The sequence below is a fragment of the Oncorhynchus gorbuscha genome, linkage group LG16 (assembly GCF_021184085.1).
Source record: "Oncorhynchus gorbuscha isolate QuinsamMale2020 ecotype Even-year linkage group LG16, OgorEven_v1.0, whole genome shotgun sequence".
Taxonomy (NCBI): domain Eukaryota; kingdom Metazoa; phylum Chordata; class Actinopteri; order Salmoniformes; family Salmonidae; genus Oncorhynchus; species Oncorhynchus gorbuscha.
This window is the reverse complement of record NC_060188.1, coordinates 99,925,203-99,986,150: the sequence shown is the minus strand read 5'-3', so window position 1 is coordinate 99,986,150 and position 60,948 is coordinate 99,925,203. Positions and strand designations below refer to the sequence as shown.

At 41.4% G+C, this 60,948-nt stretch overlaps 1 protein-coding gene across 1 annotated transcript; it reads right to left on the bottom strand.

Moving 5' to 3' along the window:
- Positions 1-2,704: 2,704 nt before the first annotated feature.
- Positions 2,705-54,636, bottom strand: skor2 (SKI family transcriptional corepressor 2). Its single transcript, XM_046305882.1, has 5 exons — positions 53,137-54,636; positions 47,805-47,868; positions 47,571-47,648; positions 3,130-3,294; positions 2,705-2,724 (listed from the first exon to the last, which is right to left on the bottom strand). The coding sequence occupies exons 1-5, from the start codon at positions 54,634-54,636 to the stop codon at positions 2,705-2,707; spliced, it is 1,827 nt and encodes a 608-aa protein (XP_046161838.1).
- Positions 54,637-60,948: the final 6,312 nt, after the last annotated feature.

The following is a 60,948-nucleotide window of genomic DNA, read 5'->3' as shown; positions in this document are numbered from 1 at the left end:
GTTCCATGTAGTCATGGCTCTATGTAGTGCTGTGGAATAGAGTTACATGTAGTCATGGCTCTATGTAGTGCTGTGGAATAGAGTTCCATGTAGTCATGGCTCTATGTAGTGCTGTGGAATAGAGTTCCATGTAGTCATGGCTCTATGTAGTGCTGTGGAATAGAGTTCCATGTAGTCATGGCTCTATGTAGTGCTGTGGAATAGAGTTCCATGTAGTCATGGCTCTATGTAGTGCTGTGGAATAGAGTTCCATGTAGTCATGGCTCTATGTAGTGCTGTGGAATAGAGTTCCATGTAGTCATGGCTCTATGTAGTGCTGTGGAATAGAGTTACATGTAGTCATGGCTCTATGTAGTGCTGTGGAATAGAGTTCCATGTAGTCATGGCTCTATGTAGTACTGTGGAATAGAGTTCCATGTAGTCATGGCTCTATGTAGTACTGTGGAATAGAGTTCCATGTAGTCATGGCTCTATGTAGTGCTGTGGAATAGAGTTCCATGGCTCTATGTAGTCATGGCTCTATGGCTAGTGCTGTGGAATAGAGTTACATGTAGTCATGGCTCTATGTAGTGCTGTGGAATAGAGTTCCATGTAGTCATGGCTCTATGTAGTGCTGTGGAATAGAGTTCCATGTAGTCATGGCTCTATGTAGTGCTGTGGAATAGAGTTCCATGTAGTCATGGCTCTATGTAGTGCTGTGGAATAGAGTTCCATGTAGTCATGGCTCTATGTAGTGCTGTGGAATAGAGTTCCATGTAGTCATGGCTCTATGTAGTGCTGTGGAATAGAGTTCCATGTAGTCATGGCTCTATGTAGTGCTGTGGAATAGAGTTCCATGTAGTCATGGCTCTATGTAGTGCTGTGGAATAGAGTTCCATGTAGTCATGGCTCTATGTAGTGCTGTGGAATAGAGTTCCATGTAGTCATGGCTCTATGTAGTGCTGTGGAATAGAGTTCCATGTAGTCATGGCTCTATGTAGTGCTGTGCACCTCCCATAGTCTGTTCTGGACTTGGGGACTGTGAAGAGACCTCTGGTGGCATGTATTGTGGGGTATGTATGGGTGTCCGAGCTGTGTGTTAGTAGTTTAAACAGACCTCTGGTGGCATGTGTTGTGGGGTATGCATGGGTGTCTGAGCTGTGTGCCAGTAGTTTAGACAGACAGCTCGGTACATTCAACATGTCAATACCTCTCATAAATAAAAGTAGTGATGAAGTCAATCTCTCATTCACTTTCAGCCAGGAGAGATTGACATGCGTATTATTACAAGATTTAGTTGAGGTTTAGGATTTTAGTGAATGATTTGTCCCAAATACAATGCTTTTAGTTTTGAAATATTTAGGATTCATTTATTCCTTGCCGCCCATTTTGAAACTAACTGCAGCTCTTTGCTAAGTGTTGCAGTCATCATAAATGTGCTCTCTCTAATTCTCTCTTTCTTTCTTTCTCTCTCTTGGGGGCCTGAGCCCTAGGGCCATACCTCAGGACTACCTGGCATGATGACTCCTTGCTGTCCCCAGTCCATCTTCAATCCATTGGGATGTAACAGTTTTTACAGTCATTTCCTGAATGGGTGCGTATTAGTAACTGGGATAAGCAATTTCATAAATGTGTCAAGTGCAACATCTGGTTGCTCCTCATTGCTCACCACAGACCCACAAATACTCTTCACATCAATAACATAAGAATCACTATAAAAATGTATGGTCCTTCTGTAGCTCAGTTGGTAGAGCATGGCGCGTCTAATGCCAGGGTAGTGGGTTCGATCCCCGGGACCACCCATACGTAGAATGTATGCACACATGATAAAAGCGTCTGCTAAATGGCATATATTATTATTATTATTATGATATGACCTCTTATACACTATATTAGGCCCAGACTTCAGAATTGTGGTTTTCCTTGATATGGCTCCTATATTGTGATCACTTCATCCGATGGATTTCAAACTAATTTATGCAGCATTAGTAAAGATGTGATCAATACATGTTGATGATGTCATTCCTGTGCGTAACTACCTTGGTAGGTTGATTGACAACCCGAACAAGGTTGCAGACACTAGTTACAGTTTGAAGCTGTCTCTTGAGTGGGCAGCCTGATGAAAGCCAGTCAATATTGTAAATCACCCAGGAAATATACCTCTCTATTGATATCACATACATGATCAAGCATTTCACGATTCCTTGGTGGGCCCTTGGTGGTCTATAGCAGCTTCCCAACAGGATTAGAGCGTGAGGGGTTAGAGTGTGAGGGGTTAGGGTGTGAGGGGTTAGAGTGTGAGGGGTTAGAGTGTGAGGGGTTAGAGTGTGAGGGGTTAGGGTGTGAGGGTTTAGGGTGTGAGGGTTTAGGGTGTGAGGGGTTAGAGTGTGAGGGGTTAGGGTGTGAGGGGTTAGAGTGTGAGGGGTTAGAGTGTGAGGGGTTAGAGTGTGAGGGGTTAGGGTGTGAGGGGTTAGGGTGTGAGGGGTTAGAGTGTGAGGGGTTAGGGTGTGAGGGGTTAGAGTGAGGGGTTAGGGTGTGAGGGGTTAGGGTGTGAGGGATTAGGGTGTGAGGGGTTAGAGTGTGAGGGGTTAGGGTGTGAGGGGTTAGGGTGTGAGGGTTAGGGTGTGAGGGGTTAGGGTTAGAGACAGAGAGGTAGACCTATGAAACACAGGGAAGGGTTAGGCTTAGAGTTAGGGTATAAGGGGTTAGGCTGTGAGGGTTAGGGTTAGATACAGAGAGGTAGACCTACGGAACACAGGGAAGGGTTAGGCTTAGAGTTAGGGCATAAGGGGTTAGGCAGTGAGGGTTAGGGTGAGAGACAGAGAGGTAGACCTACAGAAGGTAGACCTATGAGGGGTTAAGGTGTGAGGGTTAGGGTTAGAGACAGAGAGGTAGACCTACGGAACACAGGGAAGGGATAGGGTTAGAGTTAGGGCATAAGGGGTTAGGCAGTGAGGGTTAGGGTTAGAGACAGAGAGGTAGACCTACGGAACACAGGGAAGGGTTAGGCTTAGGGTATGAGGGTTTAAGGTGTGAGGGTTAGGGTTAGAGACAGAGAGGTAGACCTATGGAACACAGGGAAGGGTTAGGGTTAGGGTATGAGGGGTTAAGGTGTGAGGGTTAGGGGTAGAGACAGAGAGGTAGACCTACGGAACACAGGGAAGGGGGAGTTTCCCTTCAGAGCGTGGAACTCCTGTTCTAGTCGTCTTCGTAGATCGATCTGTTCCAATAGAACCTTCTGGAGTTCCTCTTTCTCCATGTTCTCAACATCCTCCTTTAGTGGAACAGGGGAACTTCCATCTTGAGTTTGATCCCCTGGAAAGGAGGAAAGAAAATACATTTTTGAATCAATAAGACAATAAGACAGAGTTATATTATCCAAACATACCCTCGTAAAACGGACTATCCTACCGATCCTTGACTACGGCGATATAATTTACAAAATAGCCTCCAACACTCTACTCAGCAAATTGGATGTAGTCTATCACAGTGCCATCCATTTTGTCACCAAAGCCTCATATGCTACCCACCACTGCAACCTGTATGCTCTCGTTGGCTGGCTCTCGTTGGCTGGCCCTCGCTTCATATTCGTTGCTAAACCCACTGGCTCCAGGTCATCTATAAGTCTTTGCTAGGTAAAGCCCCGCCTCATCTCAGCTCACTGGTCACCATAGCAGCACCCACCCATTGCACTCGCTCCAGCAGGTACAGTGCCTTGCGAAAGTATTCGCCCCCCTTGAACTTTGCGACCTTTTGCCACATTTCAGGCTAACATAAAGATATAAAACTGTATATTTTTGTGAAGAATCAACAACAAGTGGGACACAATCATGAAGTGGAATGACATTTATTGGATATTTAAAACTTTTTTAACAAATCAAAAACTGCAAAATTGGGCGTGCAAAATTATTCAGCCCCTTTACTTTCAGTGCAGCAAACATTTACATTACATTTACATTTAAGTCATTTAGCAGACGCTCTTATCCAGAGCGACTTACAAATTGGTGCATTCACCTTATGACATCCAGTAGAACAGTCACTTTACAATAGTGCATCTAAATCTTAAAGGGGGGTGAGAAGGATTACTTATCCTATCCTAGGTATTCCTTAAAGAGGTGGGGTTTCAGGTGTCTCTGGAAGGTGGTGATTGACTCCGCTGTCCTGGCGTCGTGAGGGAGTTTGTTCCACCATTGGGGGGCCAGAGCAGCGAACAGTTTTGACTGGGCTGAGCGGGAACTGTACTTCCTCAGTGGTAGGGAGGCGAGCAGGCCAGAGGTGGATGAACGCAGTGCCCTTGTTTGGGTGTAGGGCCTGATCAGAGCCTGGAGGTGCTGAGGTGCCGTTCCCCTCACAGCTCCGTAGGCAAGCACCATGGTCTTGTAGCGGATGCGAGCTTCAACTGGAAGCCAGTGGAGAGAGCGGAGGAGCGGGGTGACGTGAGAGAACTTGGGAAGGTTGAACACCAGACGGGCTGCGGCGTTCTGGATGAGTTGTAGGGGTTTAATGGCACAGGCAGGGAGCCCAGCCAACAGCGAGTTGCAGTAATCCAGACGGGAGATGACAAGTGCCTGGATTAGGACCTGCGCCGCTTCCTGTGTGAGGCAGGGTCGTACTCTGCGGATGTTGTAGAGCATGAACGGGCCACCGCCTTGATGTTAGTTGAGAACGACAGGGTGTTGTCCAGGATCACGCCAAGGTTCTTAGCGCTCTGGGAGGAGGACACAATGGAGTTGTCAACCGTGATGACGAGATCATGGAACGGGCAGTCCTTCCCCGGGAGGAAGAGCAGCTCCGTCTTGCCGAGGTTCAGCTTGAGGTGGTGATCCGTCATCCACACTGATATGTCTGCAAGACATGCAGAGATGCGATTCGCCACCTGGTCATCAGAAGGGGGAAAGGAGAAGATTAATTGTGTGTCGTCTGCATAGCAATGATAGGAGAGACCATGTGAGGTTATGACAGAGCCAAGTGACTTGGTGTATAGCGAGAATAGGAGAGGGCCTAGAACAGAGCCCTGGGGGACACCAGTGGTGAGAGCGCGTGGTGAGGAGACAGATTCTCGCCACACCACCTGGTAGGAGCGACCTGTCAGGTAGGACGCAATCCAAGCGTGGGCCGCGCCGGAGATGCCCAACTCAGAGAGGGTGGAGAGGAGGATCTGATGGTTCACAGTATCGAAGGCAGCCGATAGATCTAGAAGGATGAGAGCAGAGGAGAGAGAGTTAGCTTTAGCAGTGCGGAGCGCCTCCGTGATACAGAGCAGTCTCAGTTGAATGACTAGTCTTGAAACCTGACTGATTTGGATCAAGAAGGTCATTCAGAGAGAGATAGCGGGAGAGCTGGCCAAGGACGGCACGTTCAAGGGTTTTGGAGAGAAAAGAAAGAAGGGATACTGGTCTGTAATTGTTGACATCGGAGGGATCGAGTGTAGGTTTTTTCAGAAGGGGTGCAACTCTCGCTCTCTTGAAGACGGAAGGGACGTAGCCAGTGGTCAGTGATGAGTTGATGAGCGAGGTGAGGTAAGGGAGAAGGTCTCCGGAAATGGTCTGGAGAAGAGGGGAGGGGATAGGGTCAAGCGGGCAGGTTGTTGGGCGGCCGGCCGTCACAAGACGCGAGATTTCATCTGGAGAGAGAGGGGAGAAAGAGGTCAGAGCACAGGGTAGGGCAGTGTGAGCAGAACCAGCGGTGTCGTTTGACTTAGCAAACGAGGATCGGATGTCGTCGACCTTCTTTTCAAAATGGTTGACGAAGTCGTCTGCAGAGAGGGAGGAGGGGGGAGGAGGATTCAGGAGGGAGGAGAAGGTGGCAAAGAGCTTCCTAGGGTTAGAGGCAGATGATTGGAATTTAGCGTGGTAGAAAGTGGCTTTAGCAGCAGAGACAGAGGAGGAAAATGTAGAGAGGAGGGAGTGAAAGGATGCCAGGTCCGCAGGGAGGCGAGTTTTCCTCCATTTCCGCTCGGCTGCCCGGAGCCCTGTTCTGTGAGCTCGCAATGAGTCATCGAGCCACGGAGCGGGAGGGGAGGACCGAGCCGGCCTGGAGGATAGGGGACAAAGAGAGAGTCAAAGGATGCAGAGAGGGAGGAGAGGAGGGTTGAGGAGGCAGAATCAGGAGATAGGTTGGAGAAGGTTTGAGCGGAGGGAAGAGATGATAGCATGGAAGAGGAGAGAGTAGCGGGGGAGAGAGAGCGAAGGTTAGGACGGCGCGATACCATCCGAGTAGGGGCAGTGTGGGAGGTGTTGGATGAGAGCGAGAGGGAAAAGGATACAAGGTAGTGGTCGGAGACTTGGAGGGGAGTTGCAATGAGGTTAGTGGAAGAACAGCATCTAGTAAAGATGAGGTCGAGCGTATTGCCTGCCTTGTGAGTAGGGGGGGAAGGTGAGAGGGTGAGGTCAAAAGAGGAGAGGAGTGGAAAGAAGGAGGCAGAGAGGAAAGAGTCAAAGGTAGACGTGGGGAGGTTAAAGTCGCCCAGCACTGTGAGAGGTGAGCCGTCCTCAGGAAAGGAGCTTATCAAGGCATCAAGCTCATTGATGAACTCTCCGAGGGGACCTGGAGGGCGATAAATGATAAGGATGTTAAGCTTGAAAGGGCTGGTAACTGTGACAGCATGGAATTCAAAGGAGGCGATAGACAGATGGGTAAGGGGAGAAAGAGAGAATGACCACTTGGGAGAGATGAGGATCCCGGTGCCACCACCCCGCTGACCAGAAGCTCTCGGGGTGTGCGAGAACACGTGGGCGGACGAAGAGAGAGCAGTAGGAGTAGCAGTGTTGTCTGTGGTGATCCATGTTTCCGTCAGTGCCAAGAAGTCGAGGGACTGGAGGGAGGCATAGGCTGAGATGAACTCTGCCTTGTTGGCCGCAGATCGGCAGTTCCAGAGGCTACCGGAGACCTGGAACTCCACGTGGGTCGTGCGCACTGGGACCACCAGATTAGGGTGGCCGCGGCCACGCGGTGTGGAGCGTTTGTATGGTCTGTGTATGGTCTGTGCAGAGTGGAGAGAACAGGGATAGACAGACACATAGTTGACAGGCTACAGAAGAGGCTACGCTAATGCAAAGGAGAACTCCAGAAGTTAATGCAAACTCTCTCCAGAAGTTCAGTGAGGATCTCTGAATGATCCCATGTTGACCTAAATGACTAATGATGATAAATACAATCCACCTGTGTGTAATCAAGTCTCCGTATAAATGCACCTGCACTGTGATAGTCTCAGAGGTCCGTTAAAAGCGCAGAGAGCATCATGAAGATGCAGGCAGGGCCGAGATACTGTTGTGAAGAAGTTTAAAGCCGGATTTGGATACAAAAAGATTTCCCAAGCTTTAAACATCCCAATGAGCACTGTGCAAGCGATAATATTGAAATGGAAGGAGTATCAGACCACTGCAAATCTACCAAGAACTGGCCGTCCTTCTAAACTTTCAGCTCATACAAGGAGAAGACTGATCAGAGATGCAGCCAAGAGGCCCATGATCACTCTGGATGAACTGCAGAGATCTACAGCTGAGGTGGGAGACTGTCCATAGGACAACAATCAGTCGTATATTGCACAAATATGGCCTTTATGGAAGAGTGGCAAGAAGAAAGCCATTTCTTAAAGATATCCATAAAAAGTGTTGTTTAAAGTTTGCCACAAGCAACCTGGGAGACACACCAAACATGTGGAAGAAGGTGCTCTGGTCAGATGAAACCAAAATTGAACTTTTTGGCAACAATGCAAAACGTTATGTTTGGCATAAAAGCACCACCCTGAACACACCATCCCCACTGTCAAACATGGTGGTGGCAGCATCATGGTTTGGGCCTGCTTTTCTTCAGCAGGGATAGGGAAGATGGTTAAAATTGATGGGAAGATGGATGGAGTCAAATACAGGACCATTCTGGAAGAGTCTGCAAAAGACCTGAGACTGGGACGGAGATTTGTCTTCCAACAAGACAATGATCCAAAACATAAAGCAAAATCTACAATGGAATGGAATGGAATGGTTAAAAAATAAACATATCCAGGTGTTAGAATGGCCAAGTCAAAGTCCAGAACTGAATCCAATCGAGAATCTGTGGAAAGAACTGAAAACTGCTGATCACAAATGCTCTCCATCCAACCTCACTGAGCTCGAGCTTTTTTGCAAGGAGGAATGGGAAAAATTTCAGTCTCTCGATGTGCAAAACTGATAGAGACATACCCCAAGCGACTTACAGCTGTAATCGCAGCAAAAGGTGGCGCTACAAAGTATTAATTTAAGGGGGCTGAATAATTTTGCACGCCCAATTTTTCAGTTTTTGATTTGTTAAAAAAGTTTGAAATATCCAATAAATGTCATTCCACTTCATGATTGTGTCCCACTTGTTGTTGATTCTTCACAAAAAAATACAGTTTTAAAGTTCAAGGGGGCTGAATACTTTCGCAAGGCACTGTATATTTCACTGGTCATCAATCAAAGCCTACTCCTCCTTATGCCACCTCTCCTTTCAGTTCTCTGCTGCCAATGACTGGAACAAATTGCAAAAATAACTGAAGCTGGAGACTCCCTCTCTAACTTTAAGCACCAGCTGTCAGAGCAGCTTACCGGTCACTGTACCTGTACACAGCCCATCTGTAAACAGCCCACCCAACTTCCTCATCCCCATATTGTTATTTATTTTTTTGCTCCTTTGCACCCCAGTATCTCTACTTGCACATCTTCTGCACATCTGTCACTCCAGTGTTTAATTGCTATATTGTAATTATTTCACCACTATGGCCTATTTCTTGCCTTACCTCCCTAATCTTACTACATTTGCACACACTGTATATTTATTGTTCTATTGTGTTATTGACTGTATGTTTGTTTATTCCATGTGTAACTCAGTGTTGTTGTTTGTGCCACACTGCTTTCCTTAATCTTGGCCAGGTCGCAGTTGTAAATGAGAACTTGTTCTCAACTGGCCTACCTGGCTAAATAAAGGTGGAAAAAATCCCTCTAATAATCTGTAGTACTCTGATTGCAATGCAACCATTGGCCTATAGGTATGAGTCTAACTGCATATTTCCAGTGGACTACAACCAGAGAGCTTTTTTATAGACTACCACTCTTTCCTGTAGCCCAATCTAATGTTCAATCTCTATCACTGTATCAGGTGTTGTTACCAATCTAATCACTGAATAACTGTAACAAAACACAATCTCAATGGCCATTGCATTCCGTTAAGAACACCTTGGTTTTGATTGAAATTAGAAACTACATTTAAAATCTCTAGAACAATCGCTCATATCTATTTCATCAGAATAATCATGCTCACTATTCATTTGACAAATAAGACAATCGGAATGTTTTGCATTACGCATTGCTGAATAGTATTACATCAACATGTAAAATGGAATTAATACTGAACACACCTTTATGATTTAAATAACTCATTAATCAAATTGTTCAATGCTAAATGCATTAAACCTTAAATAAAATAAGTGCAAGAAATAGATTTCATGTGAAACAATATTGACATTATTATGCTTCCCATAACACCTATTGTTCTGTCTGCAGTCTATAGTGTCTGTAGTCATGCTGCGTTTGTTAACAGTGGATTTCTATTACTGTAGTCCTGTAACGATGGTAACCATATTGTTCTATCACTCTTCTACAATGTTAGTGTCGTTTCCATTATGGCCTGATTTCTTCATCTATGAACCTGAACATGTCTTGTGTGTTTGTGTCTGAATTCTGACAATGTGGCAAATCAAATGGCTTAATGAAACGATCCAGCACATTCGTTTATATAATCTCCCCCTCTCTCTATATAATCTATCCTTCTCTCCATTTCTCACTCTCTCTCTTTAACTCTTTTGTCATTTCATGTTTTGCCTCCTTCAGCCTTGCCTCCTTGCCTCCTTTGCTCTCGCTCTCTCTCGCTCTCTCGCCGCTCTCCCTGTCTCATTTGACAAGCAAATCAGCAGACATTGCCTCGGGATATCCGCCTCGTTTGACAGTCAATTAACCAGGAATAGTCAAAGCCAAAGCAGTTTGCATTACATAAATGGAAAATTAGATAGTTTTTCTCCCAAGAAACAGTCCTCCCCTTTAGACAGAGAGTCTTTGGAATCAGAACGTCTAATCACGTCGTCCATTGCCCAGGGAGACATTTAGCAATCAGACAAAGGTGGTCTCATTTAATTTGTATTGTGTAATTTAAAAAATATATATTCTATATTATGTGAGGACATCATTATGGGCTAGATAATATAAATGTTGCCATAGATGTCATAAAATACTGAATGTTTCTGAGATAGATATAAAAGACAAAACTGTGATCCCTGTAATGGAAGGTTTTGCCAAGGAAAATACAATTATATGGGTTTGATATGGTTGAAATGGAGATTGTCAACTACCCTGTGTTGAGCTGATTGTCTTGTAGAACACATTGTAGAAATGTAATGGTTCCCTGTTGAACAAATTATACAACACATTCTGGACAACATTGGAACATTGGAAACAGCCGTACTTCCATTCCACAGTCTATCGGCTATTCCATCTGTTTTTGTTGTTCTAATAATGCCTAAACCTATGGTCTGTGAGAGGAGAATGCGTCTCTAACAATCCTTAAACCTATGGTCTGTGAAAGGAGAATAAATGCCTAAACCTATGGTCTGTGAGAGGAGAATGAGTCTCTAATAATCCCTAAACCTATGGTCTGTGAGAGGAGAATGAGTCTCCAATAATCCCTAATCCTATGGTCTGTGAGAGTAGAATGAGTCTATCCTCTAATAATCCCTAAAGCTATGGTCTGCGAGAGGAGAATGAGTCTCTGATAATCCCTAAACCTATGGTCTGTGAGAGGAGAATGAGTCTCTGATAATCCCTAAACATATGGTCTGTGAGAGGAGAATGAGTCTCTAATAATCCCTAAACCTATGGTCTGTGAGAGGAGAATGAGTCTCTAATAATCCCTAAACATATGGTCTGTGAGAGGAGAATGAGTCTCTAATAATCCCTAAACCTATGGTCTGTGAGAGGAGAATGAGTCTCTAATAATCCCAAACCTATGGTCTGTGAGAGGAGAATGAGTCTCTAATAATCCCTAAACCTATGGTCTGTGAGAGGAGAATGAGTCTCTAATAATCCCTAAACCTATGGTCTGTGAGAGGAGAATGAGTCTCTAATAATCCCTAAACCTATGGTCTGTGAGAGGAGAATGAGTCTCTAATAATCCCAAAACCTATGGTCTGTGAGAGGAGAATGAGTCTCTAACAATCCTTAAACCTATGGTCTGTGAAAGGAGAATAAATACCTAAACCTATGGTCTGTGAGAGGAGAATGAGTCTCTAATAATCCCTAAAACTATGGTCTGTGAGAGGAGATTGAGTCTATCCTCTAAAAATCCCTAAATATACGGTCTGTGAGAGGAGAATGAGTCTCTAATAATCCCTAAACCTATGGTCTGTGAGAGGAGAATGAGTCTCTAATAATCCCTAAACCTATGGTCTGTGAGAGGAGAATGAGTCTCTAACAATCCCTAAACCTATGGTCTGTGAGAGGAGAATAAATACCTAAACCTATGGTCTGTGAGAGGAGAATGAGTCTCTAATAATCCCTAAACCTATGGTCTGTGAGAGGAGAATGAGTCTCTAATAATCCCTAAACCTATGGTCTGTGAGAGGAGAATGAGTCTCTAATAATCCCTAAAACTATGGTCTGTGAGAGGAGAATGAGTCTCTAATAATCCCTAAACCTATGGTCTGTGAGAGGAGAATGAGTCTCTAATAATCCCTAAACCTATGGTCTGTGAGAGGAGAATGAGTCTCTAATAATCCCTAAACCTATGGTCTGTGAGAGGAGAATGAGTCTCTAATAATCCCTAAACCTATGGTCTGTGAGAGGAGAATGAGTCTCTAATAATCCCTAAACCTATGGTCTGTGAGAGGAGAATGAGTCTCTAATAATCCCTAAACCTATGGTCTGTGAGAGGAGAATGAGTCTCTAATAATCCCTAAACCTATGGTCTGTGAGAGGAGAATGAGTCTCTAATAATCCATAAACCTACGGTCTGTGAGAGGAGAATGAGTCTCTAATAATTCCTAAACCTATGGTCTGTGAGAAGAGAATAGGTCTCTAAAAATCCCTAAATATACGGTCTGTGAGAGGAGAATGAGTCTCTAACAATCCCTAAACATATGGTCTGTGAGAGGAGAATGAGTCTCTAATAATCCCTAAACCTATGGTCTGTGAGAGGAGAATGAGTCTAGTCTCTAATAATCCTTAAACCTATGGTCTGTGAAAGGAGAATAAATGCCTAAACCAATGGTTTGTGAGAGGAGAATGAGTCTATCCTCTAATAATCCCTAAACCTATGGTCTGTGAGAGGACAATGAGTCTCTAATAATCCTTAATCATATGGTCTGTGAGAGGAGAATGAGTCTAGTCTCTAATAATCCCTAATCCTATGGTCTGTGAGAGGAGAGTGAGTCTCTAATAATCCCAAAACCTATGGTCTGTGAGAGGAGAATGTGTCTCTAATAATCCTTAAACCTATGGTCTGTGAGAGGAGAATGAGTCTCTAATAATCCCAAAACCTATGGTCTGTGAGAGGAGAATGTGTCTCTAATAATCCCTAAACCTATGGTCTGTGAGAGGAGAATGAGTCTCTAATAATCCCTAAACCTATGGTCTGTGAGAGGAGAGTGAGTCTAGTCTCTAATAATCCCTAATCCTATGGTCTGTGAGAGGAGAATGAGTCTCTAACAATCCTTAAACCTATGGTCTGTGAAAGGAGAATACAATGCCTAAACCTATGGTCTGTGAGAGGAGAATGAGTCTCTAATAATCCCTAAACCTATGGTCTGTGAGAGGAGATTGAGTCTCTAATAATCCCTAATCCTATGGTCTGTGAGAGGAGAATGAGTCTCTAATAATCCCTAAACCTATGGTCTGTGAGAGGAGAATCTAGTCTCTAATAATCCCTAATCCTATGATCTGTGAGAGGAGAATGAGTCTCTAATAATCCCTAAACCTATGGTCTGTGAGAGGAGAATGAGTCTCTAATAATCCCTAAACCTATGGTCTGTGAGAGGACAATGAGTCTCTAATAATCCTTAATCCTATGGTCTGTGAGAGGAGAATGAGTCTCTAATAATCCTTAATCCTATGGTCTGTGAGAGGAGAATGAGTCTAGTCTCTAATAATCCCTAATCCTATGGTCTGTGAGAGGAGAGTGAGTCTCTAATAATCCCAAAACCTATGGTCTGTGAGAGGAGAATGTGTCTCTAATAATCCCTAAACCTATGGTCTGTGAGAGGAGAATGAGTCTCTAATAATCCCAAAACCTATGGTCTGTGAGAGGAGCATGTGTCTCTAATAATACCTAAACCTATGGTCTGTGAGAGGAGAATGAGTCTCTAATAATCCCTAAACCTATGGTCTGTGAGAGGAGAATGAGTCTCTAATAATCCCTAATCCTATGGTCTGTGAGAGGAGAATGAGTCTCTAACAATCCTTAAACCTATGGTCTGTGAAAGGAGAATAAATGCCTAAACCTATGGTCTGTGAGAGGAGAATGAGTCTCTAATAATCCCTAAACCTATGGTCTGTGAGAGGAGATTGAGTCTCTAATAATCCCTAATCCTATGGTCTGTGAGAGGAGAATGAGTCTCTAATAATCCCTAAACCTATGGTCTGTGAGAGGAGAGTGAGTCTAGTCTCTAATAATCCCTAATCCTATGGTCTGTGAGAGGAGAATGAGTCTCTAATAATCCCTAAACCTATGGTCTGTGAGAGGAGAATGAGTCTCTAATAATCCCTAAACCTATGGTCTGTGAGAGGAGAATGAGTCTCTAATAATCCCTAAACCTATGGTCTGTGAGAGGAGAATGAGTCTCTAATAATCCCTAATCCTATGGTCTGTGAGAGAAGAATGAGTCTAGTCTCTAATAATCCCTAATCCTATGGTCTGTGAGAGGAGAGTGAGTCTCTAATAATCCCAAAAACTATGGTCTGTGAGAGGAGAATGTGTCTCTAATAATCCCTAAACCTATGGTCTGTGAGAGGAGAATGAGTCTCTAATAATCCCTAAACCTATGGTCTGTGAGAGGAGAATGAGTCTCTAATAATCCCTAAACCTATGGTCTGTGAGAGGAGAGTGAGTCTAGTCTCTAATAATCCCTAATCCTATGGTCTGTGAGAGGAGAATGAGTCTCTAATAATCCCTAAACCTATGGTCTGTGAGAGGAGAATGAGTCTCTAATAATCCCTAAACCTATGGTCTGTGAGAGGAGAATGAGTCTCTAATAATCCCTAATCCTATGGTCTGTGAGAGGAGAATGAGTCTCTAATAATCCTTAATCCTATGGTCTGTGAGAGGAGAATGAGTCTAGTCTCTAATAATCCCTAATCCTATGGTCTGTGAGAGGAGAATGAGTCTCTAATAATCCCTAAACCTATGGTCTGTGAGAGGAGAATGAGTCTCTAATAATCCCTAAACCTATGGTCTGTGAGAGGAGAATGAGTCTCTAATAATCCTTAAACCTATGGTCTGTGAGAGGAGAATGAGTCTCTAATAATCCTAAACCTATGGTCTGTGAGAGGATAATGAGTCTCTAATAATCCCTAAACCTATGGTCTGTGAGAGGAGAGTGAGTCTCTAATAATCCCTAAACCTATGGTCTGTGAGAGGAGAATGAGTCTCTAATAATCCCTAAACCTATGGTCTGTGAGAGGAGAATGAGTCTCTAATAATCCCAAAACCTATGGTCTGTGAGAGGAGAATGAGTCTCCTAAAATAATCCTAAACCTATGGTCTGTGAGAGGAGAATGAGTCTCTAATAATCCCTAAACCTATGGTCTGTGAGAGGAGAATGAGTCTCTAATAATCCCTAAACCTATGGTCTGTGAGAGGAGAATGAATCTCTAATAATCCCTAAACCTATGGTCTGTGAAGGAGAATGAGTCTCTAACAATCCTTAAACCTATGGTCTGTGAAAGGAGAATAAATAATCCTAAACCTATGGTCTGTGAGAGGAGAATGAGTCTCTAATAATCCCTAAACCTATGGTCTGTGAGAGGAGAATGAGTCTCTAATAATCCCTAAACCTATGGTCTGTGAGAGGAGAATGAGTCTCTAATAATCCCTAAACCTATGGTCTGTGAGAGGAGAATGAGTCTAGTCTCTAATAATCCCTAATCCTATGGTCTGTGAGACCAGAATGAGTCTCTAATAATCCCTAAACCTATGGTCTGTGAGAGGAGAATGAGTCTCTAATAATCCCTAAACCTATGGTCTGTGAGAGGAGAATGAGTCTCTAATAATCCTAAACCTATGGTCTGTGAGAGGAGAATGAGTCTCTAATAATCCCTAAACCTATGGTCTGTGAGAGAGAATGAGTCTAGTCTCTAATAATCCCTAATCCTATGGTCTGTGAGAGGAGAATGAGTCTCTAATAATCCCTAAAAACTATGGTCTGTGAGAGGAGAATGTGTCTCTAATAATCCCTAAACCTATGGTCTGTGAGAGGAGATTGAGTCTCTAATAATCCCTAATCCTATGGTCTGTGAGAGGAGAATGAGTCTCTAATAATCCCTAAACCTATGGTCTGTGAGAGGAGAATGAGTCTAGTCTCTAATAATCCCTAATCCTATGGTCTGTGAGAGGAGAATGAGTCTCTAATAATCCCTAAACCTATGGTCTGTGAGAGGAGAATGAGTCTCTAATAATCCCTAAACCTATGGTCTGTAAGAGGACAATGAGTCTCTAATAATCCTTAATCCTATGGTCTGTGAGAGGAGAATGAGTCTCTAATAATCCTTAATCCTATGGTCTGTGAGAGAAGAATGAGTCTAGTCTCTAATAATCCCTAATCCTATGGTCTGTGAGAGGAGAATGAGTCTCTAATAATCCCTAAACCTATGGTCTGTGAGAGGAGAATGTGTCTCTAATAATCCCTAAACCTATGGTCTGTGAGAGGAGAATGAGTCTCTAATAATCCCTAAACCTATGGTCTGTGAGAGGAGAATGAGTCTCTAATAATCCCTAAACCTATGGTCTGTGAGAGGAGAATGAGTCTCTCTAATAATCCCTAATCCTATGGTCTGTGAGAGGAGAATGAGTCTCTAATAATCCCTAAACCTATGGTCTGTGAGAGGAGAATGAGTCTCTAATAATCCCTAAACCTATGGTCTGTGAGAGGAGAATGAGTCTCTAATAATCCCTAATCCTATGGTCTGTGAGAGGAGAATGAGTCTCTAATAATCCTAAACCTATGGTCTGTGAGAGAAGAATGAGTCTAGTCTCTAATAATCCCTAATCCTATGGTCTGTGAGAGGAGAATGAGTCTCTAATAATCCCTAAACTATGGTCTGTGAGAGGAGAATGAGTCTCTAATAATCCCTAAACCTATGGTCTGTGAGAGGAGAATGAGTCTCTAATAATCCCTAATCCTATGGTCTGTGAGAGGAGAATGAGTCTCTAATAATCCCTAAACCTATGGTCTGTGAGAGGAGAATGAGTCTAGTCTCTAATAATCCCTAAACCTATGGTCTGTGAGAGGAGAATGAGTCTCTAATAATCCCTAAACCTATGGTCTGTGAGAGGAGAATGAGTCTCTAATAATCCCTAAACCTATGGTCTGTGAGAGGAGAATGAGTCTCTAATAATCCTAAACCTATGGTCTGAGAGAGGAGAATGAGTCTCTAATAATCCCTAAACCTATGGTCTGTGAGAGGAGAATGAGTCTCTCTATAATCCCTAATCCTATGGTCTGTGAGAGGAGAATGAGTCTCTAATAATCCCTAAACCTATGGTCTGTGAGAGGAGAATGAGTCTCTAATAATCCCTAAACCTATGGTCTGTGAGAGGAGAATGAGTCTCTAATAATCCCTAAACCTATGGTCTGTGAGAGGAGAATGAGTCTCTAATAATCCCTAAACCTATGGTCTGTGAGAGGAGAATGAGTCTCTAATAATCCCTAAACCTATGGTCTGTGAGAGGAGAATGAGTCTAGTCTCTAATAATCCCTAATCCTATGGTCTGTGAGAGGAGAATGAGTCTCTAACAATCCTTAAACCTATGGTCTGTGAAAGGAGAATAAATGCCTAAACCTATGGTCTGTGAGAGGAGAATGAGTCTCTAATAATCCCTAAACCTATGGTCTGTGAGAGGAGAATGAGTCTCTAATAATCCCTAATCCTATGGTCTGTGAGAGGAGAATGAGTCTCTAATAATCCCTAAACCTATGGTCTGTGAGAGGAGAGTGAGTCTCTAATAATCCCTAAACCTATGGTCTGTGAGAGGAGAATGAGTCTCTAATAATCCCTAAACCTATGGTCTGTGAGAGGAGAATGAGTCTCTAATAATCCCTAAACCTATGGTCTGTGAGAGGAGAATGAGTCTCTAATAATCCCTAAACCTATGGTCTGTGAGAGGAGAATGAGTCTCTAATAATCCTTAATCCTATGGTCTGTGAGAGGAGAATGAGTCTCTAATAATCCCTAAACCTATGGTCTGTGAGAGGAGAATGAGTCTCTAATAATCCCTAAACCTATGGTCTGTGAGAGGAGAATGTGTCTCTAATAATCCCTAAACCTATGGTCTGTGAGAGGAGAATGAGTCTCTAATAATCCCTAAACCTATGGTCTGTGAGAGGAGAATGAGTCTCTAATAATCCCTAAACCTATGGTCTGTGAGAGGAGAATGAGTCTCTAATAATCCCTAAACCTATGGTCTGTGAGAGGAGAATGAGTCTCTAATAATCCCTAAACCTATGGTCTGTGAGAGGAGAATGAATCCCTAAACCTATGGTCTGTGAGAGGAGAATGAGTCTCTAATAATCCCTAAACCTATGGTCTGTGAGGAGAATGAGTCTCTAATAATCCCTAAACCTATGGTCTGTGAGAGGAGAATGAGTCTCTAATAATCCCTAAACCTATGGTCTGTGAGAGGAGAATGAGTCTAGTCTCTAATAATCCCTAATCCTATGGTCTGTGAGAGGAGAATGAGTCTCTAATAATCCCTAAACCTATGGTCTGTGAGAGGAGAATGAGTCTCTAATAATCCCTAAACCTATGGTCTGTGAGAGGAGAATGAGTCTCTAATAATCCCTAAACCTATGGTCTGTGAAAGGAGAATAAATGCCTAAACCTATGGTCTGTGAGAGGAGAATGAGTCTCTAATAATCCCTAAACCTATGGTCTGTGAGAGGAGAATGAGTCTCTAATAATCCCTAAACCTATGGTCTGTGAGAGGAGAATGAGTCTCTAATAATCCCTAAACCTATGGTCTGTGAGAGGAGAATGAGTCTAGTCTCTAATAATCCCTAAACCTATGGTCTGTGAGAGGAGAATGAGTCTCTAATAATCCCTAAACCTATGGTCTGTGAGAGGAGAATGAGTCTCTAATAATCCCTAAACCTATGGTCTGTGAGAGGAGAATGAGTCTCTAATAATCCCTAAACCTATGGTCTGTGAGAGGAGAATGAGTCTCTAATAATCCCTAAACCTATGGTCTGTGAGAGGAGAATGAGTCTCTAATAATCCCTAAACCTATGGTCTGTGAGAGGAGAATGAGTCTCTAATAATCCCTAAACCTATGGTCTGTGAGAGGAGAATGAGTCTCTAACAATCCTTAAACCTATGGTCTGTGAAAGGAGAATAAATGCCTAAACCTATGGTCTGTGAGAGGAGAATGAGTCTCTAATAATCCCTAAACCTATGGTCTGTGAGAGGAGAATGAGTCTCTAATAATCCCTAAACCTATGGTCTGTGAGAGGAGAATGAGTCTCTAATAATCCCTAAACCTATGGTCTGTGAGAGGAGAATGAGTCTCTAATAATCCCTAAACCTATGGTCTGTGAGAGGAGAATGAGTCTCTAATAATCCCTAAACCTATGGTCTGTGAGAGGAGAATGAGTCTCTAATAATCCCTAAACCTATGGTCTGTGAGAGGAGATTGAGTCTCTAATAATCCCTAATCCTATGGTCTGTGAGAGGAGAATGAGTCTCTAATAATCCCTAAACCTATGGTCTGTGAGAGGAGAATGAGTCTAGTCTCTAATAATCCCTAAACCTATGGTCTGTGAGAGGAGAATGAGTCTCTAATAATCCCTAAACCTATGGTCTGTGAGAGGAGAATGAGTCTCTAATAATCCCTAAACCTATGGTCTGTGAGAGGAGAATGAGTCTCTAATAATCCCTAAACCTATGGTCTGTGAGAGGAGAATGAGTCTCTAATAATCCCTAAACCTATGGTCTGTGAGAGGAGAATGAGTCTCTAATAATCCCTAAACCTATGGTCTGTGAGAGGAGAATGAGTCTCTAATAATCCCTAAACCTATGGTCTGTGAGAGGAGAATGAGTCTCTAATAATCCCTAAACCTATGGTCTGTGAGAGGAGAATGAGTCTCTAATAATCCCTAAACCTATGGTCTGTGAGAGGAGAATGAGTCTCTAATAATCCCTAAACCTATGGTCTGTGAGAGGAGAATGAGTCTCTAATAATCCCTAAACCTATGGTCTGTGAGAGGAGAATGAGTCTCTAATAATCCCTAAACCTATGGTCTGTGAGAGGAGAATAAATACCTAAACCTATGGTCTGTGAGAGGAGAGTGAGTCTCTAATAACCCTAAACCTATGGTCTGTGAGAGGAGAATGAGTCTCTAATAATCCCTAAACCTATGGTCTGTGAGAGGAGAATGAGTCTCTAACAATCCTATGGTCTGTGAAAGGAGAATAAATCCTAAACCTATGGTCTGTGAGAGGAGAATGAGTCTCTAATAATCCTAAACCTATGGTCTGTGAGAGGAGAATAAATAATCCTAAACCTATGGTCTGTGAGAGGAGAATGAGTCTCTAATAATCCCTAAACCTATGGTCTGTGAGAGGAGAATGAGTCTCTAATAATCCCTAAACCTATGGTCTGTGAGAGGAGAATGAGTCTCTAATAATCCCTAAACCTATGGTCTGTGAGAGGAGAATGTCTCTCTCTAATAATCCCTAAACCTATGGTCTGTGAGAGGAGAATGAGTCTCTAATAATCCCTAAACCTATGGTCTGTGAGAGGAGAATGAGTCTCTAATAATCCCTAAACCTATGGTCTGTGAGAGGAGAATGAGTCTCTAATAATCCCTAAACCTATGGTCTGTGAGAGGAGAATGAGTCTCTCTAATAATCCCTAAACCTATGGTCTGTGAGAGGAGAATGAGTCTCTAATAATCCCTAAACCTATGGTCTGTGAGAGGAGAATGAGTCTCTAATAATCCCTAAACCTATGGTCTGTGAGAGGAGAATGAGTCTCTAATAATCCCTAAACCTATGGTCTGTGAGAGGAGAATGAGTCTCTAATAATCCCTAAACCTATGGTCTGTGAGAGGAGAATGAGTCTCTAATAATCCCTAAACCTATGGTCTGTGAGAGGAGAATGAGTCTCTAATAATCCCTAAACCTATGGTCTGTGAGAGGAGAATGAGTCTCTAATAATCCCTAAACCTATGGTCTGTGAGAGGAGAATGAATCCTAAACCTAAACCTATGGTCTGTGAGATGAGTCTCTAATAATCCCTAAACCTATGGTCTGTGAGAGGAGAATGAGTCTCTAATAATCCCTAAACCTATGGTCTGTGAGAGGAGAATGAGTCTCTAATAATCCCTAAACCTATGGTCTGTGAGAGGAGAATGAGTCTCTAATAATCCCTAAACCTATGGTCTGTGAGAGGAGAGTGAGTGAGTCTCTAATAATCCCTAAACCTATGGTCTGTGAAAGGAGAATGAAATAATCCTAAACCTATGGTCTGTGAGAGGAGAATGAGTCTCTAATAATCCCTAAACCTTTCGTCTGTGAGAGGAGAATGAGTCTCTAATAATCCCTAAAACTATGGTCTGTGAGAAGAGAATAGGTCTCTAAAAATCCCTAAACCTATGGTCTGTGAGAGGAGAATGAGTCTCTAATAATCCCTAAACCTATGGTCTGTGAGAGGAGAATGAGTCTCTAATAATCCCTAAACCTATGGTCTGTGAGAGGAGAATGAGTCTCTAATAATCCTTAAACCTATGGTCTGTGAAAGGAGAATAAATGCCTAAACCAATGGTTTGTGAGAGGAGAATGAGTCTATCCTCTAATAATCCCTAAACCTATGGTCTGTGAGGAGAATGAGTCTCTAATAATCCCTAAACCTATGGTCTGTGAGAGGAGAATGAGTCTCTAATAATCCTTAATCCTATGGTCTGTGAGAGGAGAATGAGTCTCTAATAATCCCTAAACCTATGGTCTGTGAGAGGAGAATGAGTCTCTAATAATCCCTAAACCTATGGTCTGTGAGAGGAGAATGAGTCTCTAATAATCCCTAAACCTATGGTCTGTGAGAGGAGAATGAGTCTCTAATAATCCCTAAACCTATGGTCTGTGAGAGGAGAAATGAGTCTCTAATAATCCCTAAACCTATGGTCTGTGAGAGGAGAATGAGTCTCTAATAATCCCTAAACCTATGGTCTGTGAGAGGAGAATGAGTCTCTAATAATCCCTAAACTATGGTCTGTGAGAGGAGAATGAGTCTCTAATAATCCCTAAACCTATGGTCTGTGAGAGGAGAATGAGTCTCTAATAATCCCTAAACCTATGGTCTGTGAGAGGAGAATGTGTCTCTAATAATCCCTAAACCTATGGTCTGTGAGAGGAGAATGAGTCTCTAATAATCCCTAAACCTATGGTCTGTGAGAGAAGAATGTGTCTCTAATAATCCCTAAACCTATGGTCTGTGAGAGGAGAATAAATGCCTAAACCTATGGTCTGTGAGAGGAGAATGAGTCTCTAATAATCCCTAAACCTATGGTCTGTGAGAGGAGAATGAGTCTCTAATAATCCCTAAACCTATGGTCTGTGAGAGGAGAATGAGTCTCTAATAATCCCTAAACCTATGGTCTGTGAGAGGAGAATGAGTCTCTCTAATAATCCCTAAACCTATGGTCTGTGAGAGGAGAATGAGTCTCTAATAATCCCTAAACCTATGGTCTGTGAGAGGAGAATGAGTCTCTAATAATCCCTAATCCTATGGTCTGTGAGAGGAGAATGAGTCTCTAATAATCCTTAAACCTATGGTCTGTGAAAGGAGAATAAATGCCTAAACCTATGGTCTGTGAGAGGAGAATGAGTCTCTAATAATCCCTAAACCTATGGTCTGTGAGAGGAGAATGAGTCTCTAATAATCCCTAAACCTATGGTCTGTGAGAGGAGAATGAGTCTCTAATAATCCCTAAACCTATGGTCTGTGAGAGGAGAGAGTCTCTAATAATCCCTAAACCTATGGTCTGTGAGAGGAGAATGAGTCTCTAATAATCCCTAAACCTATGGTCTGTGAGAGGAGAATGAGTCTCTAATAATCCCTAAACCTATGGTCTGTGAGAGGAGAATGAGTCTCTAATAATCCCTAAACCTATGGTCTGTGAGAGGAGAATGAGTCTCTAATAATCCCTAAACCTATGGTCTGTAAGAAAAAATCCCTAAACCTATGGTCTGTGAGAGGAGAATGAGTCTCTAATAATCCCTAAACCTATGGTCTGTGAGAGGAGAATGAGTCTCTAATAATCCCTAAACCTATGGTCTGTGAGAGGAGAATGAGTCTCTAACAATCCTTAAACCTATGGTCTGTGAAAGGAGAATGAGTCTCTAAATAAATGCCTAAACCTATGGTCTGTGAGAGGAGAATGAGTCTCTAATAATCCCTAAACCTATGGTCTGTGAGAGGAGAATGAGTCTCTAATAATCCCTAAACCTATGGTCTGTGAGAGGAGAATGAGTCTCTAATAATCCCTAAACCTATGGTCTGTGAGAGGAGAATGAGTCTCTAACAATCCTTAAACCTATGGTCTGTGAAAGGAGAATAAATGCCTAAACCTATGGTCTGTGAGAGGAGAATGAGTCTCTAATAATCCCTAAACCTATGGTCTGTGAGAGGAGAATGAGTCTCTAATAATCCCTAAACCTATGGTCTGTGAGAGGAGAATGAGTCTCTAATAATCCCTAAACCTATGGTCTGTGAGAGGAGAATGAGTCTCTAATAATCCCTAAACCTATGGTCTGTGAGAGGAGAATGAGTCTCTAATAATCCCTAAACCTATGGTCTGTGAGAGGAGAATGAGTCTCTAATAATCCCTAAACCTATGGTCTGTGAGAGGAGAATGAGTCTCTAATAATCCCTAAACCTATGGTCTGTGAGAGGAGAATGAGTCTCTAATAATCCCTAAACCTATGGTCTGTGAGAGGAGAATGAGTCTCTAATAATCCCTAAACCTATGGTCTGTGAGAGGAGAATGAGTCTCTAATAATCCCTAAACCTATGGTCTGTGAGAGGAGAATGAGTCTCTAATAATCCCTAAACCTATGGTCTGTGAGAGGAGAATGAGTCTCTAATAATCCCTAAACCTATGGTCTGTGAGAGGAGAATGAGTCTCTAATAATCCCTAAACCTATGGTCTGTGAGAGGAGAATGAGTCTCTAATAATCCCTAAACCTATGGTCTGTGAGAGGAGAATGAGTCTCTAATAATCCCTAAACCTATGGTCTGTGAGAGAGAATGAGTCTCTAAAAATCCCTAAACCTACGGTCTGTGAGAGGAGAATGAGTCTCTAATAATCCCTAAACCTATGGTCTGTGAGAGGAGAATGAGTCTCTAATAATCCCTAAACCTATGGTCTGTGAGAGGAGAATGAGTCTCTAATAATCCTAAACCTATGGTCTGTGAAAGGAGAATAAATGGTCTGTGAGAGGAGAATGAGTCTCTAATAATCCTTAAACCTATGGTCTGTGAAAGGAGAATAAATGCCTAAACCTATGGTCTGTGAGAGGAGAATGAGTCTCTAATAATCCCTAAACCTATGGTCTGTGAGAGGAGAATGAGTCTCTAATAATCCCTAAACCTATGGTCTGTGAGAGGAGAATGAGTCTCTAATAATCCCTAAACCTATGGTCTGTGAGAGGAGAATGAGTCTAGTCTCTAATAATCCCTAAACCTATGGTCTGTGAGAGGAGAATGAGTCTCTAATAATCCCTAAACCTATGGTCTGTGAGAGGAGAATGAGTCTCTAATAATCCCTAAACCTATGGTCTGTGAGAGGAGAATGAGTCTCTAATAATCCCTAAACCTATGGTCTGTGAGAAGAGAATAGGTCTCTAAAAATCCCTAAATATACGGTCTGTGAGAGGAGAATGAGTCTCTAATAATCCCTAAACCTATGGTCTGTGAGAGGAGAATGAGTCTCTAATAATCCCTAAACCTATGGTCTGTGAGAGGAGAATGAGTCTCTAATAATCCCTAAACCTATGGTCTGTGAAAGGAGAATAAATGCCTAAACCTATGGTCTGTGAGAGGAAAATGAGTCTCTAATAATCCCTAAACCTATGGTCTGTGAGAGGAGAATGAGTCTCTAATAATCCCTAAACCTATGGTCTGTGAGAGGAGAATGAGTCTCTAATAATCCCTAAACCTATGGTCTGTGAGAGGAGAATGAGTCTCTAATAATCCCTAAACCTATGGTCTGTGAAAGGAGAATAAATAATCCTAAACCTATGGTCTGTGAGAGGAGAATGAGTCTCTAATAATCCCTAAACCTATGGTCTGTGAGAGGAGATTGAGTCTTTAATAATCCCTAATCCTATGGTCTGTGAGAGGAGAATGAGTCTCTAATAATCCCTAAACCTATGGTCTGTGAGAGGAGAATGAGTCTAGTCTCTAATAATCCCTAAACCTATGGTCTGTGAGAGGAGAATGAGTCTCTAATAATCCCTAAACCTATGGTCTGTGAGAGGAGAATGAGTCTCTAATAATCCCTAAACCTATGGTCTGTGAGAGGAGAATGAGTCTCTAATAATCCCTAAACCTAAGAGGAGAATGAGTCTCTAATAATCCCTAAACCTATGGTCTGTGAGAGGAGAATGAGTCTCTAATAATCCCTAAACCTATGGTCTGTGAGAGGAGAATGAGTCTCTAATAATCCCTAAACCTATGGTCTGTGAGAGGAGAATGAGTCTCTAATAATCCCTAAACCTATGGTCTGTGAGAGGAGAATGAGTCTCTAATAATCCCTAAACCTATGGTCTGTGAGAGGAGAATAAATAATCCTAAACCTATGGTCTGTGAGAGGAGAATGAGTCTAATAATCCCTAAACCTATGGTCTGTGAGAGGAGAATGAGTCTCTAATAATCCCTAAACCTATGGTCTGTGAGAGGAGAATGAGTCTCTAATAATCCCTAAACCTATGGTCTGTGAGAGAGGAGAATGAGTCTCTAATAATCCCTAAACCTATGGTCTGTGAGAGGAGAATGAGAATAAATCCTAAACCTATGGTCTGTGAGAGGAGAATGAGTCTCTAATAATCCCTAAACCTATGGTCTGTGAGAGGAGAATGAGTCTCCCTAATAATCCCTAATCCTATGGTCTGTGAGAGGAGAATGAGAGTCCTCTAATAATCCCTAAACCTATGGTCTGTGAGAGGAGAATGAGTCTCTAATAATCCCTAAACCTATGGTCTGTGAAAGGAGAATGAGTCTCTAATAATCCCTAAACCTATGGTCTGTGAGAGGAGAATGAGTCTCTAATAATCCCTAAACCTATGGTCTGTGAGAGGAGAATGAGTCTCTAATAATCCCTAAACCTATGGTCTGTGAGAAGAGAATAGGTCTCTAAAAATCCCTAAATATACGGTCTGTGAGAGGAGAATGAGTCTCTAACAATCCCTAAACATATGGTCTGTGAGAGGAGAATGAGTCTCTAATAATCCCTAAACCTATGGTCTGTGAGAGGAGAATGAGTCTCTAACAATCCTTAAACCTATGGTCTGTGAAAGGAGAATAAATGCCTAAACCAATGGTTTGTGAGAGGAGAATGAGTCTATCCTCTAATAATCCCTAAACCTATGGTCTGTGAGAGGAGAATGAGTCTCTAATAATCCTTAATCCTATGGTCTGTGAGAGGAGAATGAGTCTCTAATAATCCCTAAACCTATGGTCTGTGAGAGGAGAATGAGTCTCTAATAATCCCTAAACCTATGGTCTGTGAGAGGAGAATGAGTCTCTAATAATCCCTAAACCTATGGTCTGTGAGAGGAGAATGAGTCTCTAATAATCCCTAAACCTATGGTCTGTGAGAGGAGAATGAGTCTCTAATAATCCCTAAACCTATGGTCTGTGAGAGGAGAATGAGTCTCTAATAATCCCTAAACCTATGGTCTGTGAGAGGAGAATGAGTCTATCCTCTAATAATCCCTAAACCTATGGTCTGTGAGAGGAGAATGAGTCTCTAATAATCCCTAAACCTATGGTCTGTGAGAGGAGAATGAGTCTCTAATAATCCCTAAACCTATGGTCTGTGAGAGGAGAATGAGAATAATCCCTCTGTGAGAGGAGAATGAGTCTAATAATCCCTAAACCTATGGTCTGTGAAAGGAGAATAAATGCCTAAACCTATGGTCTGTGAGAGGAGAATGAGTCTCTAATAATCCCTAAACCTATGGTCTGTGAGAGGAGAATGAGTCTCTAATAATCCCTAAACCTATGGTCTGTGAGAGGAGAATGCGTCTCCAATAATCCCTAAACCTATGGTCTGTGAGAGGAGAATGAGTCTCTCTAATAATCCCTAAACCTATGGTCTGTGAGACCAGAATGAGTCTCTAATAATCCCTAAACCTATGGTCTGTGAGAGGAGAATGAGTCTCTAATAATCCCTAAACCTATGGTCTGTGAGAGGAGAATGAGTCTCTAATAATCCCTAAACCTATGGTCTGTGAGAGGAGAATGAGTCTCTAATAATCCCTAAACCTATGGTCTGTGAGAGGAGAATGAGTCTCTAACAATCCTTCAACCTATGGTCTGTGAAAGGAGAATTAAATCCCTAAACCTATGGTCTGTGAGAGGAGAATGAGTCTCTAATAATCCCTAAACCTATGGTCTGTGAGAGGAGAATGAGTCTCTAATAATCCCTAAACCTATGGTCTGTGAGAGGAGAATGAGTCTCTAATAATCCCTAAACCTATGGTCTGTGAGAGGAGAATGAGTCTCCAATAATCCCTAAACCTATGGTCTGTGAGAGGAGAATGAGTCTCTAATAATCCCTAAACCTATCATCTGTGAGAGGAGAGTGAGTCTCTAATAATCCCTAATCCTATGGTCTGTGAGAGGAGAATGAGTCTCTAATAATCCCTAAACCTATGGTCTGTGAGAGGAGAATGAGTCTCTAATAATCCCTAAACCTATGGTCTGTGAGAGGAGAATGAGTCTCTAATAATCCCTAAACCTATGGTCTGTGAGAGGAGAATGAGTCTCTAATAATCCCTAAACCTATGGTCTGTGAGAGGAGAATGAGTCTCTAATAATCCCTAAACCTATGGTCTGTGAGAGGAGAATGAGTCTCTAATAATCCCTAAACCTATGGTCTGTGAGAGGAGAATGAGTCTCTAATAATCCCTAAACCTATGGTCTGTGAGAGGAGAATGAGTCTCTAATAATCCCTAAACCTATGGTCTGTGAGAGGAGAATGAGTCTCTAATAATCCCTAAACCTATGGTCTGTGAGAGGAGAATGAGTCTCTAACAATCCTTAAACCTATGGTCTGTGAGAGGAGAATGAGTCCTAATAATCCCTAAACCTATGGTCTGTGAGAGGAGAATGAGTCTCTAATAATCCCTAAACCTATGGTCTGTGAGAGGAGAATGAGTCTCTAATAATCCCTAAACCTATGGTCTGTGAGAGGAGAATGAGTCTCTAATAATCCCTAAACCTATGGTCTGTGAGAGGAGAATGAGTCTCTAATAATCCCTAAACCTATGGTCTGTGAGAGGAGAATGAGTCTCTAATAATCCCTAAACCTATGGTCTGTGAGAGGAGAATGAGTCTCTAATAATCCCTAAACCTATGGTCTGTGAGAGGAGAATGAGTCTCTAATAATCCCTAAACCTATGGTCTGTGAGAGGAGAATGAGTCTCTCTAATAATCCCTAAACCTATGGTCTGTGAGAGGAGAATGAGTCTCTAATAATCCCTAAACCTATGGTCTGTGAGAGGAGAATGAGTCTCTAATAATCCCTAAACCTATGGTCTGTGAGAGGAGAATGAGTCTCTAATAATCCCTCCCTAAACCTATGGTCTGTGAGAGGAGAATGAGTCTCTAAATCTATGGTCTGTGAGAGGAGAATAAATCCCTAAACCTATGGTCTGTGAGAGGAGAATGAGTCTCTAATAATCCCTAAACCTATGGTCTGTGAGAGGAGAATGAGTCTCTAATAATCCCTAAACCTATGGTCTGTGAGAGGAGAATGAGTCTCTAATAATCCCTAAACCTATGGTCTGTGATGGAGAATGTCTCTAATAATCCCTAAACCTATGGTCTGTGAGAGGAGAATGAGTCTCTAATAATCCCTAAACCTATGGTCTGTGAGAGGAGAATGAGTCTCTAATAATCCCTAAACCTATGGTCTGTGAGAGGAGAATGAGTCTCTAATAATCCCTAAACCTATGGTCTGTGAGAGGAGAATGAGTCTCTAATAATCCCTAAACCTATGGTCTGTGAGAGGAGAATGAGTCTCTAATAATCCCTAAACCTATGGTCTGTGAGGAGAATGAGTCTCTAATAATCCCTAAACCTATGGTCTGTGAGAGGAGAATGAGTCTCTAATAATCCCTAAACCTATGGTCTGTGAGAGGAGAATGAGTCTCTAATAATCCCTAAACCTATGGTCTGTGAGAGGAGAATGAGTCTCTAAAAATCCCTAAACCTATGGTCTGTGAGAGGAGAATGAGTCTCTAATAATCCCTAAACCTATGGTCTGTGAGAGGAGAATGAGTCTCTAATAATCCCTAAACCTATGGTCTGTGAGAGGAGAATGAGTCTCTAATAATCCCTAAACCTATGGTCTGTGAGAGGAGAATGAGTCTCTAATAATCCCTAAACCTATGGTCTGTGAGAGGAGAATGAGTCTCTAATAATCCCTAATCCTATGGTCTGTGAGACCAGAATGAGTCTCTAATAATCCCTAAACCTATGGTCTGTGAGAGGAGAATGAGTCTCTAATAATCCCTAAACCTATGGTCTGTGAGAGGAGAATGAGTCTCTAATAATCCCTAAACCTATGGTCTGTGAGAGGAGAATGAGTCTCTAATAATCCCTAAACCTATGGTCTGTGAGAGGAGAATGAGTCTCTAATAATCCCTAAACCTATGGTCTGTGAGAGGAGAATGAGTCTCTAATAATCCCTAAACCTATGGTCTGTGAGAGGAGAATGAGTCTCTAATAATCCCTAAACCTATGGTCTGTGAGAGGAGAATGAGTCTCTAATAATCCCTAAACCTATGGTCTGTGAGAGGAGAATGAGTCTCTAATAATCCCTAAACCTATGGTCTGTGAGAGGAGAATGAGTCTCTAATAATCCCTAAACCTATGGTCTGTGAGAGGAGAATGAGTCTCTAATAATCCCTAAACCTATGGTCTGTGAGAGGAGAATGAGTCTCTAATAATCCCTAAACCTATGGTCTGTGAGAGGAGAATGAGTCTCTAACAATCCTTAAACCTATGGTCTGTGAAAGGAGAATAAATGCCTAAACCTATGGTCTGTGAGAGGAGAATGAGTCTCTAATAATCCCTAAACCTATGGTCTGTGAGAGGAGATTGAGTCTCTAATAATCCCTAATCCTATGGTCTGTGAGAGGAGAATGAGTCTCTAATAATCCCTAAACCTATGGTCTGTGAGAGGAGAATGAGTCTCTAATAATCCCTAAACCTATGGTCTGTGAGAGGAGAATGAGTCTCTAATAATCCCTAAACCTATGGTCTGTGAGAGGAGAATGAGTCTCTCTAAACCTAATAATCCTAAACCTATGGTCTGTGAGAGGAGAATGAGTCTCTAATAATCCCTAAACCTATGGTCTGTGAGAGGAGAATGAGTCTCTAATAATCCCTAAACCTATGGTCTGTGAGAGGAGAATGAGTCTCTAATAATCCCTAAACCTATGGTCTGTGAGAGGAGAATGAGTCTCTAATAATCCCTAAACCTATGGTCTGTGAGGAGAATGAGTCTCTAATAATCCCTAAACCTATGGTCTGTGAGAGGAGAATGAGTCTCTAATAATCCCTAAACCTATGGTCTGTGAGAGGAGAATGAGTCTCTAATAATCCCTAAACCTATGGTCTGTGAGAGGAGAATGAGTCTCTCTAATAATCCCTAATCCTATGGACTGTGAGACCAGAATGAGTCTCTAATAATCCCTAAACCTATGGGCTGTTAGAGGAGAATGTGTCTCTAATAATCCCTAAACCTATGGTCTTTGCGAGGAGAATGAGTCTCTAAAAATTCCCTAAACCTATGGTCTGTGAGAGGAGAATGTGTCTCTAATAATCCCTAAACCTATGGTCTGTGAGAGGAGAATGAGTCTCTAATAATCCCTAAACCTATGGTCTGTGAGAGGAGAATGAGTCTCTAATAATCCCTAAACCTATGGTCTGTGAGAGGAGAATGAGTCTCTAATAATCCCTAAACCTATGGTCTGTGAGAGGAGAATCAGTCTCTAATAATCCCTAAACCTATGGTCTGTGAGAGGAGAATGAGTCTCTAATATCCCTAAACCTATGGTCTGTGAGAGGAGAATGAGTCTCTAATAATCCCTAAACCTATGGTCTGTGAGAGGAGAATGAGTCTCTAATCCCTAAACCTATGGTCTGTGAAAGGAGAATAAATAATCCCTAAACCTATGGTCTGTGAGAGGAGAATGAGTCTCTAATAATCCCTAAACCTATCATCTGTGAGAGGAGAGTGAGTCTCTAATAATCCCTAATCCTATGGTCTGTGAGAGGAGAATGAGTCTAGTCTCTAATAATCCCTAATCCTATGGACTGTGAGACCAGAATGAGTCTCTAATAATCCCTAAACCTATGGGCTGTGAGAGGAGAATGTGTCTCTAATAATCCCTAAACCTATGGTCTGTGAGAGGAGAATGAGTCTCTAATAATCCCTAAACCTATGGTCTGTGAGAGGAGAATGAGTCTCTAATAATCCCTAAACCTATGGTCTGTGAGAGGAGAATGAGTCTCTAATAATCCCTAAACCTATGGTCTGTGAGAGGAGAATGAGTCTCTAATAATCCCTAAACCTATGGTCTGTGAAAGGAGAATAAATGCCTAAACCTATGGTCTGTGAGAGGAGAATGAGTCTCTAATAATCCCTAAACCTATGGTCTGTGAGAGGAGAATGAGTCTCTAATAATCCCTAAACCTATGGTCTGTGAGAGGAGAATGAGTCTCTAATAATCCCTAAACCTATGGTCTGTGAGAGGAGAATGAGTCTCTAATAATCCCTAAACCTATGGTCTGTGAGAGGAGAATGAGTCTCTAATAATCCCTAAACCTATGGTCTGTGAGAGGAGAATGAGTCTCTAATAATCCCTAAACCTATGGTCTGTGAGAGGAGAATGAGTCTCTAATAATCCCTAATCCTATGGACTGTGAGACCAGAATGAGTCTCTAATAATCCCTAAACCTATGGTCTGTGAGAGGAGAATGAATAATCCCTAAACCTATGGTCTTTGAGAGAGGAGAATGAGTCTCTAATCCCTAAACCTATGGTCTGTGAGAGGAGAATGAGTCTCTAATAATCCCTAAACCTATGGTCTGTGAGAGGAGAATGAGTCTCTAATAATCCCTAAACCTATGGTCTGTGAGAGGAGAATGAGTCTCTAATAATCCCTAAACCTATGGTCTGTGAGAGGAGAATGAGTCTCTAATAATCCCTAAACCTATGGTCTGTGAGAGGAGAATGAGTCTCTAATAATCCCTAAACCTATGGTCTGTGAGAGGAGAATGAGTCTCTAATAATCCCCTATGGTCTAAACCTAAACCTGGTCTGTGAGAGGAGAATGAGTCTCTAATAATCCCTAAACCTATGGTCTGTGAGAGGAGAATGAGTCTCTAATAATCCCTAAACCTATGGTCTGTGAGAGGAGAATGAGTCTCTAATAATCCCTAAACCTATGGTCTGTGAGAGGAGAATGAGTCTCTAATAATCCTCCTATGGTCTGTGAAAGGGAATAAATGCCTAAACCTATGGTCTGTGAGAGGAGAATGAGTCTCTAATAATCCCTAAACCTATGGTCTGTGAGAGGAGAATGAGTCTCTAATAATCCCTAAACCTATGGTCTGTGAGAGGAGAATGAGTCTCTAATAATCCCTAAACCTATGGTCTGTGAGAGGAGAATGAATAATCCCTAAACCTATGGTCTGTGAGAGGAGAATGAGTCTCTAATAATCCCTAAACCTATGGTCTGTGAGAGGAGAATGAGTCTCTAATAATCCCTAAACCTATGGTCTGTGAGAGGAGAGGAGAATGAGTCTCTAATAATCCCTAAACCTATGGTCTGTGAGAGGAGAATGAGTCTCTAATAATCCCTAAACCTATGGTCTGTGAGAGGAGAATGAGTCTCTAATAATCCCTAAACCTATGGTCTGTGAGAGGAGAATGAGTCTCTAATCCCTAAACCTATGGTCCCTAAACCTATGGTCTGTGAGAGGAGAATGAGTCTCTAATAATCCCTAAACCTATGGTCTGTGAGAGGAGAATGAGTCTCTAATAATCCCTAAACCTATGGTCTGTGAGAGGAGAAATCCCTAAACCTATGTCTCTAATAATCCCTAAACCTATGGTCTGTGAGAGGAGAATGAGTCTCTAATAATCCCTAAACCTATGGTCTGTGAGAGGAGAATGAGTCTCTAATAATCCCTAAACCTATGGTCTGTGAGAGGAGAATGAATGAGTCTCTAATAATCCCTAAACCTATGGTCTGTGAGAGGAGAATGAGTCTCTAATAATCCCTAAACCTATGGTCTGTGAGAGGAGAATGAGTCTCTAATAATCCCTAAACCTATGGTCTGTGAGAGGAGAATGAGTCTCTAATAATCCCTAAACCTATGGTCTGTGAGAGGAGAATGAGTCTCTAATAATCCCTAAACCTATGGTCTGTGAGAGGAGAATGAGTCTCTAATAATCCCTAAACCTATGGTCTGTGAGAGGAGAATGAGTCTCTAATAATCCCTAAACCTATGGTCTGTGAGAGGAGAATGAGTCTAATAATCCCTAAACCTAATCCCTAAACCTATGGTCTGTGAGAGGAGAATGAGTCTCTAATAATCCCTAAACCTATGGTCTGTGAGAGGAGAATGAGTCTCTAATAATCCCTAAACCTATGGTCTGTGAGAGGAGAATGAGTCTCTAATAATCCCTAAACCTATGGTCTGTGAGAGGAGAATGAGTCTCTAATAATCCCTAAACCTATGGTCTGTGAGAGGAGAATGAGTCTCTAATAATCCCTAAACCTATGGTCTGTGAGAGGAGAATGAGTCTCTAATAATCCCTAAACCTATGGTCTGTGAGAGGAGAATGAGTCTCTAATAATCCCTAAACCTATGGTCTGTGAGAGGAGAATGAGTCTCTAATAATCCCTAAACCTATGGTCTGTGAGAGGAGAATGAGTCTCTAATAATCCCTAAACCTATGGTCTGTGAATAATAATCCCTAAACCTATGGTCTGTGAGAGGAGAATGAGTCTCTAATAATCCCTAAACCTATGGTCTGTGAGAGGAGAATGAGTCTCTAATAATCCCTAAACCTATGGTCTGTGAGAGGAGAATGAGTCTCTAATAATCCCTAAACCTATGGTCTGTGAGAGGAGAATGAGTCTCTAATAATCCCTAAACCTATGGTCTGTGAGAGGAGAATGAGTCTCTAATAATCCCTAAACCTATGGTCTGTGAGAGGAGAATGAGTCTCTAATAATCCCTAAACCTATGGTCTGTGAGAGGAGAATGAGTCTCTAATAATCCCTAAACCTATGGTCTGTGAGAGGAGAATGAGTCTCTAATAATCCCTAAACCTATGGTCTGTGAGAGGAGAATGAGTCTCTAATAATCCCTAAACCTATGGTCTGTGAGAGGAGAATGAGTCTCTAATAATCCCTAAACCTATGGTCTGTGAGAGGAGAATGAGTCTCTAATAATCCCTAAACCTATGGTCTGTGAGAGGAGAATGAGTCTCTAATAATCCCTAAACCTATGGTCTGTGAGAGGAGAATCCTATGGTCTGTGAGAGGAGAATGAGTCTCTAATAATCCCTAAACCTATGGTCTGTGAGAGGAGAATGAGTCTCTAATAATCCCTAAACCTATGGTCTGTGAGAGGAGAATGAGTCTCTAATAATCCCTAAACCTATGGTCTGTGAGAGGAGAATGAGTCTCTAATAATCCCTAAACCTATGGTCTGTGAGAGGAGAATGAGTCTCTAATAATCCCTAAACCTATGGTCTGTGAGAGGAGAATGAGTCTCTAATAATCCCTAAACCTATGGTCTGTGAGAGGAGAATGAGTCTCTAATAATCCCTAAACCTATGGTCTGTGAGAGGAGAATGAGTCTCTAATAATCCCTAAACCTATGGTCTGTGAGAGAATGAGTCTCTAATAATCCCTAAACCTATGGTCTGTGAGAGGAGAATGAGTCTCTAATAATCCCTAAACCTATGGTCTGTGAGAGGAGAATGAGTCTCTAATAATCCCTAAACCTATGGTCTGTGAGAGGAGAATGAGTCTCTAATAATCCCTAAACCTATGGTCTGTGAGAGGAGAATGAGTCTCTAATAATCCCTAAACCTATGGTCTGTGAGAGGAGAATGAGTCTCTAATAATCCCTAAACCTATGGTCTGTGAGAGGAGAATGAGTCTCTAATAATCCCTAAACCTATGGTCTGTGAGAGGAGAATGAGTCTCTAATAATCCCTAAACCTATGGTCTGTGAGAGGAGAATGAGTCTCTAATAATCCCTAAACCTATGGTCTGTGAGAGGAGAATGAGTCTCTAATAATCCTAAACCTATGGTCTGTGAGAGGAGAATGAGTCTCTAATAATCCCTAAACCTATGGTCTGTGAGAGGAGAATGAGTCTCTAATAATCCCTAAACCTATGGTCTGTGAGAGGAGAATGAATCTCTAAACCTATGGTCTGTGAGAGGAGAATAAAATCCCTAAACCTATGGTCTGTGAGAGGAGAATGAGTCTCTAATAATCCCTAAACCTATGGTCTGTGAGAGGAGAATGAGTCTCTAATAATCCCTAAACCTATGGTCTGTGAGAGGAATGAGTCTCTAAATGAGTCTCTAATAATCCCTAAAATCCTATGGTCTGTGAGAGGAGAATGAGTCTCTAATAATCCCTAAACCTATGGTCTGTGAGAGGAGAATGAGTCTCTAATAATCCCTAAACCTATGGTCTGTGAGAGGAGAATGAGTCTCTAATAATCCCTAAACCTATGGTCTGTGAGAGGAGAATGAGTCTCTAATAATCCCTAAACCTATGGTCTGTGAGAGGAGAATGAGTCTCTAATAATCCCTAAACCTATGGTCTGTGAGAGGAGAATGTGAGTCTCTAATAATCCCTAAACCTATGGTCTGTGAGAGGAGAATGAGTCTCTAATAATCCCTAAACCTATGGTCTGTGAGAGGAGAATGAGTCTCTAATAATCCCTAAACCTATGGTCTGTGAGAGGAGAATGAGTCTCTAATAATCCCTAAACCTATGGTCTGTGAGAGGAGAATGAGTCTCTAATAATCCCTAAACCTATGGTCTGTGAGAGGAGAATGAGTCTCTAATAATCCCTAAACCTATGGTCTGTGAGAGGAGAATGAGTCTCTAATAATCCCTAAACCTATGGTCTGTGAGAGGAGAATGAGTCTCTAATAATCCCTAAACCTATGGTCTGTGAGAGGAGAATGAATAATCCCTAAACCTATGGTCTGTGAGAGGAGAATGAGTCTCTAATAATCCCTAAACCTATGGTCTGTGAGAGGAGAATGAGTCTCTAATAATCCCTAAACCTATGGTCTGTGAGAGGAGAATGAGTCTCTAATAATCCCTAAACCTATGGTCTGTGAGAGGAGAATGAGTCTCTAATAATCCCTAAACCTATGGTCTGTGAGAGGAGAATGAGTCTCTAATAATCCCTAAACCTATGGTCTGTGAGAGGAGAATGAGTCTCTAATAATCCCTAAACCTATGGTCTGTGAGAGGAGAATGAGTCTCTAATAATCCCTAAACCTATGGTCTGTGAGAGGAGAATGAGTCTCTAATAATCCCTAAACCTATGGTCTGTGAGAGGAGAATGAGTCTCTAATAATCCCTAAACCTATGGTCTGTGAGAGGAGAATGAGTCTCTAATAATCCCTAAACCTATGGTCTGTGAAGGAGAATCCTCTAATAATCCCTAAACCTATGGTCTGTGAGAGGAGAATGAGTCTCTAATAATCCCTAAACCTATGGTCTGTGAGAGGAGAATGAGTCTCTAATAATCCCTAAACCTATGGTCTGTGAGAGGAGAATGAGTCTCTAATAATCCCTAAACCTATGGTCTGTGAGAGGAGAATGAGTCTCTAATAATCCCTAAACCTATGGTCTGTGAGAGGAGAATGAGTCTCTAATAATCCCTAAACCTATGGTCTGTGAGAGGAGAATGAGTCTCTAATAATCCCTAAACCTATGGTCTGTGAGAGGAGAATGAGTCTCTAATAATCCCTAAACCTATGGTCTGTGAGAGGAGAATGAGTCTCTAATAATCCCTAAACCTATGGTCTGTGAGAGGAGAATGAGTCTCTAATAATCCCTAAACCTATGGTCTGTGAGAGGAGAATGAGTCTCTAATAATCCCTAAACCTATGGTCTGTGAGAGGAGAATGAGTCTCTAATAATCCCTAAACCTATGGTCTGTGAGAGGAGAATGAGTCTCTAATAATCCCTAAACCTATGGTCTGTGAGAGGAGAATGAGTCTCTAATAATCCCTAAACCTATGGTCTGTGAGAGGAGAATGAGTCTCTAATAATCCCTAAACCTATGGTCTGTGAGAGGAGAATGAGTCTCTAATAATCCCTAAACCTATGGTCTGTGAGAGGAGAATGAGTCTCTAATAATCCCTAAACCTATGGTCTGTGAGAGGAGAATGAGTCTCTAATAATCCCTAAACCTATGGTCTGTGAGAGGAGAATGGTTCTCTAATAATCCCTAAACCTATGGTCTGTGAAAGGAGAATGAATCCCTAAACCTATGGTCTGTGAGAGGAGAATGAGTCTCTAATAATCCCTAAACCTATGGTCTGTGAGAGGAGAATGAGTCTCTAATAATCCCTAAACCTATGGTCTGTGAGAGGAGAATGAGTCTCTAATAATCCCTAAACCTATGGTCTGTGAGAGGAGAATGAGTCTCTAATAATCCCTAAACCTATGGTCTGTGAGAGGAGAATGAGTCTCTAATAATCCCTAAACCTATGGTCTGTGAGAGGAGAATGAGTCTCTAATAATCCCTAAACCTATGGTCTGTGAGAGGAGAATGAGTCTCTAATAATCCCTAAACCTATGGTCTGTGAGAGGAGAATGAGTCTCTAATAATCCCTAAACCTATGGTCTGTGAGAGGAGAATGAGTCTCTAATAATCCCTAAACCTATGGTCTGTGAGAGGAGAGTGAGTCTCTAATAATCCCTAAACCTATGGTCTGTGAAAGGAGAATAAATGCCTAAACCTATGGTCTGTGAGAGGAGAATGAGTCTCTAATAATCCCTAAACCTATGGTCTGTGAGAGGAGAATGAGGAGAATGAGTCTCTAATAATCCCTAAACCTATGGTCTGTGAGAGGAGAATAGGTCTCTAATAATCCCTAAACCTATGGTCTGTGAGAGGAGAATGAGTCTCTAATAATCCCTAAACCTATGGTCTGTGAGAGGAGAATGAGTCTCTAATAATCCCTAAACCTATGGTCTGTGAGAGGAGAATGAGTCTCTAATCCTTAAACCTATGGTCTGTGAAAGGAGAATAAATGCCTAAACCTATGGTCTGTGAGAGGAGAATGAGTCTCTAATAATCCCTAAACCTATGGTCTGTGAGAGGAGAATGAGTCTCTAATAATCCCTAAACCTATGGTCTGTGAGAGGAGAATGAGTCTCTAATAATCCCTAAACCTATGGTCTGTGAGAGGAGAATGAGTCTCTAATAATCCCTAAACCTATGGTCTGTGAGAGGAGAATGAGTCTCTAATAATCCCTAAACCTATGGTCTGTGAGAGGAGAATGAGTCTCTAATAATCCTCTAAACCTATGGTCTAAACCTATGGTCTGTGAGAGGAGAATGAGTCTCTAATAATCCCTAAACCTATGGTCTGTGAGAGGAGAATGAGTCTCTAATAATCCCTAAACCTATGGTCTGTGAGAGGAGAATGAGTCTCTAATAATCCCTAAACCTATGGTCTGTGAGAGGAGAATGAGTCTCTAATAATCCCTAAACCTATGGTCTGTGAGAGGAGAATGAGTCTCTAATAATCCCTAAACCTATGGTCTGTGAGAGGAGAATGAGTCTCTAATAATCCCTAAACCTATGGTCTGTGAGAGGAGAATGAGTCTCTAATAATCCCTAAACCTATGGTCTGTGAGAGGAGAATGAGTCTCTAATAATCCCTAAACCTATGGTCTGTGAGAGGAGAATGAGTCTCTAATAATCCCTAAACCTATGGTCTGTGAGAGGAGAATGAGTCTCTAATAATCCCTAAACCTATGGTCTGTGAGAGGAGAATGAGTCTCTAATAATCCCTAAACCTATGGTCTGTGAGAGGAGAATGAGTCTCTAATAATCCCTAAACCTATGGTCTGTGAGAGGAGAATGAGTCTCTAATAATCCCTAAACCTATGGTCTGTGAGAGGAGAATGAGTCTCTAATAATCCCTAAACCTACAGTCTGTGAAAGGAGAATCCCTAAACCTATGGTCTGTAATAAATGAGTCCCTAAACCTATGGTCTGTGAGAGGATGAGTCTCTAATAATCCCTAAACCTATGGTCTGTGAGAGGAGAATGAGTCTCTAATAATCCCTAAACCTATGGTCTGTGAGAGGAGAATGAGTCTCTAATAATCCCTAAACCTATGGTCTGTGAGAGGAGAATGAGTCTCTAATAATCCCTAAACCTATGGTCTGTGAGAGGAGAATGAGTCTCTAATAATCCCTAAACCTATGGTCTGTGAGAGGAGAATGAGTCTCTAATAATCCCTAAACCTATGGTCTGTGAGAGGAGAATGGTTCTCTAATAATCCCTAAACCTATGGTCTGTGAAAGGAGAATGAATCCCTAAACCTATGGTCTGTGAGAGAATGAGTCTCTAATAATCCCTAAACCTATGGTCTGTGAGAGGAGAATGAGTCTCTAATAATCCCTAAACCTATGGTCTGTGAGAGGAGAATGAGTCTCTAATAATCCCTAAACCTATGGTCTGTGAGAGGAGAATGAGTCTCTAATAATCCCTAAACCTACAGTCTGTGAGAGGAGAATGAGTCTCTAATAATCCCTAAACCTATGGTCTGTGAGAGGAGAATGAGTCTCTAATAATCCCTAAACCTATGGTCTGTGAGAGGAGAATGAGTCTCTAATAATCCCTAAACCTATGGTCTGTGAGAGGAGAATGAGTCTCTAATAATCCCTAAACCTATGGTCTGTGAGAGGAGAATGAGTCTCTAATAATCCCTAAACCTATGGTCTGTGAGAGGAGAATGAGTCTCTAATAATCCCTAAACCTATGGTCTGTGAGAGGAGAATGAGTCTCTAATAATCCCTAAACCTATGGTCTGTGAGAGGAGAATGAGTCTCTAATAATCCCTAAACCTATGGTCTGTGAGAGGAGAATGAGTCTCTAATAATCCCTAAACCTATGGTCTGTGAGAGGAGAATGAGTCTCTAATAATCCCTAAACCTATGGTCTGTGAGAGGAGAATGAGTCTCTAATAATCCCTAAACCTATGGTCTGTGAGAGGAGAATGAGTCTCTAATAATCCCTAAAACTATGGTCTGTGAGAGGAGAATGGTTCTCTAATAATCCCTAAACCTATGGTCTGTGAAAGGAGAATGAATCCCTAAACCTATGGTCTGTGAGAGGAGAATGAGTCTCCAATAATCCCTAATCCTATGGTCTGTGAGAGTAGAATGAGTCTATCCTCTAATAATCCCTAAACCTATGGTCTGCGAGAGGAGAATGAGTCTCTAATAATCCCTAAACCTATGGTCTGTGAGAGGAGAATGAGTCTCTAATAATCCCTAAACCTATGGTCTGTGAGAGGAGAATGAGTCTCTAATAATCCCTAAACCTATGGTCTGTGAGAGGAGAGTGAGTCTCTAATAATCCCTAAACCTATGGTCTGTGAGAGGAGAATGAGTCTCTAATAATCCCTAAACCTATGGTCTGTGAGAGGAGAATGAGTCTCTAATAATCCCTAAACCTATGGTCTGTGAGAGGAGAATGAGTCTCTAATAATCCCTAAACCTATGGTCTGTGAGAGGAGAATGAGTCTAGTCTCTAATAATCCCTAAACCTATGGTCTGTGAGAGGAGAATGAGTCTCTAATAATCCCTAAACCTATGGTCTGTGAGAGGAGAATGAGTCTCTAATAATCCCTAAACATATGGTCTGTGAGAGGAGAATGGTTCTCTAATAATCCCTAAACCTATGGTCTGTGAAAGGAGAATGAATCCCTAAACCTATGGTCTGTGAAAGGAGAATGAGTCTCTAATAATCCCTAAACCTATGGTCTGTGAGAGGAGAATGAGTCTCTAATAATCCCTAAACCTATGGTCTGTGAGAGGAGAATGAGTCTCTAATAATCCCTAAACCTATGGTCTGTGAGAGGAGAATGAGTCTCTAATAATCCCTAAACCTATGGTCTGTGAGAGGAGAATGAGTCTCTAATAATCCCTAAACCTATGGTCTGTGAGAGGAGAATGAGTCTCTAATAATCCCTAAACCTATGGTCTGTGAGAGGAGAATGTCTCTAATAATCCCTAAACCTATGGTCTGTGAGAGGAGAATGAGTCTCTAATAATCCCTAAACCTATGGTCTGTGAGAGGAGAATGAGTCTCTAATAATCCCTAAACCTATGGTCTGTGAGAGGAGAATGAGTCTCTAATAATCCCTAAACCTATGGTCTGTGAGAGGAGAATGAGTCTCTAATAATCCCTAAACCTATGGTCTGTGAGAGGAGAATGAGTCTCTAATAATCCCTAAACCTATGGTCTGTGAGAGGAGAATGAGTCTCTAATAATCCCTAAACCTAATCTGTGAATGAGTCTCTAATAATCCCTAAAACTATGGTCTGTGAGAGGAGAATGGTTCTCTAATAATCCCTAAACCTATGGTCTGTGAAAGGAGAATGAATCCCTAAACCTATGGTCTGTGAGAGGAGAATGAGTCTCTAATAATCCCTAAACCTATGGTCTGTGAGAGGAGAATGAGTCTATCCTCTAATAATCCCTAAACCTATGGTCTGCGAGAGGAGAATGAGTCTCTGATAATCCCTAAAACTATGGTCTGTGAGGGGAGAATGAGTCTCTAATAATCCCTAAACCTATGGTCTTTGGGAGGTGAGTGAGTCTCTAATAATCCCTATACCTCTGGTCTGTGAGAGAGAGTGAGTCTCTAATAATCCCTATACCTATGGTCTGTGAGAGGAGAATGAGTCTCTAATAATCCGTAAACCTATGGTCTGTGAGAGGAGAATGAGTCTCTAATAATCCCTAAACCTATGGTCTTTGAGAGGAGAATGAGTCTCTAATAATCCCTAATCCTATGGTCTTTGAGAGGAGAATGAGTCTAGTCTCTAATAATCCCTAAACCTATGGTCTGTGAGAGGAAAATTAGTCTCTAATAATCCCTAAAACTATGGTCTGTGAGAGGAGAATTAGTCTCTAATAATCCCTAAACATATGGTCTGTGAGAGGAGAATGGTTCTCTAATAATCCCTAAACCTATGGTCTGTGAAAGGAGAATGAATCCCTAAACCTATGGTCTGTGAGGAGAATGAGTCTCTAATAATCCCTAAACCTATGGTCTGTGAGAGGAGAATGAGTCTCTAATAATCCCTAAACCTATGGTCTGTGAGAGGAGAGTGAGTCTCTAATAATCCCTAAACCTATGGTCTGTGAGAGGAGAATAAGTCTCTAATAATCCCTAAACCTATGGTCTGTGAGAGGAGAATGAGTCTCTAATAATCCCTAAACCTATGGTCTGTGAGAGGAGAATGAGTCTCTAATAATCCCTAAACCTATGGTCTGTGAGAGGAGAATGAGTCTCTAATAATCCCTAAACCTATGGTCTGTGAGAGGAGAGTGAGTCTCTAATAATCCCTAAACCTATGGTCTGTGAAAGGAGAATAAATGCCTAAACCTATGGTCTGTGAGAGGAGAATGAGTCTCTAATAATCCCTAAACCTATGGTCTGTGAGAAGAGAATAGGTCTCTAAAAATCCCTAAATATACGGTCTGTGAGAGGAGAATGAGTCTCTAACAATCCCTAAACATATGGTCTGTGAGAGGAGAATGAGTCTCTAATAATCCCTAAACCTATGGTCTGTGAGAGGAGAATGAGTCTCTAACAATCCTTAAACCTATGGTCTGTGAAAGGAGAATAAATGCCTAAACCAATGGTTTGTGAGAGGAGAATGAGTCTATCCTCTAATAATCCCTAAACCTATGGTCTGTGAGAGGAGAATGAGTCTCTAATAATCCCTAAACCTATGGTCTGTGAGAGGAGAATAAGTCTCTAATAATCCCTAAACCTACAGTCTGTGAGAGGAGAATGAGTCTCTAACAATCTCTTAACCTATGGTCTGTGAGAGGAGAATGAGTCTCTAATAAACCCGGAACCTATGGTCTGTGAGAGGAGAGTGAGTCTCTAATCATCCCTAAACCTATGGTCTGTGAGAGGAGAATGAGTCTCTAATAATCCCTGAACCTGTGGTCTGTGAGAGGAGAATGAGTCTCTAATAATCCCTAAACCTATGGTCTGTGAGAGGAGAATGAGTCTCTAATAATCCCTAAACCTATGGTCTGTGAGAGGAGAATTAGTCTCTAATAAACCCTAAACCTATGGTCTGTGAGAGGAGAATGAGTCTCTAATAATCCCTAAACCTATCGGCTGTGAGAGGAGAATGACTCTCTAACAATCCCTAAACCTATGGTCTTTGAGAGGAGAATGAGTCTCTAATAATCCCTAATCCTATGGTCTTTGAGAGGAGAATGAGTCTAGTCTCTAATAATCCCTAAACCTATGGTCTGTGAGAGGAGAATGAGTCTCTAATAATCCCTAAACCGATGGTCTGTGAGAGGAGAATGGTTCTCTAATAATCCCTAAACCTATGGTCTGTGAAAGGAGAATGGTTCTCTAATAATCCCTAAACCTATGGTCTGTGAAAGGAGAATGAATCCCTAAACCTATGGTCTGTGAGAGGAGAATGAGTCTCTAATAATCCCTAAACCTATGGTCTGTGAGAGGAGAATGAGTCTCTAATAATCCCTAAACCTATGGTCTGTGAGAGGAGAATGAGTCTCTAATAATCCCTAAACCTATGGTCTGTGAGAGGAGAATAAGTCTCTAATAATCCCTAAACCTACAGTCTGTGAGAGGAGAATGAGTCTCTAACAATCTCTTAACCTATGGTCTGTGAGAGGAGAATGAGTCTCTAATAAACCCTAAACCTATGGTCTGTGAGAGGAGAATGAGTCTCTAATAATCCCTAAACCTATGGTCTGTGAGAGGAGAATGAGTCTCTAACAATCCTTAAACCTATGGTCTGTGAAAGGAGAATAAATGCCTAAACCAATGGTTTGTGAGAGGAGAATGAGTCTATCCTCTAATAATCCCTAAACCTATGGTCTGTGAGAGGAGAATGAGTCTCTAATAATCCCTAAACCTATGGTCTGTGAGAGGAGAATGAGTCTCTAACAATCTCTAAACCTATGGTCTGTGAGAGGAGAATAAGTCTCTAATAATCCCTAAACCTACAGTCTGTGAGAGGAGAATGAGTCTCTAACAATCTCTTAACCTATGGTCTGTGAGAGGAGAATGAGTCTCTAATAAACCCGAAACCTATGGTCTGTGAGAGGAGAATGAGTCTCTAATAATCCCTAAACCTATGGTCTGTGAGAGGAGAATGAGTCTCTAATAATCCCTAAACCTATGGTCTGTGAGAGGAGAATGAGTCTCTAATAATCCCTAAACCTATGGTCTGTGAGACCAGAATGAGTCTCTAATAATCCCTAATCCTATTGTCTGTGAGAGGAGAATGAGTCTCTAATAATCCCTAAACCTATGGTCTGTGAGACCAGAATGAGTCTCTAATAATCCCTAATCCTATTGTCTGTGAGAGGAGAATGAGTCTCTAATAATCCCTAAACCTATGGTCTGTGAGAGGAGAATGAGTCTCTAATAATCCCTAATCCTATGGTCTGTGAGAGGAGAATGAGTCTCTAATAATCCCTAAACCTATGGTCTGTGAGAGGAGAATGAGTCTCTAATAATCCCTAAACCTATGGTCTGTGAGAGGAGAATGAGTCTCTAATAATCCCTAAACCTATGGTCTGTGAGAGGAGAATGGTTCTCTAATAATCCCTAAACCTATGGTCTGTGAGAGGAGAATGGTTCTCTAATAATCCCTAAACCTATGGTCTGTGAAAGGAGAATGAATCCCTAAACCTATGGTCTGTGAGAGGAGAATGAGTCTCTAATAATCCCTAAACCTATGGTATGTGAGAGGAGAGTGAGTCTCTAATAATCCCTAAACCTATGGTCTGTGAGAGGAGAATAAGTCTCTAATAATCCCTAAACCTATGGTCTGTGAGAGGAGAATAAATCTCTAATAATCCCTAAACCTATGGTCTGTGAGAGGAGAATGAGTCTCTAATAATCCCTAAACCTATGGTCTGTGAGAGGAGAATGAGTCTCTAACAATCCTTAAACCTATGGTCTGTGAAAGGAGAATAAATGCCTAAACCAATGGTTTGTGAGAGGAGAATGAGTCTCTAATAATCCCTAAACCTATGGTCTGTGAGAGGAGAATGAGTCTCTAATAATCCCTAAACCTATGGTCTGTGAGAGGAGAATGAGTCTCTAATAATCCCTAAACCTATGGTCTGTGAGAGGAGAATAAGTCTCTAATAATCCCTAAACCTACAGTCTGTGAGAGGAGAATGAGTCTCTAACAATCTCTTAACCTATGGTCTGTGAGAGGAGAATGAGTCTCTAATAAACCCGAAACCTATGGTCTGTGAGAGGAGAATGAGTCTCTAATAATCCCTAAACCTATGGTCTGTGAGAGGAGAATGAGTCTCTAACAATCCTTAAACCTATGGTCTGTGAAAGGAGAATAAATGCCTAAACCAATGGTTTGTGAGAGGAGAATGAGTCTATCCTCTAATAATCCCTAAACCTATGGTCTGTGAGAGGAGAATGAGTCTCTAATAATCCCTAAACCTATGGTCTGTGAGAGGAGAATGAGTCTCTAATAATCCCTAAACCTATGGTCTGTGAGAGGAGAATGAGTCTCTAATAATCCCTAAACCTATGGTCTGTGAGAGGAGAATGAGTCTCTAATAATCCCTAAACCTATGGTCTGTGAGAGGAGAATGAGTCTCTAACAATCCTTAACCTATGGTCTGTGAGAGGAGAATGAGTCTCTAAAACCTAAGAGGAGAATGAGTCTCTAATAATCCCTAAACCTATGGTCTGTGAGAGGAGAATGAGTCTCTAACAATCCTTAAACCTATGGTCTGTGATAAATCCTAAACCATGGTCTGTGATGGTTTGTGAGAGGAGAATGAGTCTATCCTCTAATAATCCCTAAACCTATGGTCTGTGAGAGGAGAATGAGTCTCTAATAATCCCTAAACCTATGGTCTGTGAGAGGAGAATGAGTCTCTAATAATCCCTAAACCTATGGTCTGTGAGACCAGAATGAGTCTCTAATAATCCCTAATCCTATTGTCTGTGAGAGGAGAATGAGTCTCTAATAATCCCAAAACCTATGGTCCTTGAGAGGAGAATGTGTCTCTAATAATCCCTAAACCTATGGTCTGTGAGAGGAGAATGAGTCTCTAATAATCCCTAAAACCTATGGTCTTTGAGAGGAGAATCAGTCTCTAATAATCCCTAAACCTATGGTCTGTGAGAGGAGAATGAGTCTCTAATAATCCCTAAACCTATGGTCTGTGAGAGGAGAGTGAGTCTCTAATAATCCCTAAACCTATGGTCTTTGAGAGGAGAATCAGTCTCTAATAATCCCTAAACCTATGGTCTGTGAGAGGAGAATGAGGCTGTTGTTCTCCTTGTCTTGATCAACCAGTAGTGATAGTTTGTCATAATAGCTGTAATGGTATGATATGATAGCTGTAATGGTATGATATGATAGCTGTAATGGTATGATAGCTGTAATGGTATGATAGCTTCATTGGTACGGTGTAATAGCTGTCATGATTTGATATGATAGCGGTAATGGTTTGATATGATAGCTGTAATAGTATGATATGATAGCTGTCATGATTTGATATGATAGCTGTAATAGTATAATATGATAGCTGTAATGGTATGATATGATAGCTATCATGATTTGATATGATAGCTGTAATGGTTTGATATGATAGCTGTAATGGTATGGTATGATAGCTGTAATGGTATGATAGCTGTAATGGTATGATAGCTGTAATGGTATGATAGCTTCGTTGATACGGTGTAATAGCTGTCATGATTTGATATGATAGCTGTAATGGTTTGATATGATAGCTGTAATGGTTTGATATGATAGCTGTAATGGTATGATAGCTGTCATGATTTGATATGATAGCTGTAATGGTTTGATATGATGGTCTTTGAGAGGAGAATCAGTCTCTAATAATCCCTAAACCTATGGTCTGTGAGAGGAGAATGAGGCTGTTGTTCTCCTTGTCTTGATCAACCAGTAGTGATAGTTTGTCATAATAGCTGTAATGGTATGATATGATAGCTGTAATGGTATGATAGCTGTAATGGTATGATAGCTTCATTGGTACGGTGTAATAGCTGTCATGATTTGATATGATAGCTGTAATGGTTTGATATGATAGCTGTAATGGTATGGTATGATAGCTGTAATGGTATGATATGATAGCTGTCATGATTTGATATGATAGCTGCAATGGTATGATAGCTGTAATACTGTAATGGTATGATAGCTGTAATGGTATGATATGATAGCTGTAATAGTTTGATATGATAGCTGTAATGATTTGATATGATAGCTGTAATGGTATGATAGCTGTAATGGTTTGATATGATAGCTGTAATGGTATGATAGCTGTAATGGTTTGATATGATAGCTGTCATGATTTGATATGATAGCTGTAATGGTTTGATATGATAGCTGTAATGGTATGATATGATAGCTGTAATGGTATGATAGCTGTAATACTGTAATGGTATGATAGCTGTAGTGGTATGATATGATAGCTGTAATGGTTTGATATGATAGCTGTAATGGTTTGATATGATAGCTGTAATGGTATGATATGATAGCTGTAATGGTATGATATGATAGCTGTAATGGTATGATATGATAGCTGTAATGGTTTGATATGATAGCTGTAATGGTATGATATGATAGCTGTCATGGTATGATAGCTGTAATACTGTAATGGTATGATATGATAGCTGTAATGGTATGATATGATAGCTGTAATGGTATGTTATAATAGCTGTAATGGTATGATAGCTGTAATACTGTAATGGTGTGATAGGTGCAGTTTTACCTGCCATCTCTCTCCAGTACTCAGGGTCAGATGATTTAGTCTCTGATACAAAGAAGCTGCTAGGTTCTTTGTTTTCATCTAGAGGAGAAGGAGAGAACAGAAGGACAATAATTCATCAGTTCATCTGGAGCCTCAGTTGATTTGGTCCCATGCACACAGAAAACGAAAGGAACCAATGTAGAAAGGAACCAATGTCTTTAAACACCTCGGTAACACCTAGGTAACACTGCGTACCAGCTGTTTTGGAGTTTTCTTTGGTTGCATAAACAGGCAGTCCATGGTCTCTGCTTTTATGAGTCTGAGAACACAGAAAGAGATAGAGGTTGGAACATCTAGATATCAGATATAGTGTTGAATAATGCTACACAGGATGCTGGTGTAGACTAGACTACCAGCTGGCTTTCACAGATTTGAAGAATCAATGGAGTGGAACAACTCTCCTTTTGGCCTAATCTTGTATGTCCAGAACAACACTGTTAACAACACTGTAGACATGAGCGGAGGGTTTCTTTCAAGTAAATCACCTTTATGATGAAGCATGCATCTAAATCACCTTGATTTTATTTTTTCCTATTTTTTATTTCACCTTTAGTTAACCAGGTAGGCAAGTTGAGAACAAGTTCTCATTCACAATATATGGTAGTTAAAAACAAGTTCTCATTTGCAACTGCTACCTGGGCAAGATAAAGCAAAGCAGTTAGACACATACAACAACGTAGAGTTCCATATGGAGTAAAGCAAACATACAGTCAATAATAAGTCTATATACGATGTGAGCAAATGAAGTAGGATAAGTAGGATGTAAGGCAATAAATAGGCCTTTGATAGTCTCTTCATTAGTGTCATTATTAGAATGTGAATGTCTCTTCATTAGTGTTGTTATTAGTGTTAATGTTAGACTGTGAATGTCTCTTCATTTGTGTTACAATTAGTCTGCGAATGTCTCTACATTTGTGTTACAATTAGTCTGTGAATGTCTCTTCATTAGTGTCGTTATTAGAATGTGAATGTCTCTTCATTAGTGTCGTTATTAGAATGTGAATGTCTCTTCATTAGTGTTGTTATTAGTCTGTGAATGTCTCTTCATTAGTGTCGTTAGAATGTGAATGTCTCTTCATTAGTGTCGTTATTAGAATGTGAATGTCTCTTCATTAGTGTCGTTATTTGTCTGTGAATGTCTCTTCATTAGTGTCGTTATTAGAATGTGAATGTCTCTTCATTAGTGTCGTTATTATAATGTGAATGTCTCTTCATTAGTGTCGTTATTTGTCTGTGAATGTCTCTTCATTAGTGTTGTTATTAGAATGTGAATGTCTCTTCATTAGTGTCGTTATTATAATGTGAATGTCTCTTCATTAGTGTTGTTATTAGAATGTGAATGTCTCTTCATTAGTGTCGTTATTAGAATGTGAATGTCTCATCACTAGCGTAACTATAAGACTGTGAATGTCTCTTCACTAGCGTAACTATAAGACTGTGAATGTCTCTTCACTAGCGTAACTATAAGACTGTGAATGTCTCTTCACTAGCGTAACTATAAGACTGTGAATGTCTCTTCACTAGCGTAACTATAAGACTGTGAATGTCTCTTCACTAGCGTAACTATAAGACTGTGAATGTCTCTTCACTAGCGTAACTATAAGACTGTGAATGTCTCTTCACTAGCGTAACTATAAGACTGTGAATGTCTCTTCACTAGTGTAACTATAAGACTGTGAATGTCTCTTCACTAGCGTAACTATAAGACTGTGAATGTCTCTTCACTAGTGTAACTATAAGACTGTGAATGTCTCTTCACTAGTGTAACTATAAGACTGTGAATGTCTCTTCACTAGTGTAACTATAAGACTGTGAATATCTCTTCACTAGCGTAACCATTAGACTGTGAATGTCTCTTCGTTTAGATTTACTATTAGACTGAGAATGTCTCTTCATTAGTGTTATTAGACTGTGAATGTCTCTTCATTAGTGTTACTATTAGACTGTGAATGTCTCTTCATTAGTGTTACTAGAAGACTGTGAATGTCTCTTCACTAGTGTAACTATAAGACTGTGAATGTCTCTTGACTAGCGTAACTAGAAGACTGTGACTGTCTCGTCACTAGTGTAACTATAAGACTGTGAATGTCTCTTCACTAGCGCAACTAGAAGACTGTGAATGTCTCTTCACTAGCATAACTATTAGACTGTGAATGTCTCTTCGTTAGTTTTACTATTAGACTGTGAATGTCTCTTCGTTTTGATTTACTATTTGACTGAGAATGTCTCTTCATTAGTTTTACTATCAGACTGTGAATGTCTCTTCATTAGTGTTACTAGAAGACTGTGAATGTCTCTTCACTAGCGTAACTAGAAGACTGTGAATGTCTCATCACTAGTGTAACTATAAGACTGTGAATGTCTCTTCGTTAGTTTTACTATTAGACTGAGAATGTCTCTTCATTAGTGTTATTAGACTGTGAATGTCTCTTCATTAGTGTTACTATTAGACTGTGAATGTCTCTTCATTTGTTTTACTATTAGACTGTGAATGTCTCTTTGTTTGTTTTACTATTAGACTGAGAATGTATCTTCATTAGTGTTACTATTAGACTGTGAATGTCTCTTCACTAGTGTTACTATTAGACTGTGAATGTCTCTTCACTAGTGTTACTATTAGACTGTGAATGTCTCTTTGTTTGTTTTACTTTTAGACTGTGAATGTCTCTTTGTTTGTTTTTCTATTAGACTGTGAATGTCTCTTCGTTAGTTTTACTATTAGACTGTGAATGTCTCTTTGTTTGTTTTACTATTAGACCGAGAATGTATCTTCATTAGTGTTACTATTAGACTGTGAATGTCTCTTCACTAGTGTTGCTATTAGACTGTGAATGTCTCTTCACTAGTGTTACTATTAGACTGTGAATGTCTCTTCACTAGTGTTACTATTAGACTGTGAATGTCTATTATTATAATTACTTTTAGACTGTGAATGTCTATTATTATAATTACTTTTAGACTGTGAATGTCTATTATCATAATTACTTTTAGACTGTGAATGTCTATTATTATAATTACTTTTAGACTGTGAATGTCTATTATTATAATTACTTTAAGACTGTGAATGTCTATTATTATAATTACTTTTAGACTGTGAATGTCTATTATTATAATTACTTTTAGACTGTGAATGTCTATTATTATAATTACTTTTAGACTGTGAATGTCTATTATTATAATTACTTTTAGACTGTGAATGTCTATTATTATAATTCCTTTTAGACTGTGAATGTCTCTTTGTTTGTTTTACTATTAGACTGAGAATGTCTCTTCACTAGTGTTACTATTAGACTGTGAATGTCTCTTCATTAGTGTTACTATTAGACTGTGAATGTCTCTTCATTAGTGTTACTAGAAGACTGTGAATGTCTCTTCACTAGTGTAACTATAAGACTGTGAATGTCTCTTCACTAGCGTAACTAGAAGACTGTGACTGTCTCGTCACTAGTGTAACTATAAGACTGTGAATGTATCTTCATTAGTGTTATTAGACTGTGAATGTATCATTCGTTAGTGTTACTATCAGACTGTGAATGGCTCATTCATTAGTGTTACAATTAGTCTGTGAACATCTCCTTCATTGTTTTTGTTATTAGACTGTGAATGTCTCTTCATTAGTGTTGTTATTAGTCTGTTAATGTCTCCTTCAATATTGTTACTATTAGACTGTGAATGTCTCTTCATTATAATTACTATTTGACTGTGAATGTCTCTTCATTAGTGTTAATATTAGTCTGTTAATGTCTCTTCATTTGTGTTACAATTAGTCTGTGAATGTCTCTTCATTATTGTTGTTATTAATCTGTGAATGTCTCCTTCGTTATTGTTATTATTAGACTGTGAATGTCTCTTAATTAGTGGTGTTATTGGACTGTGAATGTCTCCTTCTTTAGTGTTACTATTAGTCTGTGAATGTCTACATCATTATTGCTACTTTTTGACTGTGAATGTCTCTTGATTAGTGTTGTTATTAGAATGTGAATGTCTCTTCATTAGTGTCGTTATTAGAATGTGAATGTCTCTTGATTAGTGTTGTTATTAGAATGTGAATGTCTCTTCATTAGTGTCGTTATTAGAATGTGAATGTCTCTTCATTAGTGTTGTTATTAGAATGTGAATGACTCCTTCAGTCGTGTTAATAAACTGTGAATATTTCCTTCTTTAATGTGACTATTAGACTGTTCTTATCTATTAGACATTCCACCTCTGGCCTGCTCGCCTCCCTACCACTGAGGAAGTACAGCTCCCGCTCAGCCCAGTCAAAACTGTTCGCTGCTCTGGCCCCCCAATGGTGGAACAAACTCCCTCACGACGCAAGGACAGCGGAGTCAATCACCACCTTCCCGGAGACACCTGAAACCCCACCTCTTTAAGGAATACCTAGGATAGGATAAGTAATCCCTCTCACCCCCCCCCCTTTAAGATTTAGATGCACTATTGTAAAGTGACTGTTCCACTCGATGTCATAAGGTGAATGCACCAATTTGTAAGTCGCTCTGGATAAGAGCGTCTGCTAAATGACTTAAATGTAATGTAAATGTCTTTAATATGGCTATTGGACTTACTATTAGACAAAATGTCTCTTAATTAGTGTTGTTAGACTGTGAATGTCTCTTCATTAGTGTTAGACTGTGAATGTCTCCATTAGTGTTGTTAGACTGTGAATGTCTCTTCATTAGTGTTGTTAGACTGTGAATGTCTCCATTAGTGTCGTTAGACTGTGAATGTCTCTTCATTAGTGTTGTTAGACTGTGAATGTCTCCATTAGTGTTGTTAGACTGTGAATGTCTCTTCATTAGTGTCGTTAGACTGTGAATGTCTCTTCATTAGTGTCGTTAGACTGTGAATGTCTCTTCATTAGTGTTACCATTAGACTGAGAATGACTCCTCCCTTTTACAATGCGACTGTTTCCCCTGGTTGTGGATCAACTCCCTTGGCTTTGTTAATGTGGAGTTGACAGGTTCCAGATTAGAAAGGGTAAATGGCAGAAAGTGACAATTAGAGAACCGATATAATGTGACCATTAAACAATATACCGGACTGTTCCTATTATCAGCGAGCAGAGCACTGTGGATGTTTCAATTCTTCAGGGAGATGCTGATATGAAAATGTTTATGCATATTACATCAGCCAGGCTACAACACCATTTAAATAATAATAAAAGTGCCTTACTTTTACATGTTTGTAGGACTGGTCCTCCAGTTGCAGCGGGGTGTGTGTGGGGCTGGGGAGAGAGAGTGTGAGGCTGGCAGGGGGAGCAGGAGGAGAGGCAGGCAGGCTTGTACTGCTCTGGTCCTGGCTGTGATCTGCAGGGCTGCAGGGGAAGTTGACAGCCTCTTTCTCTCTTCTCTCCCATAGTCCTGATCCTTCACTTTGCCCTCGGAGGTGCAGGCCGCTGTGTGCCTGTGGTGGGGTTGGTCTTTTGAAATGTTCCTCTTCCTCATCCTGCTTGGTCTCTACATCCACCTCTCCTTCCTCCTCACTCTCTTCTCGCTCTTCCTCCCCCTCTCCTCCGCTCTCAGAGGCGTAGCTGCAGCTGGTCCCGGGGGACAGGTGGAGCTCTGATCCAAACTCATCCAGGTTGCCATGGAGCTTGGCGATGCTTTCTGCATCTTTGACGACGGGTCGGAAGGCTGAGTGGTAGTAGGCTTTCCTAGCCTGGAGAGACGGGGTGTCCAACACCTTCAGCCAGCCCTCTGAGGTCACAGGGTGCAAGTCAGAGGTCAGGGTGGAGGAGTCAAGGTCAAACAGACCTGACCTGGGTGTGGCTCTCATGCCTGGCCCCGCCCCTGGGTGTGGGGGCTCTGATAGGTCGAGGAAGGCCTGCCTGAGGGAGGGGCTCTCGGCCAATGAGGACAGAGTGTTGACGGAGCGTTGTGGCTGCAGGTAGGTGGGCACTGGGAGGCCCCCAGCAGTCCTAGGGGGCCAGAACATGCAGAACGGAGGGTAGAAGGTGTCTTTACGACCTGGCCACAGCAGACCTGATAGACCAGTGTTCTTCTGTCCTCCAGCCACCTCACTGTCATCTTTCTTCTGATGACAGAGGCTGAAGGCTGGGAAGGAGTAAGGGTTGGGGAACAGGGAGGTAGGGGGGAACTTCTGCAGCATGCCGAACCCTTTACTGGGCACAGGGATCACCGGGTAGCTGCGAGTGTTCTTACGGGGAGACAGGCTGCTTCCATCCAGGTCCTCCTCCTCCTCGAAGCGGCTCCTCTTCTGGACCAGGTCAGGGGTCATCATGTGGGGCAGACCAGAGTTCACAACCTTCCCCGGCCCCATGGCGGAGCAGTGAGATGAGGGTAGACACCGCTTCCTGCTGCCACCATTAAACATGGCCTTCACGTCCTCCCAGGCAAACGCCAGGTCATCAGGAGGGGTTTTATCTGACAGCTTCAGGTGGCGTCTCCAGGAGTTGAAGTTAGCAGCGTCCGGCTGGATGTACTTGGCTTCAGGAGTACGGTGAGAGTGGAAGATGAACTTGTTAGGAGAGAAGTACATGCTACAGTAGGAACACTTGATGCACTTGGCTCTGCTGCTGTTGTAGCGCGCTGGGATGAAGTTACCACGACTACCCCAGGCACACTCGTGTGACACATCAAAGGCGAAGTTGTCAGGCAGTTTGGGGGGGTTGTTCTCCCCCAGGAAGGACTTACACAGCCGCTCCGCCTCTCGCTTGGTGATCATGCCACAGCGGCGGGAGGAGATGGGCATGGCGCCAGCTCGCCTCAGGATCTCCAGCTGGACAGGGGTGCACTGAACACAGGTGATACCCAGCGCCACGCGGCGGTTGTGGATCTCGTTATAGCTGTAGTTCTTTAGCAAAGTGTTGGAGATCTGGGCCAGACACAGCCGCTCCTGATGGTCAATCACCAAGGAGACGATGGGTACACCATACAGAACCACTTGACCCACCTGGTTGGGCTTCAGGGAGGAGTGGGGGGGTCTGGGGGGGGTCAGGGGCTCCTGCTGGAATGAGCTGGGGGGAGTCAGGGGCTCCTGCTGGAATGAGCTGGGGGGGGTCGTCATGGTAGCGCTGGTGTAGGTTGTGTTGCTGTGGAGTCCGATTGGAGGACACTGTGCTGAACATATGAGTCAGGAGTTCAAACTGAACATCAGACAGACACTCTTTTAGTTGTAATAATAATGAAAATAACAACAATCATCACTTTGTATTATTATCAAAAAATATTTACCAAATGGTGAAGAATTTGATTGTGATTAAATAGCAACACCTCATTTGATTTCGTATGTTGCTTATTTGTATGATTTTATTATAAACATTCAATTAAGTTTGTACTGTGAATGGTTTTTTTAAATCTCATTTTGCAGAACAAGTCTAACCCCGCCTGAGCCCTCTGCATCTTCCACTTTAATGCGCATCGAAGACAAGAAGTAGCTGTTTACAACAAATGAATATCTGGGACAACGATACAGACATAGGCTTTACTGTAAAAAAAAGGGATCAATAGTTGCTTTACTTTGGGTGTCATTTGTTGTTAGCCTACATATATACGTTGATAAAAAAAAGTATAGAATTGCAATAGAACATGACAAACTAAAAAATAAAAAACATCCTAATTTAACAGAACTTCAATTTCTCCGACGTTCAAACAAAAGTTTGTATTTGACATTTTCTGCCAAAACACGGCAGTATAGAACTAATTGTTTTAATCTGAGAGGCAGTATAGAACTAATTGTTTTAATCTGAGAGGCAGTATAGAACTAATTGTTTTAATCTGAGAGGCAGTATAGAACTAATTGTTTTAATCGGAGAGGAAGTATAGAACTAATTGATTTACACGTTCATCTGAGAGGCAGTATAGAACTAATTGATTTACACCTTCATCTGAGAGGCAGTATAGAACTAATTGATTTATACGTTCATCTGAGAGGCAGTATAGAACTAATTGATTTACACGTCAATCTGAGAGGCAGTATAGAACTAATTGATTTACACGTTAATCTGAGAGGAGGTTTAGAATTTAATTGATTTACACGTCAATCTGAGAGGCAGTATAGAACTAATTGATTTACTCGTTAATCTGAGAGGAGGTATAGAATTTTGATTGATTTACACGTCAATCTGAGTATAGAATTTTAATTGTAAATGTATTATTATATATTATTAACCGAATATTCCTTATTATATATGTGACTTATCATAGTGTGAACTTAGCTTAATAATAATGGATATTCGTCAGGCGTTACATTAGGCTATATACAAAAAAATACAGGTTGAACTGCAGATCAAACCGACACGTGAGGTCATCCCGACCAGGGCCAAGATACACAGGACAACGAAATATCCTCCCAAACAGTGAAGGATGTTTATTGTGAGATTCTAAATTAAAAGGTCAAATTCAAATAAAAGGTACCACATTACGTATCTTCTAGATTTTACTGCAGCTTTAGACTAGAATGCATTTAACATATATACATGATTATAACCTACAATTAATAGCCCATTGATGCCGATAGACACAACACGAATATTACTAATGATAATAATAAAATAAAAAATAAAGGCTAGTGTAGGCTAATAATACAGTAGTCTACTCTTCCTATTTACACCAATTAGTTGTTCACAAAACAGGATATCTTACCTCCTCTCCTCTGATGAGAGAAATCAAAATGTTATGAAAATAAAAACATTCCTGATCTCCCGCCCAAAACAACCGATAAGAGAAGAAGAGAATGTATGATGTTCTATAAAATAACATTCGGTGAAGAGTAACTCGTTCCGGCGTATTCCCTTTAGAAGACAAGGAGCGTGTCTGGAAGCCGCGCTGTTGGACCGGACTGTACAGCTCGAACCAATGACGTTTCACTAACTGACACAACACCTGCAGAGACTAACTCACCAGCTGAACCAGGGCTAACAACGGGCTGTGCATATCCAATCTGAATGAGGAGGATCACTCACAAATCCACAAACAGCACATATATTGCAGACTTACCAACAATGACAGGAACAGTAAGTAGGTCGATGTCACCAACTAAAATACTGCAGTGGCCTATTTTAAACGGTGTCTGTCCCAAATCACATAACTCGTAGGCCTATGTAAATCAAATGATAGGTCTAACCTAAAATGCTTTACTTGGGCCTATAGGCTATCAATTCAAACTAATATAATCAATAATCGCCTTCAGGTAATTCTTGATTGCACTTAATTTGTCATAAGCACATTTTCCTTATAACCCGTTTCTCTACCAAGACATCGAGAAAGGCATATAGCAGGCAATAGGCCTGCCAAATAAATGTACAGGCCTGTAAGGCACCAACATGTCGCATATGGGCCCACATCACAATATAAAATAGGCTAAAGAAAGGCCTGTGAAGGAGCGGGAAATGAACATTAACCAGTGTTGCATTTTACATTTCCGTTTTAGTCATTTAGCAGACGCTGTTATCCAGAGCGAAGTGAGTGCATACATTTGTCATACTACTTCGTACTGGTCCGTCGTGGGAATCGAACCCACAACCCTGGCGCTGCAAGCCATGTAGTGGTGTAGCTAACTAGAACTACGCAAAAATAAAAGAGCATATGCGTGAAGTAGGCAATAATGTTATATCACCAATAATGTTTCATCATCACTGCCTAATTCTGACTGGAAACATGTTTTTTGTTGTTGTGTTTAATAGGCTAAATTACACATTCTGTTAACATCTGACCCCGAAGCGATCTGTATCCATTTTTAAGTCTATGACATTTCGGATTTATATATGATAATTTTCACAAAGTAGTTATAATAAAACTAAAATATACTTTTATTGGTCAAACACACATATTTAGCAGATGTTATTGCGGGTGTAACAACATGCTTGTGTTCCTAGATCCAACAGTGCAGTAATATCTAACAATTCACAAAAATACACATCAATCTAAAAGTACAAGAATGGAATTAAGAAATATATAATTTTAGGATGAGCAATGTTGAAGTATGGAGTATAAATACAGCATACATACTGTGTGTGTGTGTGTGTGTGTGTGTGTGTGTGTGTGTGTGTGTGTGTGTGTGTGTGTGTGTGTGTGTGTGTGTGTGTGTGTGTGTGTGTGTGTGTGTGTGTGTGTGTGTGTGTGTGTGTGTGTGGACAGTATGTGGATAGAATATTGAGTATATCTATAGAAAACGAAGGATAGAATAGCATATATACAGCTATAGTTGAATAAGATGGCCTTGACTAGAATACAGTATATAGTGTACATATGAAATGAGTAAAACAGTATGTGAACATTATTAAAGTATGCATATGTACATAGGGCAGCAGCCTCAGAGGTGCAGGGTAGAGTATCCTGGTGAACTACTTTATCAAAATAACATTAATTCAGTAAAATATATTTTTCGTAAGAGTACAGTGTAGCTTAACTTATTCCAGTATGAAGTAATTGGTAGCTTTGTAAACTACATTTTTAGAACTTCCCCGACACTGACATTAACTCAAATAGGCCTACATGGAAGAAATTCAAACATTTGTGATTTTCCATGCAGGATACAATGAATAACACGACTAGTTACCTGGAACAAGACAATAGGCCTAAATATTATTTAATTATTCACTATAGGACATTTATTGCGTGGCCATATGAGCCTTCTGTCAGCTGATTGGGTATAGTGAAAATGTAATGTAAATCATGCTGATTGTTAAAATCACTAAATCACTTAAGCCTAATTGGTTACATGTTTACAGACGCCAATATTTAGCACGTTTCTAACCATTATCATCACCTAGAGATCCTTTCAGGGCTTTCATAGACTTTAATTAAAGACCAAGTAGACAACATTCAGATAAACACATCATCATGTTTCTGAGGAGGAGAGGGGAGATGAGGAGATGAAGAAGAGGAGGAGGAGGAGGAGATGTAGAGGAGGAGATGATGAAGAGATGAGCAGGAGAGGAGATGAAGAAGAGGAGGAGGAGGAGGAGATAATAATAATAATATATATATGCCATTTAGCAGACGCTTTTATCCAAAGCGACTTACAGTCATATGTGCATACAAGAGATGAGGAGGAGAGGAGATGATGAAGAGATGAGGAGGAGAGGAGATGAAGAAGAGGAGGAGGAGGAGGAGGAGATGATGAAGAGATGAGGAGGAGAGGAGATGAAGAAGAGGAGGAGGAGGAGGAGATGATGAAGAGATGAGGAGAGGAGATGAAGAAGAGGAGGAGGAGGAGATGATGAAGAGATGAGGAGGAGAGGAGATGATGAAGAGATGAGGAGGAGAGGAGATGAAGAAGAGGAGGAGGAGGAGAGGAGATGAAGAAGAGGAGGAGGAGGAGGAGGAGATGATGAAGAGATGAGGAGGAGAGGAGATGAAGCGGAGGAGGAGGAGGAGGAGATATAGAGGAGGAGATGATGAAGAGATGAGGAGAGGAGATGTAGAGGAGGAGATGATGAAGAGATGAGGAGGAGAGGAGATGAAGAAGAGGAGGAGGAGGAGGAGATGAAGAAGAGGAGGAGGAGGAGGAGGAGATGATGAAGAGATGAGGAGGAGAGGAGATGAAGCGGAGGAGGAGGAGGAGGAGATGATGAAGAGATGAGGAGGAGAGGAGATGAAGCGGAGGAGGAGGAGGAGGAGATGATGAAGAGATGAGGAGGAGAGGAGATGATGAAGAGATGAAGAGGAGGAGGAGATATAGAGGAGGAGGAGGAGGAGGAGATGATGAAGAGATGAGGAGGAGAGGAGATGATTAAGAGATGAGGAGGAGGAGGAGATATAGAGGAGGAGGAGGAGGAGATATAGAGGAGGAGATGATGAAGAGATGAGGAGGAGAGGAGATGTAGAGGAGGAGATGATGAAGAGATGAGGAGGAGAGGAGATGATGAAGAGATGAGGAGGAGGAGGAGATATAGAGGAGGAGGAGGAGGAGATATAGAGGAGGAGATGATGAAGAGATGAGGAGGAGAGGAGATGTAGAGGAGGAGATGATGAAGAGATGAGGAGGAGAGGAGATGAAGCGGAGGAGGAGGAGGAGATATAGAGGAGGAGATGATGAAGAGATGAGGAGGAGAGGAGATGAAGCGGAGGAGGAGGAGGAGGAGATATAGAGGAGGAGATGATGAAGAGATGAGGAGGAGAGGAGATGAAGAAAAGGAGGAGGAGGAGGAGATGATGAAGAGATGAGGAGGAGAGGAGATGATGAAGAGATGAGGAGGAGAGGAGATGAAGAAGAGGAGGAGGAGGAGGAGATGATGAAGAGATGAGGAGGAGAGGAGATGATGAAGAGATGAGGAGGAGAGGAGATGAAGAATAGGAGGAGGAGGAGGAGATGATGAAGAGATGAGGAGGAGAGGAGATGATGAAGAGATGAGGAGGAAGAATAGGAGATGATGAAGAGATGAGGAGGAGGAGATGAAGCGGAGATGATGAAGAGATGAGGAGGAGAGGAGATGAAGCGGAGGAGGAGGAGAGTGAAAAGGTGATACAGAGATGATATGATAATAGAAGGTTGTATATGAGACATTCTCTATGCCTGCCATCACTAAGAATACACGGGATGGAGGAGAGAAACGGATCATCTGAAACAGATGACGTGTTTGTAGCCGAAACACCTCATCAATTACCTAAACTGTTTATCGATGAAAAGAGTATTGATATGTAGTCACATTATGTCATCAACATTGAAAACAATCCGATTGGAATTCAATGAATTAAAGCCCACGGAAGAATTACCACCCAATAGTCAGAGAGGAGTTGACTGGATACATTTAGTCAATGAGATAGAAAAGGATTACAACTGTTTATTATACAATAGATATTCCAATACAATATCTGTCAATACTTAGAAGGGAAAAATGCAATTTCACTCAATAGGATGAGACACATTTACATTTAGAATAGTCTACTTTGATTGCAAATAATATTGAAAATGGTATGAAATTAATTAATGCATGCAATTTAATTGAGTTTTTGTCCTAAACCTGACGGCAGTGACAGCACCCCAAGCCCCATCTGTTTCTCTTTAGACCAATTTAGATGTCATTGCTCGAGCTTTTGTCTCGCCTCCGGAGCACGCGGCCAGGCAGCAGCATCAAGCGGCAGGAGTTTCCCGCTGTCCTACACACACACTACAATGGTAAAGAAATGTTCACTGCATTTGATTATTAAAACTAACATATTACTTTAACAAAGTATAAGCTAAATTAAGTCAATATAATAAAATCATATTTATTATTTATCGTACATTTCGATAGCTTAGGTTGCCTTTCCTTTCCTTTCAATGAACGATCCTGGACATTCATTTGGGCAAGCTACCAAACGCGGACATTCGTCTGGGCAAGCTACCAAACGCGGACATTCGTCTGGGCAAGCTACCAAACGCGGACATTCGTCT

Bases quoted from the DNA above. Each gene is read 5' to 3' on its own strand.
- skor2 (XM_046305882.1), bottom strand. From the start codon at position 54,636: ATGACGACCCCCCCCAGCTCATTCCAGCAGGAGCCCCTGACTCCCCCC. The intron at 47,649-47,804 runs GTACGCAGTGTT...CTTCTCCTCTAG, and splicing joins AGAAAACTCCAAAACAGCTG to ATGAAAACAAAGAACCTAGC. The intron at 3,295-47,570 runs GTAAAACTGCAC...CCTCCTTTCCAG, and splicing joins GTACTGGAGAGAGATGGCAG to GGGATCAAACTCAAGATGGA.